Below are 62,223 nucleotides of genomic sequence, written 5' to 3' on the forward strand. Positions count from 1 at the left end.
ATTGTTTGGAGGTAATCTTTTCATTATTTTGTGTATGTATTATTTGTTACACCGTTTGTTGATAATAGGACACGGGATATACGCTGTCGAGAAAATCCGTATCTGGCGAGAGCGAAGATTTTATCTTGCCGACTACCTTTTACTTTATGCCACAATCGGCTACTTTTTTTTGTAAATTAACAAAGCTACTTACAGTACTTTCTTGAATCCTGCAATCATTTGTTTGTTCATCCTGTTTTGTTTATGGTTAATTAACACCAGCCACAAAATGTACAATGAACTGTATTTTGACTAAATCACAAATCTCTCATTTATACAGGCTTTGTACAGGTTTTGATCAGAAACATAAAAATACTTTATGCTCCAACATTTCGAAAAGCGTCATATTTATCTATGCCAGAAATGTCTTGAAACTTAGGCTTTCAGTTCCCTGTTAAATCCTTTATCTTGCACATTGATAAAATGATCCTAAAACAAACTGATGAGTAACAAATATGTTAATTTCTTTGCTTTACGATGATTAAACTAAAACAACATATCAACCATGTTACCCGTGGTCATGTCTCCAATACAGCGTTTCCGCTTTTTACGGCTAACTTCACGAACCTAAGCTAAGCAGGAGAATGAAAACACTAAACTCTATAGCTTGAGGTAATAATCTGACTTGATTCAATTACGCCAACGATGCGGCAGCCATTTTGATAAAATTCATATCGAAAAAATTACTAGCAGAATATGGAATATATTCTGTCTGCACGTGACGTCTATTGACCAATAGGAATGCAAGAAACTTGTAGAAGGCAAGATTATTATTCATGCTTAGTGGGTAACGAATATATTGTGTACTTTGGTGGGTAAAGAATGCAAAATTTGTGGATGATATTTGTTTTGTCTTTTTGTCATATATATTGTGTACTTAAGTGGGCAATGAATATAATGTAATGTGTATCTTAGTGGGTAATGAATATATATACTGTGTACTTTTGTGGGTAATCGGAATAAAAAATTGTGGATGATATTTGTTATGTCTTTTAGTCATATAATCATATTGTGTACTTTAGTGGGCAATGAATATATATATTGTGTATCTTAGTCGGTAATGAATATATACTGTGTACTTAAGTGGGTAATCGGAATAAAAAATGTGGATGATATTTGTTTTGTCTTTTATGTACAAATTCTAGTATATTAATAAATATTTAAAACATGCAGTGTACTTTCAGCTAAATGAATGCATATAATATTAAATAAAAATATATTGAAAGCTAACCTCATAATCTTGCCATATGGTGGTACTTTGAAATCGGATTCAAACATTCTCCTCAATAACGCCTGCATTAGTCGTAATCTGTAACACTAGGTACCTCCCCTGACTGCCCGTCCAATTTCAGACAGAAATGAAATGAAAAGTGACAATTACGTTATGAGTAGGAGTACGCCAGTACATGCCACTCTTGCACTCAGTATTGTCCATCAACCTTAAATGAGCCGTGCCATGAGAAAACCAACATAGTGGGTTTGCGACCAGCATGGATCCAAACCAGCCTGCGCATCCCCGAAGTCCGGTCAGGATCCATGCTGTTCGCTTTTAAAGCCTATTGGAATTGGAGAAACTGTTAGCGAACAGCATGGATCCTGACCAGACTGCGCGGGTGCGCAGGCTGGTCTGGATCTATGCTGGTCGCAAACCCAATATGTTGGTTTTCTCATGGCACGGCTCAAATCATTTAGTTTCAGTTTGTTATTTCATTCTATTTTGAAAAACAAAACACTGTCAGAATTTACAGTCAAACTTTTAAGGCCCTGATTGAAAAACACTTTGCGGTACAGCCAGTACTGTGTGTCAGCCCATAGTGCTTGCAACAGCTTGGCAAAGACCTATAAGACGAACATCGACCTGGCCGGTAGCTTACTCTATATCTGCCTGGGCTACAAAATTTCTTTCTGAAATGGTGACGTAAGCTAGCAAGACGGATATTTCGATCCTAATGTGAAGTCGGGAGGCGTGGCTGACCAGGACGTGGACGACTGGCTGTGCTAATGCACTAACGTTAGATTTGTAAAATGGATGTTTCATTAAATCCTGAAAAGGCTTATTGTGATTATTTTTCCTACCTTTGCGAAAGAAAAATGCAGAATCTAGGGGTATAATAAATATTGCTTTACTAGTTCAGTGACTAAACAAAGTTTTGCCAGACTTCCTTTTGAATTATTTTCAAAATGACGCCATCTCCTTTTGTGTGAACAACTATTAAAAAGCATATTTATGCAATGAGTTTTATAAACGAGTTTTTATTAGGTGTGTGAGATCGTATACCTAATGTATCACGTATGCCTACCCTATTTGCAATTATCACAAAATGGATTTATAACGGAAGAAACGCTCGGAGCAAAGGAAATGACTCATCAGTAGAGTGTGTCAATGATTTAAACTTAAACTTTCTGCACTTAAAACAAGGAATATTGCATCTGGAATGAAATATTATTGTGTGAGATTGTCTGTCGAGGAAACGGTTACCTATCTTTTTTGTCAAGCGGAGTTATGGCTTGTGTGAATTTAAGTAAAGTCGTACGTTAAAAACTTTGCTCGGTGTGAATGAGAATCCGAATTACAGCTGAACTTAGGACAAATCTTCACTTAGCAGCAAATTAAAATTAGTCATTTTTGTTCAGAAGTACAAAGAAGTCGAGTACAAAAACCAAGGATGGCCTATTTGCCGTTTTTATTCGATAATATTTGGTATGTGTGTGTAATTTGGAGGACGTATTAATCTTCACATATAAGGCAGATACATAGCTAGTTTGTGGTAAATGATTTTAAATAAGAAAGTAGAATAAATAGAAAATTAGATAACTGTCTTTATGAATTTAAATTTATTAAGTTCGTCTACGAAAAAGTAAAAGTTTCGGCCAAAGCCTCGACATTTAAATTTTCTTCGCCCCACCTAATAAATTTAAATTTATATGACAGTAATCTTATATTCTCTATATATACATCAACAATATATTTGATAAAATGACGACCTTTCTTCATACAGGTACTGTATTTTTTCGATGTTGTATTATGGAGCGAGAAGTTGCAACTACGGAGGTTCAAGTGAGGAAAACTGTTACTTCCAAATATTTTTTCGAATTTGCGAGCTATTTGTATTGAATTAATATATATATATATATACAAAGGCACGAAGTACAGAATGTGACCAGGTGTCTTAACTTATACTCGATCTTTTATTTGATGTAGATGTTACCAGCTACCAAAGTATTTGTTCATTGAAACGCCGAAACTAATTCGGTTATAAACACATGTTTCAGAAACAGTTCAAATGTATCATAGTATGTAATAATAAAATACGTTCAATTTGAAATTTAAACAGTTTGTCACCGTCTTTAATGGAATACCGAATATCTTTTATTCAACCTCAAGCAAATTCATTTCGACGTAATCTCTGATCCTTTTCTTTGTTTTGGACATCAGTTTATGATGTGGTATGAAAGAAATTGAAGTAAATATTTACCAATAACTATTCAAATATGTGAAGAAAACGTAACCAAAACATAGTTACGAAAGACCGGTGGTGACACTTCTTAATTCTGACTTCATATTTCATACTTCGGACTTCAGACTTCAAACATCTTGGATAAATGCTGTATCATTTCATAGGATCTTTCCTCATATTTCAAACTTAAAACGTAACATTTTAAACTTCAGGGTTCACATTTCACACTTCAGACTTCACATTTCAGACGTCATACTTCTGACTTCTAACTTCATACTTCAGACTTCATATTCACACTTCTCATATCATACTTCAGACTCGCATGTGTTTCGACTGACGTCATGCGATTTTCGGGCGTTTTATTCTATTTTCAAAGCAACCTGGAATTACCGGAATTGGACATAATGAAGTAAAATGATTATAACTGAGTTACTTTTGATTCCAGAGTTTTGAATTAATTTGAATAAATATGGTAAAGTAATATTAATATACTTACAGAGAAGAAGATATTAAAAAGATTGTCCTTAATGAGTCCGTTTAAAAGTACCATCTTTCGGATTGGGGTCAATTTTGAATCCGGTGGCATAATTTGATACCCCTAATACTAGAGGACCGCTATGTAATGCCACATACCATCTAAGTTCTAGGGCATTCTGTTTCACATACGAAGATTTTTAAAGATATTTTTCTTTCGTTTACGTGGCAAGCAGAGTTGATTGGAAGAGGCACCACAAAGTAACTGTATTCTTTTGTTTTCCCATGATGGTAATTATACATGATTTTCATGAAAAATATGAGATATACAAGAATTTAGTTTGAAATTGACAGTAATATATATTAGGCCAAGACAATGTGTTTAATGTCTTAACATTTTACTGAATTAATGTAGTAATATGTACATAAATCAGTGTATTTATGTAAAATTCAATAAAATTTTGTTTCTATAGTGTAAATAAAATCTGGAAAGTAGATACCTCGGAAGCACCGAAAACAAGGCAAACAGTGAAAATTGCAGACTCGGTTTGATTGAGTCTGTTCATGAGCAGTAATGGAAAATGTAACACTGCCCACGCCCTCCTAGCACCGTCTTAAGTAGAATTCAATCTTCAAATCTAAATGAGTTGAAATCAATGATACCGAAGGACCAGAAAATATAAAAACACTGAGATGAAGTCGGGGCGACTTTTTACGGCTGCCATACAGCACTTAACACCCGCTGTTGTGAAGTAAGTAAAATCTGGAAAGTAGATCCCTCGGAAGCAGCGAAAACAAGACAAACAGTGAAAATTGCAGACTCGGTTTGATTGAGTCTGTTCATGAGCAGTAATGGAAAATGCAACACTGCCTATATTAAATCACAGTTTAACACAAAGGGAGAAGGCCGGATTTGCATTTTCTTCAAAAGATAAGGTCATGACACTTCCATTGCAGGCGAGTTTGTTATGTAATACACCTGTAAGTCAATTATATATACTTCAGTATTGTACGACTAAATGAACGGGCGTCAAAAAGTAGCGCACTTAATGAGTAAACAGTGTTTTGGAATTTATCTAATTTTCAGTTGCCTGAAATAGAAAAAGTTGAGCTCGCCGTGAAGTAACTCCCGAGAGTATGGCTATTCATCTCTCGACGTCGCAGGCGTGTGTAAAAAGCATGTCTTAAATGCCCGATACCATTATATCTAGGTCATTACTGATAAAAAGTGAATGAAACTTCGCGCATACCTTCCCCAGGATACTACTAAGAGAAAGATCAAGGTCGTCATTTTTATGAAATAATTCTCATTCTAGCACTTAGATGTTTTTATTGAAAAACTAAAGATGAGCTAAGTCTCTAAATAGCTACATGTCTGAATTTAATTAAACAAAATAGAAGTTATACCCTATATTGTTGCTCAATTTAGAAAAGTGTTCCTTTTTAAAAGTAAGTCTGAGGACCTATTGCTTTACGTCCGTCTTCGTCGACGGCGTGTGTCAACGCTATGTTTACTATAGCCGACAAGGTAATATCTAGATTATTACACATCCCTGCTGGAAGAAACGTCATACATGCCTTCCCCCATGATCTCACCAGCTGAATAACATTAATTCCAGATCTTTTTTTATCATTTTTATGAAATTATGTCCCTTTGTGTATTTTTTAACAAACTGTAAGTTAGTACTTTAGTAACTACACTTTTAAGTGAGAAACTTCACATGTCCCTTCAGACATGCCTTCCATATACAAACAATAAACTGAACGACATATCGTCAGTAAATCATATGCCTGCCTTGATTATTATTTAGCTCACCTGAGCACGAAGTGCCCGGTGTGTGAGCTGTTGTTATCGCTCACCATCCGTCCGTCGTCCGTCCACACTTTTCTTCAGATGACATCTACTCTGAAACTTTAGACCATAATTACACTGATGCCATCTATCAAGTTTGTTCAAATGTTTTAGCTTGCCTCTTTTAAGGACCGTAAGAATTAAAAATAGTTCTTTTCACACAAGCTTTAGAATGTATGAACGCAATTATAAATGTTCGCCTGGCCCCGTGTTCACAAAATATTAAAAGTTTGAGTTTGAAATTTTAATGTCAATTTTACTAAGAGTTAAAGGTTAAATTCCATCTGAGACCATCAACACTGAATAGCCACTTGAAAATAGTTATTAACGTAGACTTAAGTTTTAAACATGCTATTTAGATAGATATTTTGTGAACACAGGGCCTAGTGTCAGATTTATTACAACAGAAATGTACGATGGGTGTAAAAAAATTCCTGGAAAGTTCTTTGAAATCTCTTTTTTCTTGTCCTATTAAACGTGCAGAATAATCTAAAATGTTCCTCTATGAATGGATTTTAAATACATTTCTACGAAAAACTAAAAACTGTTGAGATAATATTCCAGTGGCATTGATGAAATGGATGCGCTGATCTTTAACTTTCAAATCTTCATGTTATTGTCTTATTTGGACTGAGCGATATTCTCATGACAACTTTTAAACCTCAAATACCACTGATAAAATTTCTTCGGAGTAGTGTCCCTTTGTCCTCATGCAGTACCGTAATTGTCTCTATTCAAAACACAAAATCTTATAACTTGCCACTGTCAACACAGATTTTCAAACGATACCGTAAAACATTTTATTGGTGTCTCATTGATAACCTGACGTTATTTGCGTAAGGTTAACATTTCACGTACATATAAATCCGGTATAGAAAAACGTAGCTTGGAAAATAAGCAAATAGTAAGTAATGCATAAAAGAAAGGAGATAAAATTGGGCCGCTGGAATGGGGACCAAAAATTATTAGTTTTTTATTAGTTTTTGTCCAAAGAAAATTTATTTTGGTATATCATACATATATATGGCAAAGCGTAAATTATAATCTACAGGTTTCCTTCAGTGAGAAATGATACGTAAGTGCACCAATTTACTAAATACTTTTATGTTTTTCCTCCTCCTTTTGTAAAAACAGAAATATTTGAAATTTAAATCACCATCTTGAAATATCTGAAGTTAATTGGACAACACCTGCATTTACATTTTTTTTATTGATTTTATCAATTTTAATCTATATTAAAAACATCTATATGTGAACAAAATCAATAGAATACCGTATAAGGTTAGTCTGCTTTAAACACTTTGAAAGAGTATATACTGAACATTTTTTTTTTTGTCTTTCAGTACATTCAAAATCCATGACTAGCAGCAAATAGCCTAAAACTCATACAAACCTCAGTGAAACAGACATCTGCTTTTTATTATAAGCATAACAAAATTGACCTGAAATAAGTTTGACTTTATGGTATAAGAACACCTAAAACGTTTCACCATTAACATTTTTCCGCATATGAATGCACTCGATGCTGGTGATTATCTTTTAAAATCGGTTGTCTCTATATAATGCTTAATGAGAATGATAGACTCCCACAGATAATCTTTCTTACGTTGTGTAGATCACTAAGCAGTTATTAATTTCTCAAGTTAGATCTACCTAGTATATTTATGCAGCAATAAATAAGTCATCTTACAATTTGTTTAAGGTAGTGGACCCTGACAAAAAATCGACATTAACGTATTCTCCGTATGCTATTTTTCGGTTTTTGCGAAAGCAATGAGACCGTTGAGCTATAGTTACAATCAAACAATGCCACATTATCACCACAAGGACATTTACGGACTCATTACATTAAAATGTTAAAATCTTATTTGATCGCAGCGGCCCTTTTTGTTACATTATTTGAAGCAAAGTACGCCTAGATTGTCAGACAAATGCTATAAAATGACTTAATCATCAGAAACGTTCGCAAAATGAAATGATGAATATAACAACAGTTTACATAGATTCTTTCAATTATATGATACCAGTTATATTTGAATTTGTAATTTGGCATTGTTGTTTACAGATTTTACATCTTATATCAAATATCAAGTAAACCAAGTTTCCCCGCATTGAGAGAAAAGGGGATCTTCAGCCAAAAAGCCCTAACTAGCGATTCTTGAAGTTGTAAAATTTCTTTAATGAAATTCATCGAGTTTTAACAATGATGCACTAATAAACTTCTTAGCAGGGCCTCAACACGACCGTTGAAATGCTATAAAGCATTAGCTACAAGAAAAATGTACATGTTCTACGTGGATGCCAACGAGTTTAAACAAATGCAATCATATTTTGTTTACCAGATCAGTTGTTAGGAAAAGGACCTGTTTAATTTTTCTCTCACTTTTGACCACTGTTTTTGTTTGTGCTTTAATTTATTGGTCTGTGCAGAGTTGCTCTCCTTAGATCTCCTTGCGTACGTACCATCTCGTTTAAAGAGTATTTTTTAGAAATACTTGCATACAGTAAAAGATGAACAGAACGAAATACCAACAGAATACAGGGTGAAACCTGTATTTTCTGTCTTAGTTAAATATTGAAAACTTGGAATATTCGTTTCGCTGATGAGTGTAACAAATCCATTGGTATAAGCGTACATTTTTACATAAAGTTGTTAGGGAAGGTAAATTGAATTCCCCCGGCCTTTCCCGTTAATTTGTCAAGGCCGTCATGCAGACGAAATGAAGCATATTTAGTTCTTGTATCTGTACCTAGCGCAAGGTCACCTCCAGTGAGAATTCCAATCGCTTTCACAATATATACCTCATTTTCATCTGGCATACATATCATAGCCCCACTATCCCCTTCTTGTGCAAAATAGCCAACTCCACCGTAATTTTCTACGAGAACGATGTAGTTCAGATTGTTGTTTAGACAATAATCAGTTGAACAAACTCGGCCCTTTGTGAAATGTGTTTTGGCTCCGTACTTGTAAACAAAGTGTCCTTCGAGGTCTACATCTGCAGCCACTCTTCCCGGTTTAAATTCGGAGTTTTCGTCTTTCAGATATTTGATACATTCATTTTTTACGCCATCGACAACCCTTACGGCAGCTAGATCAATAAGAGGATTCGGGACATCTCCGCTTGAGATAGTTAGGTTTGGATAGCTTCTTGCAAATAGTAGAAGTTGGTTATTTGATTCTTCACGAATGAACACCTCATATCTTCCTTCTCCTTGACCATTTACGACATGTGCACATGTTAAACCATATAAATGCCGATTACTCCCATCAACTCCATCAACAAAACCTCCCAGTGTACCCATACGTGGTTGACATACCATTTCTTTGCCATGGCAAAGCGCAAACGGCTTTGTCTTTCTTTCTACAGATCTCACAATATATTGACGAAAATGATTTTTCTGTCGCATCATGCGACACATCTCTGCCTCTACTAGAGGGATATCAGCGTCGCTATCGACATGAACCTCAAACTGACCGTATATGGTCCCAGCGCCATAAACTCCTTTTATGCTGAAATTATAATAAAACATTATATGAATTAAAGTATCATAATGTGCTTGTAAACCACCATCAAACATTACAATTTTCATGCTATGTAATGGATTTTGCACATGTCAAACACATGAAGTTTCATACTTAGTCTAACATAATTTGTTTATCAACTATCAAACAATGGAAATTTCATGTTACATAATGGATTAATCAACAACCAAATACCAGAATTTCCATGTTAACAGAACGAATTACTCATACAGATAAATTTGGATTACTAAGGTGACAAATGTTATACTATGGTCAAATAACAAATTCAAACAGTAAATATAAAGTACAATGTATGAATAATATATTACCCAAGTATTTCCTTTCGAAGATCAGTATCAACTGCACTGGAATACCGTCGTGCTAACTCTTCGTTTTGTCCCACATCGACCTTCGACTTTTTCAAATAGCAGCTGATTTCGAACAGCAACGTCCTTACTTCTTTCGTCAATTGATCAAAGACCTGTTCCATGTCAGTAACAACGTCTGCAAGATCCTTCTGAAGACCGTAGAGAATGAAATGGAAAGATTTGGATCGAAATGATTCAGGTTGTATAACGACCTCGCCTTCAGTAGATAGTTTTCAGCATTCTTTGGCAAAATTTTCAAGTTTTCTTAAATGATATTTTGTGTTTCTTGACACCTTGTGGTAGATTTTCTGCTCAAAATCATTTCCCATCAGGATATGATTACAAAGCCAGATTGGCATGCTGTATTTTTCCGATAAAGGATGAACTAATGCACATTTGACAATGAGTGAAAGCCTGCAAACCACCGTGTCAAGATATCCTTTATCCTTCTCTGAAATCGGTTCTAGATCGGTAAGTCCGAGACCATTCTCAAGAAAACCTTTTATCTGTTTCACCACTGTGTCTGTTTCCAATAACGGTTTTCTAGAGTAATTTCCTTTTTGGCTTGTTGTGTATTGTTGCAATATAGACTGGATGGTCAAGAAGTATTCAATAAGCCTGCCTTCTAGATACAAAGATATCTCATTTTTAATGTCAACATTGCTTGTTCCGATAATAACCTGAGAAACCCCACTGCCTCAAAAGCAGATTTTAATTTTTTCTTGAAATGCATCTTTTTCTGATTGTGTAAATTTATTTCTTGACCGACAAAGTAGAAAGCATTCTTGATGCAGCGCATCTTTTCTTTCTGGCACCCGATTCAACAGAAGTTTGATTTGCTGTAAAATTAGTAGCTCATATGTAAATTCTTAAACAATAATGCATATACTTGTCAAACATAAGAAAAATACAAGAAAAACAATTTTGTAATGACATTTACATCCATAAACGTCTGTCATGAAATAGTAATTGCTGTTTATAAAACAGATATGGTCCCTGCTCTTTCTAATACAAGATAATCATTTTGTGAAATTCTGGCGTAGAACACTCTTTGCGAGTTGATACCCACTATGTATCTGCGCATGCCATAGACCAGTAAGGCTGTCTTTTAACATTTATACAATCTAACATGTGTACCAGCACTTTTCACGATGTACGCTGTCCTCAGGAAGTGATTATCCGATTTAATGGAGTTGAGAGTGTATGATACCCGGTTCATGGGTTGAGTGTTAAAACAAAGATGTTAGTCGAATGCCAGTAGTTAAGACCAATGCCTTTGGAAAGAATGGTCATGGACCCGTCAATTCATATTGGCCCGGAATAGTTAGAAAGTTAATTGGCGATTCCCTTTCTTGGTCGTCTTGTATTGGATTGGTAGTAAAAAGTGCATTTAAATACCTGCATTTTAACAATGTCACATATCTTAAGAGCGAGAGCTATGCTCAGCTTGTTTTAAAATGCTAAAATATATCGGCTGACTGTTTGCAGGGGCGGATAAGAGGGATTGGTCTTGATCCTGTCTGTTATAAAATTGCCGGACTAAATGTCTCTAAAACTTCGATAATGGACGGTTTTATTTTCTGTTTCTTTATAGGATCGTGGAGTTTATTCAGATGTTTTCCGCTTAAACCGGTGCAAGGAACATGAGGGCTGGATTTCATTACCTCTAATGAACAGTTTTAATCGAAAGGAGGCTGCTATCATTTTGTCTTTCTGCGTTCTTTGCTTCCAATAGATAATCCTAAAGATTCCATTAAGTAATTCAAAACATAATGGTCATCTTATACGCTATGTCAATATTCTAGAAAAGCGCTTGATCCTTATTGACCAAGGAAGCGTTTTCTGTTTTAGCGTCAACATATCTACAGGTACCAAGGATGGAGACATCAACTGACCACAGGCAAGCGTATGCTTGAAGTTTGAGAGGCGTCTACTTATTGATCACAACCTTCTTCCTCCTCTTGGATACTGTCATCTTAACAGTTTATAGAATAAGCAATAACCCCTAAAACAAGAGTTGTCAGACTCTCAAGCGATAAAGTTTTATGTTATAGGGCATAGTATTTTCAATGGCACTATGACCTCGACATGTGACTCAATAAGTATCATTTACTGACGTCAGGCAAAAACGCGAACCAGCTATTGATCCGAATCCACTTATTTCCGATGTCACTGTGACCTTTGAGCTACAACTCCAAACAATATTTGCTGATCACGGGTACCCTTCCTATGAAGTTGGAGCTCAGTATATACCCAAACGTTATTCGTTCCTTCAAATACAGTTTGTTCTTATTTCCAGGTGAAGCAAAAACAATAATAAAATTCAAGTTGTCTTATGTTACAAAATATATATTTTAAAAACTCACCTTCAAGCCTTCGTTATTTAAGTTTTCAACAGTTGCGTAACAAATAAAAAGTGTAATTTCAGGAGTTTTAAACTGGTTCTCCCCAGTGTTAGATTTCTTATCATCTCCCTTTCTTGAATCATTAGAAGACCTGACGTCATATTTTAGGGGATTAACGGGGACAATACAATCAGTGTGGTATTCCTTTTCACTGGCCGAGGTTGTGCATAACTGTCTCTCATACAACAGAGGTTCAGCCGCAACAAATGCAGATGGATCCAAATCTTCTTTTCCAATCACCTTTACTTCAAGACCATTTTCAAAATCATTCCTGGGTACTTCGATCTCGGATTCACTAAGAATCTTCTGGTTTCTGCCTGAAAAATATTTATACATATGCTCAAGCAGTTTGTTTGTTTGTTTTGTTTCTGTTGAATTTAACGTGGGAGAGTCACATGACGAATGTCCAATTTTTATGGTGGAGGAAGAACCCAGGTGCACCTCCATGCATAATTTCATCACGGACGGGCACCTGAGTAGCACCAGTGATATTCCGTTAGCCAGCTTGAAGCCTTCCTCACATGAAGAATTCAATGCTCCGAATGAGGCTTGAACCCACTCGATGTTGGGCAGGTAATTTGAAGTGGGCGCTCTTAACCACTTGGCCACGGAGGCCTCCCTCCTTGCAGTTTGTAGTTGAGCCAGATAAATCAATACAATTTCATACTGTTTTAAATATATCAGCTCTGATAAGAAAATAAATTATTGTTATCCGCTTACTTATATAACGTTTACCCCTAAGTCGGTTAGTCGGATTATTCTGACAACTCGTATATCGATTTTGCTACAACAGTTGTATCTAATTTAGTAGAGTTGAAGTGATAGACCAATATTTAATATAATTTATTGATCCCAAACATAAAAAATATTAAACTGCAGGAGGCATGATATAACTCATTTTACTTGCAACTTAAGCGAAAATTTATGAGACAAATTCAGTTATATTTTGAGACGGACATGTATATTCAACACATGTTTGATGCGCTAAGACAAAAATTTAAAAATAAAACAGCGAAATTTTATTTCTAATGTCATGTATTAAAACACTTATTTAATAACTTCGGACCTCTGTCATTAGTATTGTCTATTGACCGGCAAGCCATATTAGTATATTTTATGCTTTCGTCAACATTACAAAAACTTGAATGAACTTCCCTAATAAATATATGGTCTGGAGGTCACAGTAGTGCATGTTAGGCGAACTGTAAACAAACAAAAACAGAATGACAAATATTCACGGTCGAAAAGATGAATGCCATTCATATTGTTTCTTAAATTCATATTGCACATTTACGCTGCATATTCATTAGGGAAGTTCATCCAAGTTTTTGATGAAACTATAATCTCTGAGATAAAAAATATTTAGGGAATATGACCGGTACACAATGGAAGATAAATTACCAGTATCCAAAGCTAACATTTACCGAACTGCGCGTTTTAGGTGAGAAATGGGTTCATGCGATAGAAATGGGTTAGTATATTTTCCCGCTCAAGACCATGGTTCTTGTATATAGTATACCTAGGGGTAGGGTAGGGTAGGGGTAGGGTATAACAATAGAAATTTCTTTCTGGTCTGGTGCCAGTGATCATAAATCCCGGGATGTAAGATAACTCTATAATAAAAAAGTGTGTAAAAAAAAGCAGTCGTTTTATTTTATTTCCCCTATTTATTGATATTCGGTATTCATGAAAAAGAAAGCCCTCGGGTAACAGTTTTGCGTTAACTCGACAGAGTATCGTTACCGCCTTAACAGGTACCTTTAAAACAAAATATTTCCATCCGCATCTTCAACCAGTTAAATATTCTTATATTATTCCCCATGCGTTTGGACATTCATAATGCTATGTAACTAGAAAAGCACGCCATTCACCAAATGTTTAGAAAGACTCAAGTTCAAAATGTTAATGACAAAAATGACAACTCAGTGTTTTAAGGCCCGCATGTATTTAAATATTTCCCCATAAATATTTGAGCAGTAGATAAACTTTTATTATCCAATATATCGTCACTTGTGTCTTGTTGTGGCAATCGCTGTTTTCATGCATGAATGTTAATATTGAATTATGAACTAAAACATGACTCTTCGCAGGTAAAATTGCCATGCAGGGTCTAAAATTTGTATGCGCTGGTTTTAACCCATGTCAATGTAAAATCACAAGAATAATGAGGAAAGCATGTATCATTACAAAGAGCATTATTTGAATAGACTGGTAAGATATCTTTGTTATTTTATAGTGACAATAGATAACAATTAGGTTCAGAAAATTAGTCGAGCGAATTATAGTATGAACATGTTAACAAAGGTATTACCGCCAACTACGATTGTAAAACAGGATTTAGTTTCATGCATTGTTTTCAATTTACCATTCATTTAAAAACGTTGATTGCATGTTCCTTAATTTTTTTTTCGCCAAACTCGTGATTCAAGTTAAGTCGGTAATTATAGATACAGATCTGTATTTGCAAACGTAATGTCGCACTATTGTATATCTCAAATTAAGATGCCAAAAGATCTTCTAAAACAAAATACGATTGGAAAGAAACAGCGTTTTAATCATTTTCTTTAGCTTTTATTAAAATGCAATAATCATATGATTAGCCGTTTCTAATCCAAACTGTCGTCGTTGATGAGTCGCCGGGCATTCAGTATCAACGTACGCTGTGCATGCCAGAAAAAGAAAACAACAATTAAAAGAGAATATATCAATGCGCTTACGCCGATAAATGAATGATTCAAAAACCTTACCTGCAAATGTTTTGAAGTTGTCTAGTACATCTCTGTAGCGGTTGCTGAAGAAATAAACCCGCGGGTATACCTTTAAAGATGGTATTAAGTGTGTGTATTCTGTAATAGCACTCATCTAAAATAGAAATTCGAAGAATAAACTGTCAACTGATTTACCTCATCCTACACAATGTCAAAATAATCGCTATTTTGAAGAGGTTTAAGAATTATCTCTGTCAGTTCATTTTGTCTACATATATAGAGGATATTGTTTGTTTCAGTGTAAGTTTATACATCTATCCCCAAGTGAACTCCAAATGTAGTATATTTTTAAGTGGCGAATTAAAATCTAAAATAGAGTGTTACGAGTGTCAGATATTTTGATCTTTCCTGTAAATGAAACACATTTTTTTCTAAATATATTTCTTATTTAAACCATTGTTATTTTTAACAAATTAAACATATTCCTGAAATTCTTACTCTAAGTGTCCAACAATTCTCTAAGATACATGTGTAAATCGTTCTTCCTAGATTCTCGAACTTTATCTGCACAGTCATAAAATACTTTAAAGAAAAATGTTACCGTCTCTATGATTTGTAAAATTTTCAACAAAATGAAACGTAAATACAAACCTTTCATAAATAGCCATTTTTATTAACTGCGTTTTAAAAATATCTTTTAAACAGAAAAATACTTCCGAGATTCCAAATTACTTTATAAATAGAAGACGTTAATTGGTTAAATGTGTGTCTTATAAGATAAAGCAATGTGTACCTCAATACACTTTTCGTTGCTTTATCTCATAAACTTATAACTAATAATGAAACAATGCTATTTTGTGCGTTTAAATGTATACACAATACTAGGACTTCCTTCACATCCACGAATCGCGCTGATGATGCTCGGATCATTTGTTTCATGTCCAAATATGAGTAGCCTTCCGACAAAAGTACATTTCCTGACTTTTTATTAAAATACCCTTAAATTTAAAAACAATTAAAAAATCGTACAGTCGTTTCAATTCAGTTTTGAATCTCGTATATTTTCAGCCGGTTTAATCGACAGAAGTTAAAACTCCGACAGGACAAAATTTGTACAGGGCTATTTATTAGTTTGTGGGAAAAAGAGATACATATTGTAAACAACATTCAAAATCTACTATTTGTCTTCTCAAAATGAGGTGAATATCCCGTTAAATTTCAGATTACAATCGTTATGTAGCGGTATTTGGACAATAAATGCTCATAAGTCACCTAAATTCGTGTCATCATATTAAAACAAAACATTTAGTATTGTCAGCCACCCGTCAGTGTGTCTACCAGCATTTGGTGCTATAGCCAAGAAATGGATATTTTGATCCTAAAATAGATTTATTTTCATTCAATTGCATTGCAAACAGATCTCTGCTCTCTGTTAGATTATTTCCGATAGCTCTATGCGTACAACAGATACAAATAAACACATAGAGAAGACATGCCCTTCAGATTTACTTCCCTTATTTCATCTTTTACAAAAGCATCGACCTAGGAAATATTTTGCAACATACTTGACAATTTTGAAATTTAAAAAAAAAAATGACAATTTACCATCATACGATAAATCGAAAATACTGCCCATTGATAAACTCGTTGTAACTTGAGGTTAAATATAAACATTTCATATTATTCTATACATTTACAGCATAAAAATACGTGTTTCCCATTTTCAGTGCTGGCATGTACTTTGATTTAGAAAAAACGTCTCGATGGCAGTGTTTGGGGTGCTCTGTGCAATCGGGAAATCTAACCTTTTCTTTTAACTTTCATGCCAGCTACTCTCCATTCTGGAAGGAGTCATAATACACCCAAACTGTTTAAAAGCCGCTCTTTGCTTATAAGGTCAAGGTGTTGCACTCTTCATAATTATTTACACTCGCGAACAAACTCGGTTAAACCGTTTGTTTGCATTCTGTGCTTTCAATATTCTTGTAAATTTTATAAACATATATATATCTTTTTTAAAATAAGAAGTTCAGTGTGTATCTTTTCCCGTTGTTACATAACTACTGTGTGTGTAAAGAAACAAACCATACATCAGCAAGAGCTGCTTAATTTATCAATTCCAAGACTTCAAAGCACTGACTATGTTTAAAAAATTCACCACAGTTATGGTCATTCAATTTCGCGATTTTGGTCAAAAACGGCAATTTCGTGGGGAAATGAATTAATGGATTTCAACTTTAGAACATAAAATGAATGGGAAATTTACTAGTTCGTTGAATTAAATTTCGTGGACTGACTCAACCACGAAATCCACGAAAATTAGTCCCCCACGAATATAAATGATTTCACAGTATCTTTTTGAATTGCCAAGTTTTACACGTTCTACCTGCATGCTTGATACAATATCTGTCAACTATACTTCATTCTTAAATTACTCATACCGGCAAATCTACAATGAGTATTGACACATAAGTAGGCTGTTAAAATCAAATTGTTTCCAACTCTTGGCGTATATCTGCTGTATACGTAATGAGGAGAACACCTCATGACTCGTTTCTGCACGATGGGAGTAAAGGTCCTTGTACTCAAATAGATCATCCCCGCAATTTAGAATTCTAAGTGTTCATTGACAATAGTACATTATAGCTTATACATTTTTACTTCTAAAGTAATAACACTGTCATTCAATACATTCACCGGACTAGAAATTCTAGACTTAGGGATAGGGTATAGCTATAATAACTTTACCAGAATTCAAAAACATAATTATATTTAACAAGAGGGTCTTGATGACACTGGATCGCTCACCTGAGTAATATGAGCTACATGCTTCATATATCAAACTGATGCTAAAATATTAAGAAAGTAGGTCAGTATGTCACATTCATGGTCACTGAAAGTCAGTTTTAAGATCGATGTGCAAAACTGTACATGTCGTCCAATTTAAAAAAAAAAAAAAGAAAGTAGGTCAGTAGGTCAAGGCCACAGCCAGGTGATCCCTAGTCACTTAGGGTCATCAGGTAATAATAACTTAACAGCAATGCTACATACCAAATATCAAAGGCCTAGGCCTTAGACTTTCAGACAAGAAGATTTTCAAAATATTTTCCTATATAAGTGTATGTTGAACTTGGGACCCCCCAGGGCAGGCCCTCTTTTCCCGTAAGGGGCATAATTTGAACAATTTTCAAACACCTTATTTGCTTATATATGAATGTAACAAAATCGTAGTTTATTGGCTTTGCTTGATTACAAAAGTTATCAAGATATTTTGTTATTCTTTTTTTTTTCCAGTTGATTACTACTATGTAGCTTAGGATATAAAATGATTTGGTGGTGAGATTGCTAAACATCATGTAAAGAGGCGACGACATTTGTTGACAATTTGTAGCACTAACTCATTCTTCTATTAAACTGAAAGAAAATGTTGCACTGCCAACGTCAAATTGTTTTATGACAGACTGACGATTTGCATGGAGTCATTTTGGCGTATGATTTATTCTTAATGCTCATCAATTTACAAAATAGTATTAACTTAGCGATTGTAAAGTACTACTTTGAGGGCCTTAATCACTTTTGAGTTTGTTTCTGTATATTAAGTAAAATGCTTTTTATTTCATTTAAGGAATAGATTGCGGTTATGTATATACAAGCTTATTATAAAGTGCATTACGACTGCATAAAAAGGATGCATACAGAAGACCTTCGCGTACATATATGGCATCACTTACTACATAACCACAATTTATTCTAATTATATTTACAATTATTATTTTGAGATATACTTGATCCTGTGGTGCATATATTGAAAGTAACAGCTTTCTGTTACGATAAAATTGTGATTGTACGGATATTGTTGGAATAGCCAACATCACATCGCACGCTTCCGATCATGTGCTCGATTTTCATATATTGACATGACGTTAACTATTTAAAAGCCAACAGAATGCTGCACTCAGAAATGTTCCGCCGTAGGTATCATGTGCTATTGTAACTTACTTTTCGTAGACTTCGAAACTAAGGAAGCCACAATTATAACCTTCAAAAATAAGTGTGTGTTGATGAACACGAAATGATTTGAAATTTAACAATAAAATACATGATACTCAGAACGTACTTGCAGTGCAACGTTTGGAAACAAATGGCACACAACAACAATAGGAGAAAACAATAGTGTGAACCGTTAGACATACGTAAAGCTAAAGTCGAGATTAAAACTTGTTTCAAATACTAGTTATCGTCTTATTTTCGACATGTTTTCTAGGGCATCAAGCTAACATGATATAAAATGTCCGATGTACAAATACTCCAGAAGTATAAATGTGAGGAGGTATTTCTCTTAAATGGTGTTCTAAATTATGTTTCTCTTGTTAATGTGCCCTTTGCCAAGACATAGAGTAAGTGCATGCTTGTTTCGTCTTGTTTTCTTTCTCACGGGATATCTATTTAATTGTCTGTTCACATTTTGAATATTATGAATCGCATCACAGCACATGGAAAAGTCCGATTAAATTTACGTACATAACTGCCCTTGGTAGCCTAGTGGTAGAGTTTCCCGTATGAGTGCGGGAGGTCGCATGGGCTCGCTCCTTGACCGTGACATACAAAAGATTGAACGGAAAGTTCCAAGACTGGTCAGTCCGATGTTTCCGGTAGTGTAAGGTGACCGGATAACTTTGACAAACTTTGAAAATAATGTTAAAAATGTGTTGGGTTGAAGGTGACACCGGTACAGTTATAGGTCATATGGCGACTTCCCAACCTCTGAAGGTGAAGGCCCGAGGTGTCACTCGGGGCACTATTTCATCTTGGTCTGGTACCAGAGTAGCCTTCTTTGATTCAGAAGAAGGCCTTCTTCACATGAAATATTTCTACATCCCAAGGGAAATGTCATACCCACAGCGGTGAGATGCGAGTGGTTCAAAGTCAGTGGCCTTTACCATCCGCCCAGGGAAGCTCCCACTCAATCTAAAAATACTAGACAAGTGGAAGTTGAGCTATGCAACGTATTACATGAATAGATTTCACAAACGAGGATAACTATTTGCAATATTTTGTTGAGTTTAACGCACACGGACACAGTTAGAGTGGTCCTCTAGATATTATTTCATCTTGCTCTGGTACCTTGTAAAAAAACCCAATCCTCCATAGGCCAGCTTGATTGAGTAACAATATTTCAAACTTTGAAATAACAAGAAGAGACAAGACAGGCGATCAGTTTAATTTTTTTTGTTTAAAGTAATGATTTAAAGCAATGCTTTTAGTATAACCTTACATGACAAAACATTAAAAGGTGGTCAGTCTATTTTTTGTCAAATTTACTTTAAACTTTAACCTTCGATCATTTACACTTATTTATGTTCACCAAGTGTTTACGATAGAGAATAACAGGCTACTATCATTTGATATCAATGTTATTGTCAAGGTTGATGTGGGCTGGAAGGGGTGAGGGTCGCCATTCCCCTTCCGCCCATATCTGTCAAGCTTGTATATTCTCATCTCTTAAAGGGAATTCCGATAGTTTTTATGCGCATCTTTCTGCGCAGCCGACACTTTCTATGGAAAACTGAACTGAAGTCAACATTTGTTGAAACATGTTACAGACAGTCTTAAATATGAGGAATCTTGAATGAAATAACATTTTTGATAAGTTTTATCAATAATCAAATGTTGATACTGGTTTATGTTGTATTGACAAGTACCATGCCTGACAGGTATCTTGCAATTTTTGTGGTTGTGTTTTCAAATCGCATTTTGGTACAAAGACAGTGTTGTTCATATGATGTAAGATAATTGACTTAGTACTGATAAGACAATATCACCTTTCAGATTATTTAGTATTCAATTATAGAAAGAATTAAGAATTTTAAAACATTTTTTAACTTCTAGCAGACATACATGTAATCAATTTGGCCAGGTTCGCGCCATTTTCCGTCCGAACAGGTGTTGTATTCTAGCGGTCTTAACATAAAATTTAGCCTGGTGACCCATACATTTTTAGCCATTTTTATGCTCACAATACAATTATCTATATACAAGAAAAATAGGAAAAAATTCTATGAAAGAATTTTTTCAAAATTTAAAAAAATATTCTTCACTATGGGTATTTTTCACTGAAAAAAGTTCACAAATGTAAATATGAAACAGTATTTTTTTTCATTTGTACCCATTATTGTAAGGATAGAGTATTACACATATGACTATGATATCAAATAAGTATATGATAAAATCTGTAAAAAGAAAAAAAAACTTTATTGTGCTGTGTTGATGTATATTTTGGTTGGTATTTATAAAAAAGCAGAAAATTATAAAAATGTTAAAAAACCGCTAGCAGTTTCAGCAACAGTGGGTGTGTTCAAAACAATTTTTCACAAAAACAAGCCTGGTGACCTATTGTTTTTATTTGTTCATTGTTTTCAGCACAAATTTTCCTATCATATATGTGAATTTAAAAAAATTCTATGAAAGAAAAAAAACCCATAGGAATTCTCTTTAATTTGTTAAAATATGACTGCTGAAATAAAAACAAATAAATAAATAGATAATTAAAAAATGTAAAATGATAAAAAAATGAAATAAAATAAATTTCATATTTTACCAATTTGAAAATTCATCCGCTCCTGAAACATCCGAACACAACAATACAGCAGCCATACTGAATTCAACTTAGAAAATTTTTGTCGATATTCTGATATTATTATAAACAACTGAAAGTAAAATAACTGTAACTTGCGTAAAAAATAAAATCACCCACTTGAATAAATCAGATTTTGCTTTATTTCAACATTTTTAAACAATTGACTTCGACGACTACATGTCACTAGCGCTGAAAATTTCACATCAAGTTCCAGACTCAGTCAGAAAGATTTTAAAGTTTAATCACTTAATTCACACTGTTCCAAGAATAATAATTAATACAAACACCTTTCCTTCTTCTTAGTAAAATAGATGTCTTAAATCAGGCATAAATCAAGAATAAGTATAAAAAAAAACCTTTCCTAAAATTGATCCATGTGAACATTGTGATTACACAATGACTTCTATTGTCTTTGCGATGAAAGAAGAAACAGGAATACTTGATCACATTACTAGTTGAGATTACAGAATCTGTTTAGAACATTAAAACTGGTCTCTGTAATAAAGTTCAAAATCTTAGTATTGATATCAGGTCAATGGTTTGATATAACAAATCAGGCAAGTGATATCAGGCACTTTACTACCCTCCCCCCCCCCCCCCCCCCCCCCCCCCCCCCCCGTCTTGGAAATATTCAACTTCCGAAATGCACTGAGTTTCAAAACTTGCATTTTAGTTCATTAAATCATGAAAAAAACACTCTGAAATCGAAAGAAACAATCTGCTTTCATAGATACTTTCACTTCAAAGAGAGTTAATTAAATTAATTAAAATGTACATAATTTTACAAACGACAAAAGCACATATTTCGAACAGGAATCGTAATCTATTTAATGTTTATGTCTGTTCCTTCAATAAATACTAACAGACTATCTAAAAAGTGAAAAATGTCAAACGGTCTTGCTTAAATGTGACTGTCCACTTCCAATTTTGAAAAAAAAAAAAAAAAAAAAAAACAACAAGAAACAAAAAAAAAAAACAAAAAAAAAAAACAACAACAAAAAATACTCACAAAGAAGACATATATATCACATAAGAAACATCGAGAGTAATTAAAAAATTTACGTATTTTCGCCTGAAAGTGATAATTGAGAGGCATTCTTAAAGATATTTCAACGCGCATTTTCTATCATTTTCAACAACGTTATATACGTTATTTATTTTGTATTTATTTCTCTGATTTTCCCCCAACAGTCTCAAATTCTATATCACATTGTTTACATATAATGTCTAACCCTTTTCTTAACGTGAAAGATAAACTCTTTAATCCTTGATGACCACTAATTTCCAGGTCTCCTCCAGTCAACATTGACACCGCTAAACATGTAAGACCACACGATGGATCAGGTGTGCAAATAATGGCACCGCTATCACCGTTCCTAGAGAAAACACCCTTCAAATCACGCGATTTGATTTCATCAGATTCAGTTACACTATGAATATCTCTAACATATACCAAAGTATTTGGATCAGCATGAGTGTGTCCTTCTGCTCTAGATTCTTTGACATCTGGTGTAAACTTCAGCTCCTGTGGAGGAGTTATTGGATTCTGCTTGTTTGCATATGTATCTTTTGCATTAACTTTGACAAAAGAATCTTTTTCTTGTATTTCATCATTCAGATCTAAGATGTCGACCTCCTTCGAAACTTGTGTCATAGTCGCTTCATCAACGTAAAGGGCTGCGTTCAGTTTCATGTTTCTCATATTGCTGTCAATGTGTATTTCGTTCCGGCCTATGCTAGGAAGCGCGTCATCTTTTATGGTATAATTGTAACCTTTGAGATTTTCATTTTGATGAACTTCATCTGTTTTCATTTCGTATCCGGGACGTTTATTTGCTCTGTGTAACAATTCTGTCGCTGCCTGGCTTGAATATTCTAACAATTGCTCGTCTGTTTGATTAACATCGACTGACAATTTAGCAACTGTTTGGGTAGTACTGTCTGTCAGTTTTCTAAACGTTTGACAGGCAGTGTTTGGTGATTTTGAGACTGCCATTCTTTTAAATTGTATTGTTTTTGAGACATCTGAACTTAGAGTTTGTGTGATGGTCTGGCTATCACTTTTGTTTGGTAGCAGGATCGTCTGAATTCCAATTACTGACGATTTTGAGACGGTCTGCCATGCACCGCTTGACGATTGTTTGTATTGCTGACTTGCAGTGCTTGATGAATGCGCGACCATTTCGTTCAAATTGGTAGTCTTGAGACTCTCAGTATGTGAACATTGTGCGAATGAATGACTTTCAGTGAATGAAACTCGTGCGCCATACTGACGTTGGGTGTCTGAGGATCTTGTGACAGACTCACATTCGATGTTTGAAGATTGTTTGATTGACTGAATTTCGGTGTCTGAAGATCGTGCAACAGACTGAAATTCGGTGGCTGAACATCGTGCACCAGACTGACATTCAGTGTCTGACAGAGCGACTGATTGATGTGTACTGTTGGACTGTTGTTCGGCTGTCTCATTTGATTTGTTGGACGATCGTGTGTCGATTTGATTCCCACTACGAAATGGATTTGTTTTTCTTGGACTTACACCACTCTTCCGCAGTTGACTTGCAATGATTGGCGGTTGACCGATATCCTGACTTGCAGTCGACGATAGAGCGACTACGTTGTTTGCGTCGGAAGGTAGTTGCGAGTCAGTCTGTCCTTTAGATCGTTTAACTAACTGACTTGCGCCACTCGATAATTGTGCAACTGCTCGATTTGCAGTGCTTGACGGGGCTCTTCGTACCGAGGTAAACACATTCGTAATATACTCGAGCTTTTTATCTGCCGCTAAAGGATCAATTACTATGAGGTAACTACGAGCTTTTGAGTCAAATAAACTGTAGTTCTCACACAATATTGTACCTTCCGTTACTCCAGTTGCCGCACCAAATTTATAAACATAACGCCCGGTCAGATCATTTGTTTTCTCATGCGATACCTTCACTTTTGTTACACGTGTCATTTCTTTTTCTAAATAGTTCTTATATTTCTCTTGTAAGGTCGGAGTAACTTCAACCGCAGCTATATCAATAAATGAAGCGGTACTGTTTTCCATTCCTTTTCGATATTTACCAAAAAGTTCTTTTTCTTTTCCGTTATCCGTATAAACATTTCCGTCTACACCGACAACATGCAAACACGTAAGGCCGTACAACCTTTTCTTTTTCTCCCTAGAGAAAACGTATCCTCCTATCGTTCCAAATGTGAAGTTACCCTCTTCTTTTGTTGGGCTGAGTAATCGATCACCTGGTTCAAAAGAGCCTTTAGCTACCTCCGGTTTCCTAGAGATACATTTTACTGTGTAGGGCAGATAGTAACAATTCTTTTTTAACTGTTCCGCTATTTCAGTTTTAATAAGTTCCAGATTTTGCGTTCCATTTTCTGTGATTGTAGTGGATATGTTCTTGTCGTCGTCATATCCCCTTGTTTTGTTGTCTTCGCCGTTTGAGGTTTGCATATCCGTATCTGCCTGTCTTGAGTTATCGTCTTTGCCGTCAGAATGTATGGTATGCTCTTTTTCCTCGTCTGTCATGAGGTTTACATCATGGCTTCCCTCGAGTTTGCCATATACTGTTTCAAGATTATAATCACAGCGGCTTGCTGTGGTGTTTTCACTGCTAAAATTTAAACTTTGCAAATCCGTTTCAGTTGGTTTCGAGTTATCGGTATTGTCAGATTCCATTTCGTTCGTTTCTGCTTTATCTTCAATATGGCTTAGATCAAGATGAACCTCCAGTTTGCCATATATTGTTCCCAGACCATAAACACCTTGTATGCTAAAATAATAAGTTTTGATATATCACATGTGTTTTTCTTTTGAATTCCAATAACAAAATATATATAATTCAAAGGGACTCAATTTCAGAATTTTGTAGTATTCACGACGTTGTTTCATATAGTAAGAGCAGAATAATTGCTAAAGATATTTATTGTATTAAAAAGAAATATTGTACATAAATTCTATATGACAGATTGCTTTGCTGCTTCATATTGGGTCTTATTTTATAGATTTAATATGTATCACAGTGCCGTGTTACCTCCATAAAATACCTCCAAATACCTGGAAAAAGTGTTGTTATATCCTTTCACTTATGATCATGGAGTCAAAATTATGTATAATAGAATTTCGCTGCAGGTGGTGCTAGGGGGCGAGAGAGGTATTGCGAAGTTCATTACCTCTATGAACAGACTCCGTCAAACCCAGTCTGCTACTACTGTGCTTATTTGCAGTCTATGATTCCAAAGGATACTCTTACAGACTTTATACACTGAACAGCAGTCTTTAAGTGCCGTGTATTGACCACAAATAATCTCCCCTATGATTTTATGTTTGCGGTCCTTCGGAATTACGGAGTCCTTTCAAGTATCTGTACATAGAGTACGTTTCATATCCCCCATAGACAGACTCAGAGAAATCGAATTTCCACTTATTGTTCTGGGTTTCATTCTTTTCTGAGAAGGATATTTTCACAGATTTTATTTTTTGAATTAATACAGAGATCAGTTTCAAAGAATTATACAAAAAATACTGAAAATGTTTTGTTGTGTATTATGCCGATTTTTGACGGTATATGGTTATCCACGTTTACGGCGGATTATTACCCCGTATAACCTGTACATTGTACTGCCGTTTTCTCAGAAAGTTACTGACAACTTCCCATTGTAATTGAGAGATTGGAGACGTTCTATGCATACCCTGCAAGTGTTATTTAGATATGAAACGCTACTTAATAATATTATTATCCCATATTCAATAAGGCAAAGAGTGTTTTCATTAAACCAAAAAGTACAATCAATATTACTTACGACAGGAGGTTGTCTCTAAGATCATCACTTATTTCAGCTGGAACTGACTCTTTTCCGGCAACAGCTGCAAGTCCTAAATTTGTCTGCTTTATATAACCATTTGTTTCAAACAGCATCTTTTTAGTTACCAATGAAAGACGCTGCATACCTGAAAACTTCTTTTCGACGTCTTCAAAAGTCGATTTCATGTCTTCCTGAAGCGGATATAAGAGGAAAATAAATTTGCCATTCTTATTTTCGTCGAGAGCTTTCTCAATCTTACTCAGGTGATACCGAGTATTCCTGGAAACAGAATCAACCAAAGCTTCTTCAAACTCTATTTCATGTAGTAATCTATTACAAACCCATAGTTGCTGATTGTATTTCCTTGCAAATACAGGAACTGCTGCACATCTTATCACGTGACACAAGTGATGGAGGACGCGGTAGGTAAATGTCTCATCCACTATTTCTATTCCATTTGTCAGATCTCTTAAATCTTTCAGTCTTTGAAAATTCTGTAGAAAATCACGAATTGCTTTTACGACTCCATCCGATTTATTTACATCCCCGGTAAATTCGTTGCGTATGTTGTCGTCTGATTCAAAACTTTGTAGAAATGAACTGATCTTTGAAAATCCATCTGTAATTTTTTCTTCAAGTTTATCCGATATTCGTTTTTGCAGAACGCTAGCTTTAGATCTAATGAGTATATCCTCTTGTCGCAGACCCTGTTTTCCTTGTTCAAGAATAGCATTTTTGAACTCGTAAATCGCTTCCTCTGAGAAAATGCTTTTAGTGTCACACTTGAGTAATAGAACAGAACATGGATGGGAAACCTTTTGTGCAAATTCAATAACCGCAGTGGTATTCTAAAATTAAAAGTATACAGTTTTTAGGATTTATGTTATAGCTTGTTTGCGTTCTACCTACGTTTCTAAATGATCTTAAAGTATTTTAGATATTTGAGGAAATTCTTCCTGTGAAAGCTACTGTTCAGAAACTGTTAGTTAAATCAACAAGATTATATTGGTAATAACAGCACATCATTATGCATAAACACTTGAGCAAATTCTTTATAAGAGTATTTGTATTTTCTAACATTTATATATGCCTCCATAGGTTTAAATTCACTTTACATGATAAATCAAACATAAGCTGTTGTGTATGTTCGGTCAAACTATTTGTCTATCCTGATCTTTTCAATTTTCACTCTTTTAGGCAAACTGGAAAAATGAGGTTATATGATAAAGTAAGAACCATATATTTAGTAGTATGGATTGTTTAAGGAACATCTTAAAATCAATATAAACAATGTGCAAAATTTGACTTGTGATGTCTAATTTTGGACAGATGAACTCTCTCGGTAAATGGATCTTACCCTTAGTGCCTGCTCGTCGAGACTTTCGAGATCGATGTGGCAAACAACAACGCTTAACTGTGCATCTTCATGTTTCTGTGATTCTTTAGCATCATGTGTTTGTGTTTTTCTGTCATCAGATATCACCAACGTTGCGTCGTCAATATCCTCTTTTCCTATCACTGTAATTTGTAGACCACTATCAAAATCAGACCTGATTTTTTCCAGCACTTTTTCTACACTGTTTTCTCTGAAACTTTCCGGCAGAGCTCCTTGAAATAAAAAATGATAGCATATTAACCTGAAAATAAATTCTATGAACATCTTTAAGGTTTTTTGGAGGATCGAAATTCGACAAAATTAAAACAAATGCTACCCATACTAGCTAAAATAAGCAAAACCATAATAAATCATAATATGTTCTTGCTTGAAATGCAAGTGTGAATATTCATCAATAAACAGAAAATGCAGAACAAATGCTATTTCAATTTATTTGAAATCGTAGCGTGTACATTAATTGTGTTTTGTTTATCTTTGTTTATCTTTGTGTTATATTTTTATAGGCTTATCGTATGTTCGACTGCCGTTCCACCTCAGTCGAGTCTTAATTTGTGAGAATACCATTGTCTTATACAACAGTAGCTATATAACCGTGAACAATATAATAAGTATTATTTTAACCTGAGCGTAATGGCCCTATACTTGAAATAATGCCATTATTCCAAAAGGGATGAAAATGGCAGTACAACCATACAAGCCCACTTCCACAAACATCCACAGTTTGTTATAACTGTCAATATCCTTTAAATGTTACAGGTATATAAATTATAACGTGGGGATTCTAAGGTTCATCACTGTATATTGAGCCGTGACTTTACATTAAAATTATAGAGTATTCCTGGTTGTGGCGGTGTGTGATAATATAAATTAATGTAGTAATGAATGTTTAAGAAATTATAATCGTTAAAACTGTGTCATCTGATGGAACCACTTGATGGCTCAGAACATGCAAGTAAAATGGTATAATATACCAATTAGATTGGTCGGTCAGAAGTTCGAATCCTTCTCCGCTTGTGTTATTGTATGTTTTGGATGTTGTTACAAATTGGCTATGTATTCGTGATAGTTTACAATAAAGCAGGAAAATGGGCGAAAAAGTATTCTTAATGTTGAAATACCGCACTGAAGATAATTTTAAGACCACATTAAAACTGACTGACGGTGAAGATGACACTAATAATACTCAAAGACAGGTACAACATGTAAACTTCGACTTGAAAAAAAAATGAAATAAAACTGACATGCTATAAATAGTTAAAGACTGTAAAGATATAAAACGAAATAGAATGTAAAAAATCTCTTTAATTCTGATAGACTGAAAACAAATGAAAATAAATACCGTACAAACTTAAAGTAATGTTAAGGTATTAGGCCCCTAATAGTAATGTTTAAGAAATGGCATTTGCTTGGTATATTCTTACAGTTGACCGTGCTTTACATTGTGTTGCAAATTTTTAAAAACTTTTACCGTGCCGTTTTTTTATAAATTTTGTATAATTAATGGTATTTCCTCAAGCTCAAGTGGGGACAAATTTCAAAGTGACGGCCTTTACCTAAAACGTTTACTGAGAATTCATTTTACCATTATGTTTTATGAAAGAAACATCAAACTATTGGCAAACATATATAAAACTTAAAATAAAACTGTCAATATCATCTTTTAGGGTGCCTCAAGTAAACGGGTTTAATGTGACAGAACTCTAACTCCAACATTGAAAAATTAAGGTCGAATGCTGTGAGTCTGTTTTGAATTTTGCCCGCTTCATTCAAAAATAACCTTGGGGCAGAAATAAAACCTACCTACATTTCTTCCACAATATGGAATTTAAAGATTGAAGGCAAAATAAAGAACTTTTACCGTATGTATCTCAGTATTTTTAAAGATGTCTAACTCTACCCCTTCTGTTGCAGAGGTAAATTCACTTTGAACAGCAAGAAATCGCTTATCAAATGATTTTTCCCCATTTTATGCAATACATCATTAACAAGTCTTGAAAGAAGTGAAAACTTACTAAAAAAAATGGAAAATAAGGAAAAAAAATTTGGCCCCAGTGGGGTTTGAACCTACGCCCCCCTGAAAATTGCAGTCAAGGTAGGTTTATGGTAAGAATTGAATACTCTTCAAAAGAAGGTACTCTATTATGGGCCTAATACCTTAAATAAAATCCTGGGCTGTAACTGAAGTCATAGACGAAATTTAGCGCATTTTGTTTTCAATGAATTTCAACAATACCTATTATAGGCATGCATCATTATATGACCTATAAATAAACAATATTCCATTGATACGGGACACGATCATCGAAGAAAATTACATTTCATATTAAATGGGTCTATGTTTTTCTCCAATATATTTTTTATGGTCTAAATATAGAGCTTTATTCGTACTACTGCGTACTTTAAACAAAAAAACAACAAAAGAAAATAATACCGATTACCATTCAATATTATAATTCATCAATTAATCAGTCATCATAACCATTATTAATAATCCTATTTAATTAATCATCATCATATTATATTATTATTATCGTCATTATTATTATTATTATTATTAAAGGTCTTTTTAATATAGGTTTGTTAGTAATCACAAGTTAAAGAATGTTCAAATGATTATAAATAGTTTGATAAAATATGTTAGGTCACTCGATAGTGTTAGTCATGCTACTGAAATTTAATATCAGCTACCTGAAGGCGGTGGGATTGGTTGGGGTAATTTTGAAAACAAAAACAAAAAACTAATCGGTTTTGAAATCCTATCAATCATAAAAACACTATGTTAAGTTTCCAAAGTCTTCCATAGGGACGGATTCAGGTGCATTAACTTAATAGAAATATCCATCCACTGAATAATTAATATTTCAAAGCGCAAGGGGAATATCGAACCCCTTTGTATCGATAACGATAATTAATGATGCGTGAGTTTTAGCATTAATTTCAAAGTAGTTTAATCCTCTAGTACTACAAAATTTTAAATATATATACTTTTTCAGTGAAATATTGCATTCGAAATTTGAAACATATGATTATGCCATATCAATAGGGAAGCTGTTTTATAAGTCGGCATCAACAAATTATAAAGACAAACCTATTATTCGGTTGAATCTTACAAGTAGATCATTAAATCGTTTCTGGAAATAATGTATCCGTGGGTAGACCTCCCAGGAGGAAAACACATGTTGATATGTTGGATAGACACTCATCTAGAAAATATAAAAACAAGATTTTATAACATAAACCGGTAATTCAATGATATTTTATTATTTATAAATGTAATATCATGCGATAAATACAAGACATATATCTAAAATATGCCCTTAAGTTCAGATAATTATACAGAATATAAATCCCACGTATATTTAGACTTTTTCCGATTCGAAGGCTTTGTGAAACTATTATTACTCATATACCATTGTATTTTTTTTTGATGAAAAGGTGGTTTAATTTACTATTCAAATCAAGGTATATGTAGAATAAAATGATACAACTTTTGACTTAATATTACTTTTAAAAAATCAGCATTCAGGATTAAAAACAAACAAAAAGATTTACCTTGCTTATATCCTTGTCACATATGATTTAAACTTAAAGCGCATTTCGAAATTCGGAAATACCAATCTATTTTTAGTTAAAAAGACGCATAACCACCTGCTCTTATTTAAATAGACTACCAGAGGCGTAGATTGATACGCACGTCAATAAGGGCGTATTTCCCTAATCATTATCAATTGTTTTATCTTAAAGCTGTACGGTAGCTCTGCATGTAAGAGTCAGTGTAGAATTTGACTAAACACTGAATGTTCAAAACCTCAGAATATACTTAGAAAATTCGGCAATTAATAATAATGAAAAAATAAATCGACTGGGTTGTGTGCTCGATTTATTTTTGTTAGATTGGGTCAAAATTCAGCTAACATCAGGTTAAGGAAAATTCTGGAAACAAAAGTCCTCCAATCGATATTGTTTATGTACAACCTATGCTTTTATGAGCCGCACCATGAGAAAACAAACCAAGTGGCTTTGCAACAAGCATGGATCCCGACCAGCCTGCGCATCCGTGCAGTCTGGTTAGGATCCATTCTGTTATTGCAACTGGAGAAACCATTTGCGAACAGCATGGATCCTGACCAGACTGCGCGTATGCGCAAGCTGGTCTGGATCTATGCCGATCGCAAAGCCACTATGTTAGTTTTCGCATGATGTGGCTCATATGTTTGCGATGAACATAATTATGCGATTACCTTTAGAAATTAAAGGTTGTCTGTCCATATTGAAGTATTTACTAATGAACACATACTTTTAAATAGATCGTTTTAATATAAACACTTGAGCGTCAACGCATTATTTATGGTTGTGATACCGTGTGCACAAATGCGTGCTAATTATATTTGATAATGAACCCCCTACTGTAATGACATGCAGATAATATTGTTGCGCGCGGTAATGCGCACATCGTAAAGAAGTTTTAATTCCGTTTATCCTTATTTTTAAATCTCTTAAGAACAGGGTGACGTCAAGTTTTGGAGGTACATTATCTTATTTTTATTTCCAATGTCTTTGAAAATGATCGTCACTTGGTCACGGTGAGGATTTGTTAGAGTCTCTGTCTTAAATCAAACAGATTGAAAAATCGTGTTTTTTTTTTCTTTGCTCTGATATCTGAAATAAGAACTTAATCTGATTTATAAGGAGGTCGCAATAATTATTCTCCGGATTGCGGCGTCACGGGTTCGATCCCCGATCCATGTGTAATTACGATTTGATAAAAGGCATTGTGTCCTCCCCCTCTGATTCTTGTGGGGATGTTAGCAATTACTTGCGAAGAACAGGTACAGAACCAATGATCATTGGTTAGGTTAACCGCCCGCCGCAAAATAACTAAAATAATGTTGAAACTCGGCGTTAAATCGAAAACAACAACAACAAAACCTGATCACATATATATTTATATATTACTCTAAGAACTTCATCCATTTATTCTACATCTACTGCAATGTATGTCTTGTATTCTGTCCTTAATTCTGTTTTAATTACAGATTTTATCTCTTGTACACAGGAATTCATTTATCAGATAGAATTGGCGTCTTATTTTAAAAGAAACAAGCAGAGTTAAACAGCTTCCCTATAGTAATTAAGTTGAAATACCATGCATGCTCAACAGAATTATTTTAAGTCGGCAAGTCATAAGCTCTTAATATAAATGATAGTACTTAATAGGTAATCATGCAGATAATGGCGGAAAGAAACAAAATCCTCCATTTATTTCCTGTTAAAGTAGCATTTCTAGTTCATGTTTTATGTAAAAGCCAGTTCCTGATTTTATTACAATGTGGACCTATAGTTGACATTTGAATGGCATTTTCAAGGAGAGTCGTTTTTGTTTGATTTTTATTTATAGAAATGCAAACAAACCTTATTACTCATGTGTTAATACTTACATTTAGCTGTCAGTTTGGAAGATATTCCATAGTGTTGACCTGTTATACAAGAAATATCACTTCGAAGATACATGACGCCTACCTTTCTTCTTTTTTGTGGTTTAAGAACATAGGGCGAGTAATTCTTTTTTAACATGGGCCTGGCTATTTGTTACAGCCCTCTGAAAATTGTTAATTTTACACAGAACATATAGCAAAATTATTTGCTACTTTAGTCTTTTACAACCAATTATATCTATATGTCATAACAGCAGTTCCAACGCAAATTACATAAATATTAGCAAATAGCACTATTTTTTTCAATATGTTTCAAAGACGCGGTTGAGAACATAGCATCACATCCTTTGAAATAAATCTTTGCCAGGTATGATAAAATTAAGGTTACATCATAAGATGTACGGGACAAGGAAGCACTCATGAACATTCAAAAGCATAGGCGATATGTACATTACATTGTAAGAAGTGTTCTAAAAAGCAACCTTAACAATCGGATTCATATTTTTCAGAAAGTGAAAATCAGTTGATCCGGTGACAATACACATAAGCCTAAACAACTAAGTGAAGCGTTAATCACGCAATAGCAAAGCTCTATAAGACAGAAGTATCACCGAGGATGATATCGTTGATGTAATAGGAAGAAAACTACTTTTACCTGTATAGATATTGGTTATAAGATTTATTTAAAAGAAAACATATCTCAAACAATGATTTGTCGTTTGCAAAATTTTTACTGATTGAGCTATGAACGTTGTACAATCGCTTTCAACATATTGTTACTAAACGTTTCATACTTTATTCAGTATTTCCTTTTTTTTACCTTTTCTAATCACTGCTTTGTACCCAGCTGACGGCTCACTAACCGGTCTCTTTTCAGTAACACGACCTGCATCCAACAGGACTCGAATTTTATCCATTTTATATATATTGAAAAGGGTAGCATTTTACTTTCACGAAACATTAAAATGAAGAAGTGTTATCATTTTAATAAAAACTCACAAACCTTCCGAGTTGGTTTAAACATATTTTATTCTCAAAAATATACAAAATTATGTTGAAATACAAACATTATATGTACAGTAGATGAAAAGGATTAGAACGAAAGACAAGTCTTATAGAGTTCTTCTCCTAACCTTCCGAGTTCATGATACTCATAAGTAAGAAACATTTTTAACGTTCTGTAACGTATTTCGAAATTAAGGAAAACATCTTAATTTGAGTCTTAATGTCATGGTTTCATCATAGGAGCTCGAGGTCGGCAACGCAGATTTTACTGCCTTATCCAGCAGAGCCTTTAAGAATATGATCCAAATTTTCCATAATCTCAACCTATAAAAATTACTCAAAAACTCGGGTATACTAGATTATTTTAACTGGACACTGGACGTGTCTTCGCACTTGGACATAACATTTTTAAGTATAAATCTATATAAAAATATATTTCTTCATTTCCCCTTGCCTGGCTAACTCTTTACAGAATATTTGGAAATATACTTTTTGCAGTACTTATCAACTTATTATATTTTGAAAATTAACCCATTTTGTAGATTTGAAGGTTGATGTTCAAATATGTTGTTAGCTGAATTGTGAGCATAGCTGTATGGGATATGTGCGTAAAGGGTTGGTTCCTGCTACGAAGTTAACATAATTATAAACATGACGAGTTTAATTTCATTTGTTCAACAATAATGGCATAAAACATTTTGTGCATTTTTGGATGTTTTATTAAAATATACATGTATGAAATCCGTGCAACAGTTATTTTTACTTTACAAATATTTTCTTCAATGAGCAGTTTCGTATCACTTTCACACAATATCCTGCATATAATTTTCCGATTATTTTTAGACGTTGGCCACAGTTTTCAAAATTATTAAAGTCAATACATTCAGTATATACACATAATATGCATGAAACTAACATGCAGTAAAAACAACAAAAAATATTAAGTACAATGATAAATGTAGGTTTTTCGCTATCTTCATGATCTTTAGCACTGATGAAATATTTTTTTTTTTGCTTTTCATTGAAGTTGGAAAGTTGAAACAATATAAGCATATGAGATTGATTGACAACATTAGAGACATTTTAATTACCTATCGTTTACTTCTATCATCTACTGTTTTATTTGTTTAATCTTGTACGCATTTTGTAAGTGATATTCTCGCATCAGTGACTGGAGACGAGCTGCTAAATTTGGAATTGCATCCTCATTTTCTGTATCTCTCAATAAGTGGATCTCTATTTCTCCATAAATTGTTCCAATACCATAGACACCATCCATTCTTAAAAAAAAAGATTTAGAATTATTTTATGTTATAAAATACAAATCAATTACGACAATAATAAAACAAAAGCTAAAAATTTTAATATTCATTGTCTATAATTAGAAAAATCTTGCACGCAAAATGACTTCTAGGATTATTATTTCTAGACATAATGTTTAGTTCCTTTCCTTTGTCTTAAGCTTCATTAGATGGGTTTATTTTGATTCTACATTTGATACTTGAAATAGTCACGCACAATAAAACTTAAATTAGTTTCAATAATAAAAATCAACAACCTTGTTCACTGTGATTAAAACAAAAGACTAACTACAGATTGCACTTACGCCAGTATATCACGTCGTAGTCTGTCCGGTATATTTATGGTAGGCTCTTTATTAGGAACTGGAACATACTGTACAATGGTTTGTTTCAAGTACCCGTCTATTTCGTAAATCATTTTACCCATTACGTTCAATAAACGTCTCAGAGAAGACATTGTACTTTCTGTCTTCGATGCTGCTTCCTTGAAGTCTCTTTGAAGAGGATATTGAATAAAATCAAATGACAAACAATGCGAAACATTCCAAATTGCTGAATCAGATACATGTTTGCCATTTGTGATATTTCGTTTAATCGTTTTAGCCGATATACAAATACGTTCCAGTTTACACAAAAGGTATCGAGATTTGTTTGAAATTGATTTAATAAGAACATCTTCAAATTTTATTTCATTAAGAAGTTCAGCACATAACCAGTTTGGCAGCATATGTTTTGAAGCTACGGGAGGTATTATTGTGCATCTAACATGCCTAGCCAAACGTCCAATTATTTGATTGAGAAAAGATTTCTTACTGGTAGTATCTTGTATGCACATGAAATCACATATGCTAAACCCATTTCGAAAAAAGTTTAAGACTGCTTTTAACATTAGTTTATTCTCCAGAGCGTCGTGTTGCTTCTGAGCTACTCGGCGATTTTTCGTGACAAATAGACTTAGAAATAAACGTATTTTCACGAACACTTCGATTATGCGTGTTTCGTATATGGATGATATTTTACTTTTGAGATCGCCAATCTCGGTCGAAATAATTATATTTGATGTGTTCACGAAAAGACCGGTAGATGATTCAATTTCCCGATTTACGTCATCTCGAAACGTCGTTCTTTCTCCGTCTGTGAACGTTCCCTTGGCTTTGCAAAAAATGAGGACTGAATCTATCATATCGATGCTTCTTACGGTTTTTGATATCTGTTGTGCGACCAACACCATTATCTATAAAAGCAATATAAAACTGATCATGAAATTTATTTTAAAATGTCACCTGGCAAATTTATTCATATTTTCCATCTTTCTATCTTCATATTAAACATTTGAAACTTTACTAAAGGAACATACAATGGATTTCTGCTTTTGATACATATTGCTTATACAGAAGTAAAAGTATTTTAAGGCAAGATTAAGTACAATGTTCACTTTATCACCTTTACACTTTTCTCGTCCAGAGCTTCAATAACTGCTTGGCAGATGATAACAGTCACACAGGACGAAGTAGACCCGGTTTCCATATCATCTATACACTCCGTTGATATGCAAAGATTTTCGAGGGTGACATCTTCTTCTCCAATTACAATTACATTCAACTTCTTGTCAAGGGTTTTGTTCAGATCTTCAATACACTGCAACACACTTTCGTCACGTACATTTCTTGGGAGTCTTCCTATTAAAACACGTGGAAAATGGTTAAAAAGTTATGGAACTGGAGAAAATATGCAGACAAGTCAATGCTTTATTCTAAACAGGTAGTTGGTCAATTAAAGTTTCGGACCAAATGCTTATGTCCTTATGTCCGCTTAGCAACAACTTATTCATGCCACGCTAAATCTGATGCCCTTTCAGTATACGTAAATAAATCATATATACATTTACAAAGTGCCACCAATTTATAGAATCAAATCGAAAAAGTATACTTTAAAATGTTTTATTCGCAAAAATACATTTGCATGTAAATACAACCGCGGATCGAATATGTTAATGCTCAGTTTAGAGCAGCATCCCTTCAATGGCAGGATGGACACGCTACTGAAATAGCCAACGAGCGTATTATAAATACCTATAACTGTTATCAATCTTTTCCAAAAGTCATTTATCCTGGCTTTAAAATAGTGCACTCTTGGGTACCTCTCGAAAGGAATGATAAAGCTTTTACACCGGTACCGCTCTTCTTCAGTACTCATCTTCAGCATGCAATGAAAAAGACACACTTACATAAATGTTCTACACAGAACAACTATTAACATAGATTTAGCAGTCAGTTTAAGTAAGTCTTTTATCCATGCATATCATTGTACTTATAACAACACATACGCTCAAATACAACAAGCAAACGGCAAAGTTTAACCCATACATTAAAGTTCTTCCCAACGTATTTATATTTAGCTAGTCATAAAGATATGCACATGTTGAAACTACGCTATAAATTCAAGTTCATTTGAGTTACCTTTTATCTATATATTTTGAAATCCATATTGTCTTTTGATTTGATACAATGGAATGTTAAGACAAGCTGACAAGCTGTACAAAGAAAGTTGAGCTGTGCGGCGCTGTCGGCAATATTTTCCTTCCATTACAGTTGCAAAGTGCTTTATAATCCAGATACTCCTCAGCCTGTAAACAAATCACATACGCAGGATTGTTATTGTCTTTTTCTACAATTTAAACTTTCGATGTCTGTTCCATATTCTGATACTTGTAATTTGACGAACTTCATTAATATCTAAAAATAAGAATCTTGTCATTTAATGCTATCATCTTAGCTTTGCCTGAGCTGTCTTCATCGCGGAGAACAACGCAAAGGATAGCGCAGTAATTTGGTAGACGCACACTTAAGAAAATTATTTAACACGACCCAATTTGCTTTCCTATTAAACAGAGATGGCTGAAAATTGTGTTAAATTATACAACTATTCATTTTTCTGACGTCACAATTATTGCGTCAAACGGCATAACGGCGCGCTGAAAAAGAAAGCAACAGTAAACAGCAAATAATTGAAGGATATCGTCAAGTATGTACTTAACATTCCTTGGTAGCGTTTTAGAAACAAAATAATATACATGTATATCAAACAGTGATTTGCTCTTAAATAAAATCGGTGACGTTAAAATGCATATTATTATGTCATTCAATCTGCACCCTCGTGATGTACTAGTAATTCCTTCGCATCTAAACTCCAAACATTAATCACTGTTTGGGATACATTATTTTTTAATTAATACATTAATAAGTATATTGTTGTAATAAATGATTTTGTTGCATCAATGCCGTATTTACATTTTAACGGAAATGTATTTGCTGTCGCCCGCTCACAGCACCTATGTATATATTTCATCCTAGAACAATAAGAATCTCTGGCTTGAAAATAAACCATTTTGCATATATGTTATGTTTTCATTAACTTGGTACAACTAAAATAATTGTCGTCTTTGGTTTGAACATATTTTATTAGCGAAATACATAGTTTACAAATTGTATACAATCTAACAAATACCGAAATACGCTTAGGATAGGATCAAAAGCCGATGGCTTATATAGACCTTTCCCTGTCGTCTTTGAGATTCATTCGATAGAATATGTGGTCGTCTTTACACATATCCCTGGGAATATCATTGCGCATCGCATTATGCATTATTTACACCAAGTAATGGAAATGTTTTCAGGTTACAACTCAATGACTATGTGTGACATACAGAGAGTACATTGCTTTAAATTGATTCCCAGCTTGAATCCACAAACTAAAGCTACGTACTTATTTCTATCCCTTATTGAAAGTGTAATTTTTCCAAAAGTGAATATTGCCAATAAAAATGCATACATATTTTTAAATTGATATCAACGATCCCCTTTCCCTCCTAGTTACTTTTTTTAACAGAGAAAATGTACAGCAAAATTATATTAGGAGGTAATACAATTTGTATACAGATGTAGATAACTACAAAACAAACAAAATGCAATCGGTTGAACTTTTCGCGCGAAAACCTGATGATTAAACCCAGAAATATCTCAAAAGTAACTTTTTTTTATCTTGATTCTTCGTTAAAGAATGATATTTTTTTCACACTTCCATAGATTTAAACTGATAAAAATGTGTATTGCAATTCCGGCATCGAAATGGACACTGACTTTACATTACTGCGGTGTTGACAGCGGAAGCAGCGGTCCAGTACTAAGACTCTCTACGAAACCAAGGATAACGGGTTCTTCGTCTGAAAATTACGAACATTGGGATCAGTGTTCAGTATACACCTGAAAATAACTTAAATAATAATTAGACTCGCTATTTGCCGAGTTTTCTGTCGTCGTTAATATAAAGTAGACATTGCTGAAAAAGTAAAAGTGCTTACTTGTTTCAGTTTTACGTCCTGTAGCAAACAATCAACTTTCAACTTTAAATGTATATATGTTCTATAATTATTCCAATATAAAAAACCGTCCGATCTTTTCCGTGAGAAATAAAACGAAGCATAACTATTTGTTTACATTTCAACCATGCGAAATTAAAGGCATGTGCTATCACGGGACTCCCGTGCATTTTGAACCTCGTGGTGAATAAACTGAATTTACTTTAAAGTATGGTGTCTCAGATGAGCCAGTTATTTGTTAATTTCAGAGAACATACATTAAAGAAGTGTTTATGAGATTATGCATCTGTACGAATATTTACTAGTCTACTTTATATTAACGACGATAGAAAACAAGTGTGCACTCGGCAAATAGCAAGTCTATTATTTCCAGATGTATACTGAACACAAATCCCAATGTTCGTAATTTTCAGATAAAGAACTCGTTATCCTTCGTTTCGTAGACAGTCTTAGTACTGGACCGCTGCTTCCGCTGTCAACACCGCAGTAATCACTAATGTAAAGTCAGTGTCCATTTCTATGCCGGAATTTCAATACACATTTATTATCAGTTTAAATCTATGAAAGCGTGAAAAAATATCCTTGTTTAACGAAGAACCAAGATACAGAAAAGTTACTTTTGATATATTGCTGATTTTAATCATCAGGTTTTCGCGTGAGAAGTTCAACTGATTGCATTTTGTAAACTGTTTCGTAGTTATCTACAATTGTATTCAAATTGTAATACCTCCTAACATATTTGGCTGTACATTTTTTATGCGATTTATTCTCACTGTGTTTTTAAAAACATGCTGCATAAATTTCTCATATTGTATAAAAAGTCGATAGATCAAAATTGGTTAGTTTACGACGCATGAAACATCTAATAAGGAATCACTATACACATCGAACTTGTCCCGGACCAGTATGCGGAAATACTGTGGCCAAATGTTTCAAGATTGTCTAAAAATATTTGCATATATCGTGATAAAGCAAATATTTCAATTGTTTTTATAATCTATAAATATACAATCACGTATGTGTGAGAAATTTACGTTAAGTTATTTCGATAGTTACCGCAGGAAGTGCCGAAAATTCCATTTCCACCAAATTTTCCGTGAGATAAGCAGCGCGTAAGTACATAAATTCCGCTATAATAAATTTAACCTTTCTTATACTTGCACAATCCTTGAAAAGAATTTTGGATCGTTGCCAAATCTTGTTCACATTAAGTCTGAGATTTCTCTTACAATTTTAGGCAGTTTGGTACACAATACGTAGAAAAAATATTGTCCGCACATTGCACTACTTTTATGTATGCTGAAAATAGCAATATGTACAGATTTATTTTCGTTTTAATACATGAGATGGTCAGATTTGAAATCAGATTTTGTACTAAGTTAAGTTCTATTCAGTAAGACAATTCTCCTATGCACTAATTGAAACTTTGAACTAACTTTTGCCATTCAAGAATTTTTAATAAAATATTTTGAAACGATTTATAAATCTAACCAAAAATTTGGAAAAATAAAGGTAAAATATCTTCTTTCTTTATTTCCAAATTTTAGTTTTACTTTTTATAGAACAGAACAGAACAGAACAAAAGTTTATTCAGTAATTTGTACATATAGTACCTCATTACATGATATACATTGACATATAAGATATGATCATGTGGCAAAGTTGTTGAAAATTTAAACTTTAAATGGAGAACGGATCGTAACAAGCCGTAACGGGCTGGTCTTTTTACCCCAAGACACCCCAGAACACCCCAAAACACAGCAACCACCATGACACCCAGCATCAAAATAATCACTTATTTGATACTGTAAGTGGGTAACAATATAACATGATAACTCAAGGGGAACAACCCAAAACCGCTTAACTGTAAATAAAGATGTAGCAGTTATTTCCCTTTCAATTGGTGCGATTTTGACAGACAAACAAACCAAAAAATGTAAACTGGGAGGTCCCGGGGCAAAAAGACCCGCGAATCGTAACGGTCTTAAAAATAAAGATGATGATGTTGCGAAGGAACACAAAAAACGTTACAATAACAATTTTTATACAGCTACTTTTAGTTCAGGTCTTGCAAACTGAGCTGTTTTTGTACTCTGGAACAGCTGCATATGTGAGCTTTTGTTCACTATATTTTCACACCTCAAACGAAGGTCACCCTAAATTCAAGACGGCGGAAGTACCTTAATTACCGAACATGTTTGCGTCATTAAGATTTTTACAGTTTGCGGAGATGATCATCGCGGAAAATGCTTAGTGAAAAATGATAATTCTTTAAAGAAAACCCATAAAAAATCATCTACAGCTGTTATTTCCTGACAATTGATTTTTATACGCCCGTTTGAAAAACGGGACGTATTATGGGAACGCCCCTGGCGGGCGGGCGGCGTCCACAGACTTTGTCCGGAGCATATCTTCTACATGCATGAAGGGATTTTGATGAAACTTGGCACAGTTGTTCACCATCATGAGACGGAGTGTCATGCGCAAAAACCAGGTCCCTAGGTCTAAGGTCAAGGTCACACTTAGAGGTCAAAGGTCAAATTCAAGAATGACTTTGTTCGGAGCATATCTTCTTCATGCATGGAGGGATTTTAATGAAAGTTGGCAAACTTGTTCATCATCATGAGACGGAGTGTCATGCGCAAGAACCAGATCCCTAGCTCTAAGGTCAGGGTCACACTTAGAGGTCAAAGGATACAAGAAAGAAAACTTTGTCCGGAGCATATCTTCTTCATGCATGGAGGGATTTTGATATAATTGGCACAAATGTTCATCACCACGAGGCGGAGTGTCATGCGCAAGAACCAGGTCCCTAGGTCTAAGGTCAAGGTCACATTTAGAGGTCAAAGGATACAAGAATGAAAACCTTGTCCGGAGCTTTTCTTCTTCACGCATAGAGGGATTTTGATATAACTTTGCACAAATGTTCACCACCACGTGGCGGAGTGTCATGCGCAAGAACCAGGTCCCTAGGTCAAATGTCAAGGTCATACTTAGAGACCAAAGGTCAGATACAAGAATGACTTTGTCCGAAGCATTTCTTCTTCATGCATGGAGGGATTTTGATGTAACTTGGCACAATTATACACCATCTTGAGACGAAGTGTCATGCGCAATTCCCTTCTTTAGAATTACTTCCCTTTGTTGTTACTATAAATAGCTTATATTGTAACTTTTTCATTACTAGTCGTAGGGAAAAATCGAGACCACTTTTCTGTAGTACAACATGCGTGCTACATCCAATTATGAGGTGTGTTTTGACTAATCTCTACCTGGTAAAGATTTTTGTGTGGACTTACAATTTTTTTTTTTTTTTTTTTTTTTTTTTTTTTTAAAACATTATCTTCCCTTAGTTGTTACTATAAATAACTTATATTGTAACTTTTTTATAACTGACCGTAGGGAAAAAACAAGACCACTTTTCTGTGGTACAACATGGATGTTACTTTCAAATTTTAGGTGTATTTTAAGGTATCTCTACCTGGTAAGGAGTTTTTTTGTGGACTTAGAAAAACAAATGACTTACAATGATTACTAAACAACCACAAAATTAAAATTCCATTTGCAAATACAGGTGCTAGAGTAAAGAAATTTGCTGTGACGGGCGTATATTGTGACATTCTGGCACTCTTGTTTTTACATATTTTACATCTTGACAAAGATTTTTACTGGTATGTTATTACTATAATTATATATATGTTTTCACTGTTCGTCATATCTGTATGTATGCTTGTTATGCCATGATGGGCTAATAGCCTTATGGAATAAATAAAATAAAACTGAAAAAAAAAAACTGAAAACAATATATATATATATATAGTCGTCTGTTACTTGATAAATTGTCGCAACTACTCCAGGGCATTTTTTGAGTTTTCATCACCGACCATTCCAGTGTAATTACGCCTGACTTTCCCGTGTGTACAGGTAAAACAGCATCGAGATAAAACGTGCCTACTAGCATAGGGGTCCGGCATAAATGGGTGGGTTTTTAAGATTTTGGATTTTGATGTTGACAAAGCATTTTTCTCAATCTCAGCCCGTGCCAGGCCCCTATATGCCTACTAGTAGTTCGCCCTGTTTTGCCCGGACATTTGTTTCTGTCTTAGATTACTCTTTTTCAGAAAATGATACTTTAATTTACAGATTGTGAACTTTTATACAGAAAATATCTTAAATTGTACTTACGTGTCGTAATCAAGCAGCACAATTATTTTAGCAAGTTCTAAATATAGTAAGACTCGGGATAAACCCGTTTCAAATATACATTAACATGGTAAAAGTCCATGCAATTATTTATAAATAGCACAAAATGCAATCTGCGTTATCACAAAACAAAAATTAACGCAGTATATTAATCATTATACCAGAACAGCTGTGAGAACGCGTTTAAACACGATTTCTAAATATAGTAAAGCTTGGGTTAAACCCGTCTAAATATAGAATGTTTTATAATAGATAAACATAGAAACCCGTTGTTTTAAAAATAACACAAAATTGATAAAAGAAATCAACCATTATGATTGCATTTACATTGAATACTACACATGATCTACTTTTTAGGTGTTAAAAAATGTAAAGACTCGTAAATTGAATGATGTCCATAATATATGTCTTAGTTACAGACTTAGTTTTATTTAATTTTTCATGTCAAAGCCACGCAAATCTAAGAGAGTCAGTTTAGAACAGAGCAGAGCAGAGTAGGACAGAACAGCCACAGGACAGAACAGAATTTCATATCGGGTGCATAACGTAGGCCTAATTTACTGTTTGTCGTTGCATTAATTATTTTATTTATTTCAGTATTGTTAGTCTTAATCAGACTATTAAACAAAGGACATCGGACATTATGCTAGGGATTTTGCCCTAAGTTCAATGCTATTTCTTGACTTCAGTAGCTGATAGTTTTATATAACAGCTTCAAATACTGATAAATAAGTTATATTCCTATCAAACTGTCACAAAAAATAGTTTTATTTTATATTCGTTTTCTTGAAATTCGAACAGTTTGAAACTAAGGGTCATATTTTTGAAAAATTTAAAATGTGTATTTTTAGTTAAAATAAGCATTGGTATTTAAGGTATGTCTACTATGAAATATTTTAACACAATAAATAAACTGATACCATGCAGATTATCAGTTTTATTGACATTTTTTTGGAAATAAACGAAACGGAAAAAATAAAAGTGGAACAAAACATTTGGTCCCAAACTGTACTTCAGTTATTTCCACCCGAGTGCCCATGATAACACTGAAGCATTGATCATATCCTATTGTTTGTTTTCTATACATCTATTGCTATACTGTATTTATACACATGTACACTACTGACCGGGCATTATGTGGAGGATTATTATTGAATACATGCAGTGGTGTAGCTGGCCATACATTGGCGTAGTTGGCCTTTTTCAGTTCAAACGGAGGGGTGCAGGAGACTGCCTATTCCACTGCGGGTTCAGGGATGCCTTGCTTTTAGCATTTTATATCAGTGGAACTTCACTAGCTAGTATCACCATTTATATAGATATTCTTGGGGTGTCTGTGTTAGTTCTTTGAGGTCCTTACTAGTATTTCGGTTGGCTTCGAAATATATTTCAGACGTGTGAGCGAATTGATGTTAATTCTGGGGGTGTCAGTGTTAGTTATGGGCGAGTCAGTATTAGTTCTATGGGTGTCAGTGTAAGTTCTGGAAGCAATTAGGTTAGTTAATAAGATGGTGTCTGGTGTAGTTCTGTTAGGGTATAGGATGCTGGATCGAATAAAAGCAAATGTTGCTCTTAAAATGCATTCTAGGTTCGCTTCAACTGTGTCCTACAAAAGGTAAAAAAAATTGCACCTAAGTGGCACTATTCCCATAGAAGTTCGTCTGTATTTCTTTGTCCTGTTTACGTTGAAGACACATATGTAATATGTCGAAGCCACTTGCTTGGTTCTTGACTTATGACAGATGCAGTTGTCTCAATCCTGATAACACTCAATCGACGGACTTAGACTGTCAAGAGGTAACAGATCTGATTGAAAAATTCATAAGATATACTTATAAGGATCTGTCTGCTTTCTAGCTTCACTTTCTATGTCCCCTATTTATTTAGTTTAGTGTTTTCTGTGCTTGAAATATTTACAAAAATGAATAAAGCTGTATATATGTAAGGTTTAGGAAACACATGCAATAAGTGTCAAATATTTATGTAAACATTTATTTGCTGACACCCTGTACATAGTTTTTTTCAATTTTAAACACTTTCCCACCTGTGACCAAGTGCCATTTTTGCAGCATACGTATATAATAATTATTTACAAAGGCATGTGAACTATTTTGTTGCGTCACTGGTGGGAAAGATGTTTAAAACGTAAAAATGATTTATGTTCATATTTTAATAGAAAAGAGAATGAGAAATGTCTACAAAGTCTTCTTTTTTGTTCATAAACTTGTAAAATGAAGTCGCATTTATCAAGAAATGGTCTTCAACTATCATAACTATGCAATTTCAGAAGTCTATCCCTATGTCACATTTTCCTTAATTGGATAGGCAATCTGAATAGGAAAATGTCCGAGGTCCTTTATAATATGCACATTTCGTTTATACAGTCATGTAGATATGCATGTGATAAAAAGGTTATTATCTTTGCATATATACATTATACGTGTAGATACCGGTATGTATGAAATAAAAAGTTCTCAATGCACGAGTTTTGCAACGGAAATATTGGTCGACTTTTGGAGCGCAAAAGAACGAATTCATATTTTCCAATGTAAATCCAATACAGTTCTCTTTTTATTACTTACGCATGCCTCACTTTTAATTATTATATAAATGGTACACATCTTTTTACGAAGCGTGAGTGAAGTTGAAATTATCGTCGCTGAAGAACTTTTAAACGTGACGATATACCCGAAACTGACGTCACACACCCGGTATGAAATTTGAACGTAAAAAAATAACATTTCAGATTCCACTGAAATTTAATAGAGTTTTAAAAGGAGTGTTAACAAATACATTTAAAAGTGTGTGCGAAGTCTTAAAAAGTGTAAATACATGCCTATATATAGCGTGCATCGTAATTACTTTCTTTCGCCATTATACTTTTATCAATACATTTTTTTCAGGAAGAACTTAACTCTATAGTTAAACTGTGGAATAACCATCGTATAAGCCATCAAGCAATCCAAACCAGCCATACGGAAGACCATTTTTGATGTATCATTGTCCTGGTATGTTCGGCTGTCAGGATTACCTTTGTCGTACATCTGAAGCACAGGTGAACTTGTGTCTTGAGGAAAGTATTCAAAAGGTAAATGTTACATGTGACGAAACGGTGTTTGAACTGTGTACCATCATCATGTCGGACCATAATCTGATGCCTGCCAAAACAGCAGACGATGCTGCACTGCTTTACCAATTTCTCCGACGGGAAGTATTAAATGAACTTCACCAGGACTAAGCCTAAATGCAAGATCAACCAATATAAGGCGAAGTCTGTCGACGCACAGGCTACTCCGTTATTTACAAGTTATTTTAAACAAGTTGACCATGTTCATTTGTAAAACATGAAAATGACGTATTAATGGATCGCGATAATTTCATTTTAACGGTACTCGGTAAAATCCAAAAACAGGTAAAGCAGATGTGTTTTCCGATAAGTGGTGTTAATTTGTATATTGTAGTATTCTTAACTCTAAATACGATCTTTTATTCCAAAACAGATTTATAGTCTAGTGGATAGTGTGTCGGACATCTATTCATTTTATGTGTGTATGGTGTAGGTTCGAGCCCTTCTTTTTTTTTTAATGATTTTTACTTATTCTATTTTGCAGGTTTTTGTTTATATCGTCTTTTGTATTTTTTCTTTCATTCTTTTTATTTATGTATTTGTTTGATTATTATTGCAATGTATATAGATTCAATGTCTATTCTAATAAGAGATCATCTGAAAAATGTCAATAAGTACTCAGTATAAGTGCACGAGAAAATGATGATATAAATAGTTTTACATGAATTCCTTCTCCAGATAAAAACATGCTGAAAAAATATAAAAAAAAAAGTAGCTCGTCCTGTATTCGAACCAGCACCGTAAGCTTACAAATCATACGTGTTAACCACTAAACCACGCCGCAGCTTGCATTGGTTTAGCGATATAAGATATTTGTCATATAATGTGTCCACCTGATTCCCTATTTCATTGTTATGGGTTAATCCGGTATTAGTAAATAAAGGCCACAGTTATCGCGTTTTGTTAATATAACTGTTAACTGATTGCTGTAAACATATTAAATAGTGTCTTTAAATCAATTCATTGTTAATCTCAGTATTAGCAAAGCAGGAACAATTTCAATGTTTAACAATTTAAAGAACCAGTAAACGCATCTATTGTAACCCTTTGCTCATGTGCGAGAATTGATCCAAAAGTTCATGGATATTAGTTTTATATTTAATATTAACGGACGCCAATATAAACATTTTAACTAGACTATTCGAAGAAGAGGGCTATTGTACTCAATCCAGGCGTCGATGTAGCCGTCGCGAGTTATATTTAAGAAATGATTTATAGCAAAACCGTGTTTCAACACTATTTATATACGCCGAGCGTAATAATTTTACGAGGGCGTATACCGAGAAAATATTTCATACGACGTATAATCTGTGGAGTGTATAGTGTTCAAACACAGCTTTGCTATGAACTGTTTTGATTCTAATATGTCTATTGTAAAATTTCATTCAAATATGATAGAACTGTTTCTTCGCATATAACTGTTTCTCCTTTTGAAAGGCTTATTAAAATCATCTCTGAACATGCTCGGATCCAGAGACGGGCAGATGGTGCCCCCGTCCCAAGTTGGCTGAGAAGTGACCTATACTCATCAAAGATGCACCATGTACTGTATGTAATTGCACGCAAAACTTTAACCAGGATTTTCTAAGTCCAAAGGGGGCATAATTTGGCTAAAATGCAGGTCATAGTTATGGGACTTGATGCTGTCAACTAGTTTTATAACCCCAAAGACACATGTGAAGTTTCAATTCAATATCTGCATTATGATGGGATAGAAGTTTAATTGAGAGAAAGCTTTATTTAAGCCTGTCTCTTGTCTGTGACTGAAAGCTCTTCTCCAAGAGAGATATCTTCTTTTGAAATATCTTTTAAGGTAAGGAAATTAATTATACAGATAGCTCTTTAATTAAGATACAATCATCAACAAAAGTAGACTCTCTCTCTCTCTCTCTCTTTCTCTCTCTCTCCCTCTCTCTCTCTCTCTCTCACTAAGAGAAATCAAATAAAATTTATGATATATCTTGTTTCACGAAAATGCTTGCTGCTTGCCTTTAAACCAAAAGAGCTCTTGGCTTACCGTTGTAAGCAATTACATTGAGCGTTTGTAGGTTGGTCAAAAAGTTGGTTTTTCTTAAACATTTCTTTATTTCTTGCGAAAAATGCTGCCACACTATAAATTCAAAATTGCTAACGACGTTCACGACGACATCCAAATACAACCGTCGCTTTACGAACGTTGATGTTTCTAATATTAGCACGACATAACGTTTCAATAACTTTTAGCCCAACCCATTTGTATATATGACATATATGATGTATGTGATTGTTGTTTATGTTTCCGTATATATGTACAATAAAATATGATTAAACTAAATGATTGAGTAGTAATTGGGAGTCTGTAATTATATTTAAAGGCGAGTGTTTTAGAAATTATATTTTACTGAACTATTCATCCTTTATTCTTATGAAAAACAAATGCTTAATTTTCCTTGAAAAAAAAAGTCAGAGTTAGTTTATACATTTAAAATGTATGGCGCGAAATATCACGTAGACGAAGTCATGGTGGAACTGACGTCTATATGTGCACAAAATAACAACTATTTCAATTTCATCAAAACTCTTTTGAGCAATTAAATAATGAATAAGACATTTGACATCGGTCTTAAAATGAGCAGGTTTCGAAAAGTGGACCTCTGTCAATTTTAGTACACTAATTAGTCGGGCCACAAAAGTGGTCACCAGGCAGTGCAGTCTTAGGGTTAAGGTTTACAAGCTAAATCTTTCAAATAAGGTGCCTTAATAATTTTGCCTATAGAGGTAGCTTTAAAACACTGCTAGATCTTTTAAGCTAATGTTATCTTTTTAGCTAATGTTAAAACTGATTCCTAAAACCTTCGACCTACACATGCGCGGTTCCAGAGGGGGTGGGGGACCGGGGGTCCGGACCCCCTCTGGAAAATCCTTGAAAAAGGAAAGAAGAGAAGAAGGAAAGAAAATGTTTGTTTTTTTCAAAAAAGGCAATATTAGGACCGCATTCAAAGTATATGCGGCTGCTGCTTCATACGATCCCACATAATTCATATTTATATCAATTATCTAAAAGAAACTAAGAATTCTACCTTGAAGAAAACTTGATTTTATCATTTTCCCCAAATTTAACAGGTTAGCACATAAAACTGTGAAAATAAGGGGTATATTATATATAAACTTGCAGTGGAAAAGTGTTCTTAAATGCTCCTAAAATGCCCAGAATGCTGAAAGCGCTAAATTTCAAAATTTTCCGGGTGGGGGAGGGGATCGGACCCCCTCTGAGAAAATAAGCTGGATTCGCGCATGTACAACTCCAAATTTCCCTGACTTTTCCCTGACTTTTGCCCAAAGTCCAAATTTCCCTGACTAATTACAGAATTCACCGACTTTCCCTGACCGTGGGAACCCTGACAGAGTTCAGATGCGTATGAATTGAACGCCCGACTGGTTAAATACCGATCTAGAACAGACAAAAATAGTTCCGTCTCGGCCAAAAGTGACCTTGACCTTTCAGCTAGGGATGTGGATCTTGCACATGTCTCATTATTCATATAAAATTCAAATATTCGTCTAACTCTCTCTCTCTCTCTCTCTCTCTCTCTCTCTCTCTCTAAGAGTCTTAATTACTGTATATTTTCTCTTAATTACAGTACTATATTTAGCCCACTTTATATATTTTTTCCTACTGAATTTTGTGATCTATTCCCGAGAATACACTCAATAATAGTGTTCCGAAAAACTAATGTCATATCAACTTGTGGTCCGACGGTTTTGCTTTCTTTAACATGGTGTGTGTATCTTCTATATATTGTATATGTTGTGAAAAAGAGGAAGAATAGAATAGTATTTAAATAAAGTGAAGCATTTTTTTGACAGTAAAATCTTTTAATTACCGAATATCACGGCGAATTTGTAGGTTCCAGTCATTAAATCTGGTTATCCTTTGTTTTGTTAAGTTTATGCCTAGAGAGAAGAAATTAATGACGAGTAACCTGGTAAACATGATTTATTCCCATTTATCGCTCTTCACGGTAGAGGCTACTTTTTTTTATAAGAGCTAATTTCATGAGAAATAACCTTTACAATTTTGTTTGATCAGAGTGACTAGATAAAAGAATAATTGACTAGTTGAAACTTACTAAATCTTATAGAACATTGATAATCGTATCATGCAATCAGGTCTATATAAATTCGTTCTTTGTTATTGGTTAGAAACAGTAGATTATTTCACGGAATTCAATGAAAAGTTATTTATTTAAGCCCCTTCTCGAGACAACACATAAATAGCGTGTGGAATTATTAAGATCTATGGGTAAAAAGAGCAGGAATAAGAGGAAAAAAAGTGATGATAGTTTGAACAATGACAGTTTGAATAGTGGAAATAAGGCGGGAAGGTTTACGTATGAGTTACTAAGTCCTACGTAGGAGATACTATGTCCTACGTAGGAGATACTAACTCCTACGTAGGACATAGTATCTCCTACGTAAGGGTTCCCATTTTGCGGCGCTGCAACGTTCTGTGGTCCTACTTGCGTTTCCGGTACATGTGTTAATTGAACATTGCTGGTTGACTTTTTTGATAAAAGACAATTATTGCAATATTTCATTTATTTTCTAAATTATTTATATTCTTGTATTTTATGTGTTGTCTCGAGATACTAACTCCTACGTAGTACTTAATATCTCCTACGTAGGAGATACTATGTTCTACGTAGGAGATACTAAGTCCTACGTAGTAGATAGTAAGTCCTACGTAGGAGATACTACCCAGATAGCAGACATGCGTTGGCCCAACTGCAGACTCTTCGTTGGCCCAACGAAGATTTCCAACGTTGGCCCAACGCCATTTTGCTAATTGGCGCAACGTTGGCCCAACGGTTGGTACACCGTTGGCCCAACGACTGGTATCATACACTTATCGTTGGCCCTCCATTGGGCCAACTACTGGTATCCTACACTTATCGTTGGCCCTCCATTGGGCCAACAACATTTTTTCGTCTATTATGGTTGGTCCTACGTTGGGCAAACTCTATCTCTTTGTTGGCCAAAAGAAGGATGCCAACGCTATCCCAACGATAACGAATTTGAAAAAATAGACTTAAACTAAAATTATTTAGTACACATTTTATTTTCAAATAATTGTGATTTTGTTTAACATTTAACAAGAAGAAATCTAACATTTATTTAAAGTTTGTTTGCAAGTTTCCTGAAGAAATATAACCGAATATTTCATCACTACAACATGTCAAATATTTATTCCAGCCATTTATAAATCTATTTTTCTTTTTTCAGTCACTGATCAAATCCTATTAAAATGAATTACTGTCTGTATTTTAACTCATTATATATCCAAGTTCTGTCCGATTGTTTTCTTTTCTTACTGAAGTTGCAGCTTTCTTTCTTTTCTTTCTTCCTGTGCCCCACAGTGCTAGGCACTCAATTATTACTCTCTTGAACAGCATCCTGTAAAAAACGAAAATCATAATGTTGATTAAACCATCTACGTCATATTGATAACAATAACTATACAGATACACATAAACCTCTGGACATAAACTGTATGAAATTTATTTTTGTCTGTATTTAACCGAGAAAAATATCTTAAAATTAACGAGAATATGAGTTATTTTATTTACAGAATTAAATACTCAACACTAGTGCCATTCGCCAGTTTTAGATAAAAGTATTCAACATATGTGTTCAAGTCACATAGATACTACATGCATACAGGCTATAAAAAGAAATTCTCTATAAGATTCAACAACTTTATCAAAAAATATTCAAAAACTTCTACTTACAGTTTATAGCTAGTAGACCGGGTTTTTGTTAACATGTATAATAGTTTCCTTTACTTCACATGTCTATGCAGCTAGAAATTTCGCCTAGAGAGTAAAATTAACCACATTTTCTGGGATTTCTTACATAACTCGGGTTAACGAGAGTTCATGTTCTGGAATATTCAACAGATTTATTGTAAACATTTTATGATTGTACAAAATTAGATATTTGTTATAGCAGTTTTTTTCTTCAATATTTTTTTCACAAATTAGATTCTTCAGGTAGAAGATTTGAAATAGTTCAAAATATCATTACACTGCAGATAAGTATTAAGTTTAATTAGTCCAAACTATCAGATTGCGAATTGGTGCAGAAACGTATTTGATTATTTAATTAAATACTGCATGTTACACCTACACAATGTGTTTACCTGTAGGTGCTTGTGATAAAACAGTGACCTGTAAAATATATAATTATTATATTATTACTTCTAATGGGCCAACGTTGGGCCAACGGTGTTTTCTCTGTGTAAGTCTTTCCCTGAAAATCAGTATTGGGCCAATGCAGAGATATCTTTGACTGAAATTTAAAGTTGGTTCAACGTTGGCCCAACCTCTGTATTTACAATACTTATTAATCATTGTTGGGCCAACAGTGGCCCAACAACGATTATCCTTTGACGGTTTTCCGTCGTTGGCCCGATGACTTCATGTTTACAGGGTATGTCCTACGTAGGAGATATTAAGTACTACGTAGGAGATACTAAGTCCTACGTAGGAGATACTATGTCCTACGTAGGAGATACTATGTCCTACGTAGGAGATATTAAGTACTACGTAGGAGATACTAAGTCCTACGTAGGAGATACTAACTCCTACGTAGTACGTAATATCTCCTACGTAGTACGTAATATCTCCTACGTAGGAGATACTAAGTCCTACGTAGGAGATACTATGTCCTACGTAGGAGATATTAAGTACTACGTAGGAGATACTAAGTCCTACGTAGTAGATACTAACTCCTACGTAGTACTTAATATCTCCTACGTAGGAGATACTATGTTCTACGTAGGAGATACTAAGTCCTACGTAGTAGATAGTAAGTCCTACGTAGGAGATACTATGTCCTACGTAGGAGATATTAAGTACTACGTAGGAGATACTAAGTCCTACGTAGGAGATACTATGTCCTACGTAGGAGATACTAAGTCCTACGTAGGAGATACTAACTCCTACGTAGGAGATAGTAAGTCGTACGTAAAACAAATTTAAATCTCTCTGCTGGCACCAGGACGCTTCCATATAATATATATAGTCTCCGGTTTTATATAAAACTTGCATGGCCATAATCATGATAAAACTGTTCAGTAGAAAAAAAGCATAGTATATTGAAATGATATTTTTGTGCGAGGAGAGTAGATGATCACACATTACTTTACCTACACGGTATTATAATTATACATTGTATATATTTTACAATATATACACCTGTGAAAAAATCTGTATATACATGCATTAAGAATGACTGTTTAAGTGACAGGATATATTAAGATCTAAAACATAATGTGGTTCAAGGATAAACCTACCTATAGCAGCTGCTATGTCTAGTTTAACCTGTATTTACTGCACCTATACTGACTTACTTTGTGTTTAAAGTAGACTTACTGCAAAAAGTAAAATGAGCCCCGCCATGAGAAAACCAACATAGTGCGTTTGCGACTGCGCGGTCTGGTCAGGATCTATGCTGTTCGCTTTCAAAGCCTATTGCAATTAGAGAAACTGGTAGCGAACCATGCTGGTCGCAAACGCACCATGTTGGTTTTCTCATGACGCGGCTCAAATGAATTTTAGAAAATCTACACAAAAAAATCTAACTTCTAAATGATTTCAAACCATTATTTGCATAAAACATTGTAAACTTCCATATCAGATTATATATAAAAACAGAAGTGTCCAATTTCTGTACTTATTTCTGACCTAGATTAGCTCCTAGACTGTGATATATCTTTTCACTTTTTTTATGATTAAATGTAGTGAACTGAGCCAGTCTATATCCTATGTCCAATATCATATGATAATTTCAACATCATTCTTCTGTGAAAATCTCTAAAATAGCCTGGCGTTTGTCTCTATTAAATTGAATTCGTCAAGAAAGGGAAAAATGTAGAAATATATATTTATTATCAGTCTAGTGGCTAGTCTATTTCTGACTCAAATAATTTAGAACATGTCAGAACATAACAGAACATATTTAAATTCGCGGTATTTAATAACTAAATTATAATATCTAGAAAAACAATATTCTGACGTCAGTTTCCATTAGTTTTGTAGAAATTTGTATTAAATGAAATGTCTAACATGATTAAACATTAATGTTATTATGACACAATAAATTTCATCCGAGGACTATATCTATATATTCATAATTCGTCATATTAGCCGAAACTGCAGAAAATTCTGTGAATTTTTATATAATCCTTGTTGGTAATTACATTCCACCAATTCCAAGACAAATACAAACGTGAAAAACATCCTTTTTAAAATTATATTTTTACTACAACAGTTCGGGGATCTTATGGTGTACTTAACCAGTTAGATTTTATCAAATAATCATGCTGGGTATATCGAATCTTTAATACGGTGTTCCGTTAGTACCGTCGCTTCCTCTCCTCTCTCATAGTGGCCGTGCGCAAAACGCGAATCACGATGGCGAAGCGCGAGACCATGGTGGCCAAGTGTTATAGATCACGATGGTGAAGCGCGAGATTATTCTGCGGTTTTACAATCGTTATCTCATGCTTCGCCATCGTGGTGTCGTACTTTGTGCATCGTTACTTTCCACACAAACAACCCGTGTATCTTATATCATTGCGTTAAATATTTTGTGATAATTATATGATATCTTACCACTTTTAGCACAGAGAATTGCAACTCTTAATATTACTTTATCACCAGTTGTAAATATACGTTATTGTTTTGGAAAAACTTAGCGCAAATGCATACATATAGATTACACATATTAAGAAAAAAAAAGATTGCCATGGATAAACATAATAATTCAACAAGCATGCTACATACACAGTGCGCACGCCAACGCGACATAACGAAATGTCCAAAATCAGCCACGATAGTATCCATTTGAATTGAAGTGTGTTTGAATTGGCTACAAATACAACTAAGTTTTGCAGCGGGTAACGAATTAAAGGAATAATGAAAAAGTTTAATTTGAATGGTAAACGCTTTAGGATCACAAAATATACAAGGTCAGTGAACAAGCTACTAGACTTTTATAACGGACACGGACAATGTAATCGTACTATGTACTATGGTCAAAGTCTGGGGAATTTCTCAAAACACAAAAATTAAAATACGTAATCTCAGGGATTCGTTTTTATATTGTATGATATTAATTTAAAAAGTTTTCGCACAACATATCTTTTAATTCTTGGTAGTGTTATTCTCTGCTGCGAATAAATCTTGTTTCTAAGGAGAACACAGATGAACGCTTTAAATCTACGTATACATCTGATGAAAAAATACCTTGTTCAGTTTAATAAAACGTCACATACCTGCAATTTATTTTACAGTCTGCCATTTAATAAAATACTTTTTTTTTTTTTAATTTTGTAAATTTATGAGAATTATTTTGCCAGTCTTTCAGCAAGCAACGCAGTTAAATTTCGTCGTAGTGGCAGAAAATACATTCTAAATTAAATTCATTGGACGGTAGCTGTTTCGCCTGTTTCTTTGTATCTATAGGTAAAATAATTCTGACCTCAACTCAAAGAGCCCATAGCTAGGTCTCTTCACTTAAATAAGTATAGTAAATGGCAGACCATTATCTGTTAATTTAGTTATAGCGACTTTGACCCAAACAGCTGTAATGCAATCGCAAACTGTTTTTTTTTATAACCATGTTATTTCTCAAGTTTGGATATGTCATTCCAAACTTTAGTTATTTACCGAAAACCTTTGATTCTATTTTCAGTAACAAAAGTTGAAATAACCCTATAATATGGAAATGGGAGTGGTGGTCTAGTGGATAAGGTGTCGGCCGCTCAATCCAGGGGTCGTGGGTTCGAGCTTTACTGTGGTCATGACCATGACTTCTCATATGACACCGGTACTAGTTTTTCCAGGGAGCGGACTCGAGAGTGGTTCCAATAAGCTTGAATCTTTCATCACAATCGAGCTAAAACAAATTAGTATAAACTATATATCATGATAGCTACCTATAAACAAAGTATTGTCGTAACATCTCATTGTTATTTACAGTAATTGAGCTCAATCAATTTAAGCGAATAAGGATGGCTCTATTGTACTCAAAACGACCTCGGTGTCGGTGTTGCTCTTTGCTCTCGGGTCAAAGTTGGCCACCTTCTAAATTTCTCTATTAATTTCCGCTATAATCATTAAACCCCATATTTTGTAAAAGTGTTGGTTAAATGTTTAGGTGAACCTTCTCAATGCCTTCTTAACTACAGTCCCTATAATAAAAAAGAATCATTTCTTAAGGATTTATCTTGATAAAGAGTAAATATCTCATATGCTCCAATTCTTTATGCCTGTACTAGCGGCAATGGCTGCATCTCGTATCTCAAAAGTGCAAATAGGCAAATAAGAACAAACAGTAAGCCATATTATTTATTTCTTAAATATTAAAGTAAGCTTCTCAAATAGGTACTATTTCTGTGAAATACTACTGTTGTAAAAACCGGAGCGGAATATATTGCAAAACTTAACTTCAGTTTTAAACACGCTCTGTATCACTTCTCTCGTAAGTACTATATAGTAAATCAGTAAACCTCTGAAAATCGATCTTCTTAAATGTAATTTACGGTCATTTATGATTAGAACTATATTGCACGTTTAACTGAATAAGATTTCGAATTGTTAAAGAGAGTAGTCTTTTTTACTACTCAAAACCTTCTCGGAATTATCATTAGCTCTTTCCCACTAACTTACTAGCCATTTAAAGTATGTAGATCCAGTGTTTACAGGCGGTGTTATTGCTGATATTGTTTCTAAGTACCCATTTTCCTCAATCCGACTGACTCTTACATCTCCTGACCACCAAAACATGAGACAACAAATGAATATTTTCGAATATTTTAGTATTCTCCAAAACATACCCAGACCCTTAAACCTCCCTATTACATTCCTACACCAACCGTGAGTTATTTTTTGTAATTTCTATTCATATTCGTTTCCTTTTCAATAATTCCTTGTGTATCTTTTAATCATTTAGAACACCCCACCTTTTCCCAACGTTAAAGATCAGTGCTTTTTGTAAGTATATACAGCATGCAACTTTGCATAGTTAAACTTTACCTATGCACAATTTAAAAGAAAATGCGCTATAATAATAATACATATTCTCAATACACACTAAGTACAACAAGTTACCATGACTACTAAAACATGTTTGAGAAAACCCCCAAAATTTGACCGAAGTACAGAGTACGTTTACATTTGCATTTCCATGTCCGCGTCCGTGATAAAGGTCTATTTATAACATATCGATATTAAAAATAGTGTGTGGTTTTCCAACTGCAGTTTAACTTAGGTAAGCTATTTTATTTTTCAAATGAAATAATATGTTGCTTTGTAAATAACTTAATGTTTATATAAATGTTTGTACTGATTTATAACGCGTTTAAAAACCAATATATTAACATAATTAACGTACGGATTAAAATATGTCCTACTTTCGATTTCGCTTACTCGTCCTACCCGCTGTTATACGCTAGTACGGAGGACTGCTAGTCTGGCTACCGACTAGATACCCTTTTAAGAAAAAATAAAATAATTCCTCTTATGTATTTTGACCGATCTTTCTTGGCTCTAATTATCAAGTGTTTTGAGAAGGAAAGGGACATAATTATACAATATTTGAATAGCATTAGAGTTATCTCATGTGAATTAAACACAGCTTAGCACATACATAGTGAGTACACTAAAATGTGCCTGCAGGCAGAGCGCAGTTGGTAGAGCGCAGTAACATGAAATGGAAGGTTATGAGTGTGATCCTTTCCCGCAACGATTTGGTTCAAGGTTCAATATAATATAAGACTTTTACATTTAGTACTCTAAATAATTTTGATGAAACTCCTTTTTCAGAGCAAACCTGGTCAGTAATCGTGCTAGACAGCTATTGACGCGATTTTGTATGTTGTATCTTTACGGTCGAAATTATAACTTGCATGCGGGTATATACTTTGAAATACACGTGTTCATACAAAAGCATGTGTGCATGCATAAAGATATACATACTTGAATATAGAATTATAGACGTACGCATACACGGACATGCATGTGTATGTATATAGGTGAACACAAATACTTGCTTGTAAAGTTATACGTAGACTGTACATGTTTTTCAGTTAAGTATTGAAATATTAGAGTAAAATATATCTGGTATTTTCACAGCGAAGAATATGAAGTGTAATTCCACTGGTAATTATGAAAAAGGTAAATTTAGTCAAAACATAAAATAGAAAGAAAAGAATTTCTTTAACATGTAATATCAAAATATCTTTCAATCATTAACACCATATCTAATATTTTTATTCGTAGTTATTCCACTCGTGAAAATATTGCATCTGGTGTTCATTGGTGAAAGATATTTCAATCTTACACTGAATCAAATAATACCCTCTATATAATTGCCCGGTACACTTGTAACGTTACAGTTGTACGCGTTCATACGTAATAATACACGTATAATTTTCAGGTGAGAGCAACGGGATCAGTGACATGGTAGTAGGAAAGCCTTGCAGAGAAGGGATGAAACATTTCTGTTGAAAGGTTTTCGTTCCAGTTGTAAATGAGCATGGGTGTGTCGGAGTTTCGCCACCAGTTTGACACGTGGGAAGTTTATCCACGCGTGTACCACTTCCAGAAAAGATACAAAGATATTTATAACAGGTTCTGCAATATAACAGGTAAGTTCTTGACAAAAGATATGGTTGTGCAAATGTTAATTTAGTGCTTTGGATAAGGTTTCTTAATAACATAAATTATTTAACGTTTTTCGCTTGAACTTCCTACCTTGACCGTAGAGCGATCATTTTTAATTTAAACTTTCTTTCCTTTCTGTGTCTGCTCCGAGTTTATCACCTTAATTTATTCTTGACACTGCTTTAAATTTGTTATGTAGTATTATCGACTGTAAAGAAGTTGGCTATAATTCCGTTTTTAGCTCGACTATACGAAGAAAAAACTAAACTTTGCACTCAACTCTTCGTTGTCCTCGAACAGATTGGTAAAGTTCACACGAACGTTCACTTGCAAAGCACAAGTTCAATAACTAAGTTTTGCTTGGTAAAACAGTTATGCCCATTTTCGAATTAGTAGCGTTTCGTTTAGGGTTGCATGTAAGCTGGTACCTCAGTAATCGTAGTGAAATTGGGGCTTTTTATCACTGTGATGATCGGACATGCAGTCCATAGGTTTCACTTTGCTTTGCATTTCTGCTACATCTCTTGCTTTTATACAGTTTCATGTGTAGTTTTTATTTTCACAGGTAAAGGACCATATTCATTCATTTTCAAGAAATCCGATTTGTTTGACGACTTAACCAGCTTCAAAAGCATACTGGAAAAACCACTACAGATATACGTCATTGGCCGAAAAAATCTTGACAAAGATGATTTAGTTGTAACGTCCGAACCACTTCAGCGTGCAAAGGGCGCCGCCTTGTTTCCACAGCAAGAAAAATCAAAGAGGATGGTCGAAGACTACGGAATAACACTTGTTGTAGCACACGTGCAGATAAAAGATGTTAAAGAGAATGGAAAGAAGGTATCTAAATGTGGTTAAGTGTAAAAGAAAATGCACTAACTGTTTTATTAAATTGTGGTGTGTTCAAGGCACGAAGTCCTTAACAGCCGCCATTTCTTGTTTTCTCTTATAAATCATGTGAGTTGACATACGGATATATGCTTGTGTAAAATGGACACTTGTATTTTAGTTGATGAAGTAAAAGGTCCACCTGTAGCCTGTATTCGTCAACACTTCAAATCCATTATTTTCCTTTTGCTTTCACATTGTTTAAATATAGTACGGACTGTAATGATACTGTATAACCTTAGGACACTGGGCACATTTTTACACATTTGCAAGGCCTACGTACGTTTGTTACAACACAGAAAATGGCGTCAGACGACCTTCAGCTTTTCCCTGAAGTTATGAAAATGAAAGAACACACATACTAAACTTGAAAACGGAAGTCGTATTTGTAGTAGTCTACAGTAAGGGTTCATGTGCAGGGGTCGCCCTGTCTAAATGTTTGCGCGTGAACTTCTGTTTATTTCTTGCTGATGGGGAGTCACCTTTCCAATAATTTTAAGAATACATGTGGTCGGCTTTTATCTATGAAAAAAACATTGCAGGCGGAAAAAACCCCACAAATCCAACCGGTTTGCCTAACGGAACAAGAGTATTCGGAGATTCTATATGTAGTACATGGTTATGCCACTTTTGTCAAATTCAAAACACATACTGTACCCTCCCCCCACCCCCACCCCACACACACACACCATCAAGAAAATTGTGAGACACATCAAGTTGACTTTGTCCGTCCGTCTGTCAACATTTAGATTTTGTATGCGAAAGAGGCTGTAATTCAACTGATCTTCATGAAATTTGGTCAGAATGATAACTTTGATGTAGTCTAGGCCGAGATCGAAAATGGGTCATTTGGGGTCAAAAACTAGGTCACTAGGTCAAATCAAAGAAACACCTTGTGTATGCGATAGAGGCTGTATTTTTCAAACAATCTTCATGAATTTTGGTCAGAATGATTGCCTTGATAAAGTCTAGGTCAAGTTCGAATATGAGTTATCTGGGTTCAGAAAGTATGCCACTAGGTCAAATCAAAGGAAAAGCTTGTCTATGCGATAAAGGCTGTATATTTCAACTGATCTTCCTGAAATTAAGTCAAAATGATAACCTTAATGAAATCTAGGCGATTTCGAAAAGGGGTCATCTGGGGTCAAAAAGTAGGTCACTAGGTTAAATCAAAGAAAAACCTTGTGTATGCGATAGAGGCTGTATATTTCAACTGATCTTCCTGAAATTAAGTCAAAATGATAACCTTAATGAAATCTAGGCGATTTCGAAAAGGGGTCATCTGGGGTCAAAAAGTAGGTCACTAGGTTAAATCAAAGAAAAACCTTGTGTATGCGATAGAGGCTGTAATTTTCAATTGATTTTCATGAAATTAAGTCAAAATGATAACCTTAATGAAATCTAGGCGATTTCGAAAAGGGGTCATCTGGGGTCAAAAATTAGGTCACTAGGTCAAATCAAAGAAAAACCTTGTGTATGCGATAGAGGCTGTAATTTTCAATTGATC

The 62,223-nt window shown here is 34.3% G+C and overlaps 4 protein-coding genes across 7 annotated transcripts; 1 reads left to right on the top strand and 3 right to left on the bottom strand.

Annotated features, from left to right (window-relative positions):
- Positions 1-5,583: 5,583 nt before the first annotated feature.
- Positions 5,584-15,638, bottom strand: LOC128554736 (uncharacterized). Of its 4 annotated transcripts, none has more exons than XM_053536048.1 (5): positions 15,482-15,638; positions 14,870-14,984; positions 12,084-12,439; positions 9,679-10,556; positions 5,993-9,337 (listed from the first exon to the last, which is right to left on the bottom strand). In XM_053536048.1, the coding sequence occupies exons 4-5, from the start codon at positions 9,837-9,839 to the stop codon at positions 8,464-8,466; spliced, it is 1,035 nt and encodes a 344-aa protein (XP_053392023.1). In that variant the 5' UTR covers positions 9,840-10,556; positions 12,084-12,439; positions 14,870-14,984; positions 15,482-15,638; the 3' UTR covers positions 5,993-8,463. The 4 variants fall into 4 exon arrangements, with proteins under 4 accessions (XP_053392025.1, XP_053392023.1, XP_053392022.1 ...); XM_053536047.1 differs by lacking the exon at positions 15,482-15,638 and adding an exon at positions 15,329-15,433; XM_053536049.1 differs by lacking the exon at positions 15,482-15,638 and adding an exon at positions 15,329-15,427 and having other exon boundaries at positions 6,016-9,337.
- A 6,533-nt stretch (positions 15,639-22,171) lies between these two features.
- LOC123544461 (uncharacterized) lies at positions 22,172-31,265 on the bottom strand. The gene is made up of 5 exons (XM_045330533.2): positions 31,222-31,265; positions 30,758-30,872; positions 27,631-27,881; positions 26,271-27,121; positions 22,172-25,240 (listed from the first exon to the last, which is right to left on the bottom strand). Exons 2-5 carry the CDS (start codon positions 30,870-30,872, stop codon positions 22,633-22,635), a joined length of 3,825 nt encoding a protein of 1,274 aa, XP_045186468.2. The 5' UTR covers positions 31,222-31,265; the 3' UTR covers positions 22,172-22,632.
- A 2,850-nt stretch (positions 31,266-34,115) lies between these two features.
- Positions 34,116-44,175, bottom strand: LOC128554737 (uncharacterized). The gene is made up of 6 exons (XM_053536051.1): positions 43,974-44,175; positions 37,870-38,036; positions 37,483-37,606; positions 36,854-37,089; positions 35,716-36,644; positions 34,116-35,389 (listed from the first exon to the last, which is right to left on the bottom strand). Exons 3-6 carry the CDS (start codon positions 37,604-37,606, stop codon positions 35,221-35,223), a joined length of 1,458 nt encoding a protein of 485 aa, XP_053392026.1. The 5' UTR covers positions 37,870-38,036; positions 43,974-44,175; the 3' UTR covers positions 34,116-35,220.
- A 14,085-nt stretch (positions 44,176-58,260) lies between these two features.
- LOC128554738 (uncharacterized) lies at positions 58,261-60,668 on the top strand (the record flags this gene model as incomplete). Its single annotated transcript, XM_053536052.1, has 3 exons — positions 58,261-58,431; positions 59,599-59,809; positions 60,391-60,668. Coding segments are annotated over exons 2-3 (396 nt in total), but the record flags the coding sequence as incomplete, so codon positions are not given.
- Positions 60,669-62,223: the final 1,555 nt, after the last annotated feature.

This window comes from Mercenaria mercenaria, unplaced genomic scaffold (assembly GCF_021730395.1).
Source record: "Mercenaria mercenaria strain notata unplaced genomic scaffold, MADL_Memer_1 contig_700, whole genome shotgun sequence".
NCBI lineage: Eukaryota > Metazoa > Mollusca > Bivalvia > Venerida > Veneridae > Mercenaria > Mercenaria mercenaria.

Excerpts from the sequence above, each read along its gene's own strand:
- LOC128554736 (XM_053536050.1), bottom strand. The coding sequence starts at position 9,839 with ATGGAACAGGTCTTTGATCAATTGACGAAAGAAGTAAGGACGTTGCTG. Across the intron at positions 9,338-9,678 it reads CTTCGAAAGGAAATACTTGG|CATAAAAGGAGTTTATGGCG; the intron begins GTAATATATTAT and ends TTATAATTTCAG.
- LOC123544461 (XM_045330533.2), bottom strand. The coding sequence starts at position 30,872 with ATGAGTGTCTATCCAACATATCAACATGTGTTTTCCTCCTGGGAGGTC. Across the intron at positions 27,882-30,757 it reads AAGATTCAACCGAATAATAG|GAGCTCTGCCGGAAAGTTTC; the intron begins GTTTGTCTTTAT and ends TTTTATTTCAAG. Across the intron at positions 25,241-26,270 it reads CTTAGAGACAACCTCCTGTC|CATACAAGGTGTTTATGGTC; the intron begins GTAAGTAATATT and ends TTATTATTTTAG.
- LOC128554737 (XM_053536051.1), bottom strand. The coding sequence starts at position 37,606 with ATGAGTACTGAAGAAGAGCGGTACCGGTGTAAAAGCTTTATCATTCCT. Across the intron at positions 37,090-37,482 it reads AAGATTGATAACAGTTATAG|GAAGACTCCCAAGAAATGTA; the intron begins GTATTTATAATA and ends GTGTTTTAATAG. Across the intron at positions 35,390-35,715 it reads CTACGACGTGATATACTGGC|AATGGATGGTGTCTATGGTA; the intron begins GTAAGTGCAATC and ends TTTTTTTTTAAG.